A 72,089-nucleotide genomic window follows, 5' to 3' on the forward strand; every position below is an offset into this window, starting at 1 on the left:
TTTCTTCTCTACTTATTCTATTAAACCAATGCCTCTATGAATAGTTGAATGCTGCTATTCTAATGTGGAAGAAGACTCTTTTTCAATAGGGAAATCGGCAAGGGAATGAACAAGAAAAAGGGAAAAAAACAAAAGAGAAAAAGTGAGTAAAAGAGAGAAAGATGTGTAGGAATGAATGGTTTGTTAAATGAGGAAGGGAAGAGGGGTATTTATAGGTGGGAATGGTTGCTAAAAATAGCAAATAAATAACATCCACTCCTCTTACCTTGGCTGGCCACATAAGGTGCAAGTTTGAATGGCTTAAACTTGCTATTTTAAGCTAAGGGCAAAAGTTTGAAGGCACGGAAAGTGGAGGGGTTTGAATAGGATTTTAAGAAAAATTCAAGGGTTGGTTTGAAAGTGTGGAAATCAGCTAAAATTAGCTGATTGGGTAAGATCTATGGACGGTTTGAGCTGCCCCATTTGCTAACTGGATCAGTCTTCTTTACTTAGCACAATTGGGCCTTTTTTCATCTTCACGCTTATAATTAATTTTTAACCCAATTAATTTTGGATCAAAGTTAATTATAAAATATTTTTAATACATATTTTGGACCATCCATGGTTGGATAATATTATTAGCCTTGCTCTTGATCACTTGATGCACAACATTGTCCCAACAATTCAAGCATTTCAAAGTGTCTGTCAAGCCAATTTTCACCCTTTGTGTAAAACTGTCGAAAATAAAATGAATTTGTATAAATTTATTATAAAAATAATTAAAATTCAATATGTCAATAATTTAAGTGAAAATTAATTATTTTATAATTAAATTATGAATTTCAACAAAAATTACTATGAAATTGCACAAATTAGGGCTCAAAAGGTGCTGAAAAAGTCTATATATTTTTGTGTTTCCACAATTCGAGTAGTTTCAGGAAACGGGTAGCTGGAGTGCATGAAATGGACCCATTGACATCACTTTTTGCTCAGGTATTTTCTATTTCCTCAATTTTAAAATAGTATACCACTAATGGTTTGAATAATTTTGCAGCTCAATCACTAAGTCAGTATGATGCTGTTTCCTATGTGTGTTGTGGGGATGATCATGCATCTGAGAATTGCCCTTCAAACCCAAATCTATGTATTATGTAAGGAACCAGTGTTAAAATAGAGAAGTGTACAAGGACCACAGTCCAACTTTTACAATCCTTTATGGTGGAATCATTCCAAGTTTTCCTAGAGTAACCAAGGAAATGAACCAAACAACAATCAGATGCAACATAGACTCAACCAAACCCAAGGGTTTAACCAACAAGCCTGAAAACCACATTAATTTAAGTCACCAAACAGTTTGGAAGACTTGTTGAAAGCATACATGGTGAAAAATGACGCCTTGATCCAAAGTCAATCAACAACTATCCAAAGTCAAGCAGCAATGCTGAAAAATTTTGAGAACCAGATGGGTCAATTAGCTACTTAGCTTCCTAGTAGACCACAAGGAGCCTTGCCGAGCAATACAAAAAATTTGAAGAATGCTGGTAAGGAATATTGTAAAGTGGTAGAGTGACGAAGTGGTAAGATTGTGGAACCTAAGAAGGTTGTGGTTAAAAATGAGCCTACTGAAAAGGAAAGAAGTCAGCTAACAATTGATGTCCCCACAATAGAAAAATCAGATGCTGAAAAATATGATAAGGTAAACACTAAACTAGTGAATTCTGAAAAGCTAACACCTACTTTTGTAGATTTATTTCCTTAGAAAATTTGTCCATATCAACCTAGAGTTCCATATCCTCAAAGACTTCAACAAATAAGCATAAACAAGAAGTACAATTCAAGAAGTTCTTGGATGTTCTAAAGCAGTTGCATATCAACATCCCGTTGGTAGTGGCCTTAGAACAAATGCCCAATTACGTGAAGTTTACGAAGGATATTCTGTCTAAGAAGAAATTACTCAGTGAGTATGAGACTGTTGCTTTGACCAAAGAGTGTAGTGCATTCTTAGAGAACAAACTACCTCTAAAACTTAAAGACCCTAGAAGCTGTACGATACCTTCTAAAATCAGTGAATCATATTACGGTAAAGCATTTTGGGACTTAAGAACAAGCATCAACTTGATGCCCAAATCTAATTTCAAGTTGTTTGGAATAGGTGAAGATTTAGTATTGTAACACTCCAACTAGCGAATTGATCGTTAGCATATCCCGAAGAAAATATCGAGGATGTTTTGGTAAGAGTTGATAAATTTATTTTTCCTGGTGACTTTCTTATGTTGGACTTTGAAGTATGTAAAGAAGTTCTGATCATCCTGGGGAGACCTTTCCTAGCCATGGAAAGAATGTTGACAGATGTGTAAAAAGTCAAACTCACCATGCGAGTTCAAGACAACAAGGTAACATTTAATGTTCTGAAGGCGATGAAATTTCCAGATCCGATAGAAAAGTGTTCAATAATGGAAGAATTAGAAACCTTAGTTTCTATGGAACACAATTTTGAAGAACACTTATTGGAGAACACTTTAGGGTCTAAACCATTCGAAGATGAAAAATGTAATGAAGGTTTGGCTTCGATAGAAGCCAATTCGAGGAGTTATGTTCAACCACTGTGGTTCGAACAGCTAGAATTGAAAGTTCAGGAATTTACACAACCCAAGTTGTTATTGAGGAATCGCCTAAACTCAAACTGATAGAGGGTTGAACGCGGACCAAGATCGAGTTGTCAAGTCACGAGGAAAAATCCTATGACGCTCTAAACGATCAGACCTGAAAAACAAGGCAGAGAATTAGAATTATAGTCGAATTAGATCTGAATTTAAATCCACAAATCAATCAAGAATCAGCAAGACTCAAAGCTCTCTTAGAGATGACAATTCTCGGAAGTCAAGAACCCGAATTTGAGTTTTAGAGAGAAAACCCAATAGCCGAATATTTCAAATACCAAAACAGATTAAAAAAATCAAATCACAAAGAATAATCAGATTCAAAAGAATTCTAGGGTTTGGGGCGGCAAAAAGAAAGGTAAGATTGAAAGAAAATCGAACACAATTCTTGAGATCCAAGAAGAGTGCGATTCTGCCCAAAAACGAACAGCAATTCAATTTCCCCAAATTCCAGCAAACTGACTTAGACTAAAATAACAAGGAAGAATCGGCAAGAATGATGAAAAAAAGGGTTTGATAATCGATCTTTGCAGCCAAGAAGAATGCCAAACAGATCCTTGAAGGTTTTGATGGCTGGAACGCAACAAAGAAATAAAAGATTAGTCAAGGAATTCAACGCAAACAACAAAGAAAATTAAAAGAACGAACAACAATAAAAATAAAGATAAGTCCTAAGAAGCCTTGAAATCCCGAAAGATTTCACAACTCCCTTCAAACGGCTCTAATCTCCCCTCCAATGAAAATCAATGGCAAGAAGAAGGTTGAATATGGCTCCCACAATCAAAAATATTGTTAAAACTACTTCTAAAGAAAACTCAAAAGAGAATTCTTGGAGGAAACTCAAGGAGAATTCTGCACTCAAACAAATCTGAAATTTTCAATATAATTGAGAAGTATCTAACAAGGTGGCCGGCCAAGCCTTTATATAGGCCTTTCAAATGTTTTCCTAATCTGATTAGAAAACTAAAACTAAAAAAACTCCTAATTATTTTAATTTTAAATGGAAATTCGGCCAAGGCCTCTTAATTGGGCCTCTTGGACTGAATATTTACATAAAAAATTTAAACTAAGTATTTTAAAAAATAAAACTTTACAAATTGGGCCACTTTGACAATTTGACCTGATTTTCAAGTAAGTATGGTTTGTCTTCTTGGTTGGGCTTGGAATCATCTTATTGGGCCTTGCCTTCAAGAACTTGGGCTTGTATTCCATCTCCTACCGAAATTGGTTCGTTGATGCTCGTTATGGAGATCCAATGCGCTTTGGCTGTAAGATTTGGTTTCTTAGACCAAGATTTCCAAGATTTGAAATCTTGATTTTCTTGATTCTTGAAATCGCTCCAAACAGCAAGATTGGGCCAAGATTCGGTTTCCTGATTTTCTTGAAAACAAGAAAGTGAATCTTGATTTTCTATTTCTTTCATGTACGCATCTAAGGCCTTGCTAACAAACTCCTGAATGGTCTCATTTAGTTTGGAACGCATTTGTCGAGCTTTTGATCTCGTTATTAGGCCTTGTGGTAATTTGAGCCCATCACGTTCTTGGGCTTGGGTTGGGCCTTTGTGACTCGTATCATTGCCCCCTTCCTCAAAAAGATTCCTCCTCGAATATGAAAAATCAAATGGGGACAAGTCAGCCACATTAAAAGTAGAACTTACATTGTACTCACCAGGTAGATCAATTTTATAGGCATTGTCGTTGATCCGCTTGAGTACTTGGAAAGGCCCATCGCCCCTTGGGTCCAACTTGGTCTTTCTTTTTGTAGGAAGTCATTCTTTCCTCAAATGGACCCAAACCCAATCTTTGGGTTCTAAGATAACCCGTTTGCGCCCCTTGTTTGCTTTGTTGGTGTTGGCATCATTTGTTTTGGCTATTTGTTGCCTAGCCTTCTCATGTAAAGATTTCACCAACTCAGCTTTCTGTTCGCCATCGAAATTAACAATGTGTTCAAGTGGTAATGGCGCAAGATCAAGTACTATTAGTGGATTAAAGCCATAAACAAGTTCAAATGGAGAATAACCAGTTGTAGAATGAATAGATCTATTATATGCAAATTCAACAAATGGTAGGCATTCTTCCCAATTTCTAATGTTCTTTCCCACAACAGATCGTAATAATGTCCCTAAGATCCGATTAACTACTTCAGTTTGGCCATCAGTTTGGGGGTGACGTGTAGTGAAATAAAGTAATTTAGTACCAAGCTTACCCCACAAGACCTTCCAAAAGTGGCTAAGGAATTTGACATCTCTGTCAGAAACAATTGTTTTAGGGATGCCATGAAGTCTTACCACCTCTTTAAAGAATAAGTCTGGCACATGTGTAGCATCATCTGTTTTGTGACAAGGAATAAAATGTGCCATCTTTGAAAACCTGTCAACAACAACAAATATACTATCTCTTCCTTTCTTAGTTCGAGGCAAACCTAGAATAAAATCCATGGATAAATCTACCCAAGGTGAAGTAGGAATCAGTAAAGGAGTGTAAAGGCCATGAGGCATTACCTTAGATTTTGCTTGTTTACATGTAATGCACTTGGAACATACCTTTTCGACATCCTTCTTCATATGTGGCCAATGGAAGAGTTCTTGCAAAATGTCTAGTGTTTTGGCCACTCCAAAATGTCCCATTAAACCCCCACTATGGGCCTCATGAATCAATAAGTCTCTCATGGAACACTTTGGTATGCACAACCTGTTTATACTAAAAAGAAAGCCATCTACAAGATAAAACTTTGCAAAAGTAGTATGTCCACAATTCTTATAGATATGGCCGAAATCAGCATCATCATTATATAACTCCTTGATGTGTTCAAACCCTAAGACTTTAGCATTCAATGTAGTTATTAAAGCATATCGTCTGGACAAAGCATCTGCAACTACATTATCTTTACCTGTTTTATATTTTATCACATAAGAGAATGTTTCAATGAATTCTACCCATCGGGCATGCCGTTTACTCAACTTACCTTGTCCTTTTAACCATTTAAGGGATTCATGATCTGTATGTAAGACAAATTCATTAGGCAACAAGTAATGTTGCCATACTTGAAGTGCACGAACCAATGCCAATAGCTATTTGTCCTAAGTCGAGTAGTTTAATTGTGCACCATTCAATGTCTCACTAAAATAAGCAATAGGTTGCTTATCTTGCATTAAAACGGCGCCGATTCCAATTCCTGAAGCATCACACTCAAGTTCAAAAGTATTAGAAAAATTAGGTAATTTAAGAATAGGAGTAGAACATAACTTAGCTTTTAGGGTCTGAAAAGCCTTTTCTTGGGTTTCATCCCGTTTGAAACCCACTGATTTCTTTATGACCTCTGTTAATGGGGTAGCAATAGTAGAGAAATCTTTCACAAATCGTCTATAAAATCTTTCACAAATCGTCTATAAAAGCTAGCTAAACCTCAGTTACCGATTTAGGAGTCGGCACTCCCTGATTGCCTTGACTTTGTCCTCATCGACATGAATACCTTGTGCACTAACTATGAAACCTAAGAATATTAGTTTATCACAATAGAATGTGCATTTATCAAGGTTGGCAAATAATTTTTCAGCTCACAGAATATCCAAAACGGTTCTAACATGGAAAACATGATCATCTAATGTCTTGGAGTAAATTAAAATATCATCAAAGTAAACTACTATGGATTTACCCAAGTGAAGCCTTAAAACATGATTCATTAATCTCATAAATGTACTAGGTGCATTAGTAAGGCCGAAAGGCATAACTAACCAGTCATACAATCCAAATTTTGTTTTAAAGGCTGTTTTCCATTCATCCCCTTCCCTCATTCGAATTTGATGATAACCGCTTTTCAAATCAATTTTAATAAATATGACTGAACCATGTAATTCATCAAGCATATCATCAAGTCTAGGAATTGGGTGTCGATACTTTACCATTATTTTGTTGATTGGATGACAATCAACACACATTCGATACGTACCATCTTTCTTTGGTACCAATAAGATAGGAACGACACAAGGACTTAGGCTCTCACGAATGTGCCCTTTGTCTAGTAATTCCCCAACTTGCCTTTGCAATTCCTTTGTCTCCTCGAGATTGCATCTATAGGCTGGTCAATTTGGTATTGAAGCTCCAGGTACTAAGTCAATTTGATGCTCTATCCCTCGTAAAGGTGGTAAACCTTTAGGGGCCTCACTAAAAACATCCTCATAATCCTGCAAAAGAGACTGAAACACACTAAGAAAATTTTCATTAATGTTAGATAAAGATAAATAATTTTGCCTAAACCTCACAAGGATACATGGCTGTTTATTGAGTAGGGCTCTCCTCACATCTTTTTTTGTTGCCAAAAAATTTTTTCCACTCATTTTACCACTTGTGGATTCACTCACCATTGGGCTTTTTAAATTTTGACTTTTTTCACTACTAGCCTCTTTTCTCTCTGTCTTTTGTACTTGTCCTTTCTCCCTTACCCCTCACAAAATTTCATCATCTTCAATTGATCTTTATATACATCAGTTGGATTTAAAGGAGAAAAAGTGAATTTTCTACCTTTAAACACAAGGGAGTGTCGATTAAGCTTACCTTGGTGTGTAACATCGCGATCAAATTGCCAAGGCCGTCCAAGGAGCAAGTGTGCCGCATGCATTGGGACCACATCACACCATACTTCATCCTCATAATACCCGAGCTTAAAAGTGACCAAGGACTGTTTCGTAACTTTAACTTCGGAACATTCGTTAAGCCACTGAAGGTGATATGGCTTAGGGCGTTTGGTACAAGGAAACTTTAAAGAATCCACCAAATAGCTACTCACTACATTCAAGCAACTCCCACTATCAATAATGAGTGAACATAAGTTACCTTTAATAAAACACCGAGAATGAAAAATATTGGTCCTTTGGTTGTCATCATCTTTCATCTGGATGTTTAGAGTTCGGCGAACTACAAGGCATTGAAAATCAGCAAAGTCCCCTTCTTTTGGTGGTTCGACCAACTCTTCGCCATTATCACTGTCATCCACAAGTTCTGGCATATCTGGATCTGTTTTATCAGAGTCGGAAGTGTACTCACCATTATCTTTCAGAAGAAGCAATCTCGTGTTAGGGCATTCCCTACTATAATGACCACGCCCTTTGCACTTAAAACATTCAATCTCACGAGTCCTCTTCATATTTGAATCACCTAAATTGGGCTGCTTAAAAGGTGTTTACGCTTTAACAGGAGCCCTTTTTTCCAATCTGATTGCTTACTTCCATTACTCAAAAAAGACTTATTACTAACAAAAGGGGATTTTGAACTTTTAAAATCAGAATTGGAATTGTTACCTTGGTAATATTGTGAAGTAGAGAAGGAACCAAACCTTTGATCCTTTAATTATTGCTCGATCTCAATGGCTTTGTGAACTGCTTCTTCCAAATCAATGTAAGTTTGTAGCCTCAATGTATTAGCTATCGGCCTGTTCAAACCATCAATAAATCGAACCATAGTTGTTTCCTCATCCTCCTCCACATTAACTCTCTCAACGAGTATTTCCATCTCCTTAAAATATTCATCTACCATCCTACTACCTTGAACAAGTCTTCTAAGCTTTGTTTTAATCTCTCTATAGTAGTGAGGTGGAATAAATCTTTTACGCATAATCTATTTCAACTCATCCCATGTCGAAATCTCACCTTCATAATTCCGATGACGATTTACCCCAAGTTGAGTCCACCAACTTAATGCATAATCTGAAAATTCTAGCGTTGCTAACGCTACCTTTTCATCATCCGGATATTTATAATATCGAAACATAAGTTCAATATTAGATTCTCATTCACAATAAGCTTCTGGATCATTCTTACCACGAAATTGGGGAATTGCGAACTTCGATTTTGCCAAAGAGGGCTACCCACGATCATGAAAATCAGAGTCAATTCTAGGGACACATCGAGGACCGCGCCGATGAGCAGGAGGCTGATTATCCATATCTTCTTTAATTGGATCTCGATATTGAGGCTCTTGATTCAATCGTACCTCATTTAAAGTAGCACTCAAAGTTCTGAGTAAGGCAGCCTGTTCGTCTAATTATTGTTGGAATTTTGTAAATGTGTCGTAGACATCATTATGATCATTATCACCTTGACCAACCTTAGACATTTTCAAGAACCTGCAAAATAAACTCTCAACACTCAAAAAGAAATGTTAGCAAACCTCACCGTTAGTCACTCAAAAAGAAAAATAAAATTCTCAATGAGGTAGAATTTAGTCTTGTGAGTTCTTTCGTAGAGTCTATATCAACAAATTAGAAAGTGTATGAACCGAAACTACCAAAGAGAACTAATTTGCACTAAGATGCCAAAAACAGACGACACACCGATTAATTTGTGTTGCACCTAGGAAGAATTGTGCACACCTTAAAATCATACTAACACAAGAAACAAGAAGGTCTTAGATAGTGTAAAGGAAGAATAAAGGCAAACAAATGAAAACCTACAGCTAAGAATCAATAAAAATTGTTGAAATTGAAAAACACGAAAAACTGCGGAGTAACTTGACAACTTCGTTCGAGGTGTTCCCGATCTCCAAAAACCACAAAATTAAATTTGGAATGTCCTTAAATATTTAATTTTTGATCTGGAAAGTTTGGGCACCAAACTCAACCCGCTGAATCTTTTTTTAAATTTTTATTGGATTTCGTATTTTTCAATTTTTTTGTCTTTTTAGACTGACTTTTTGCGGGAAATATTTTTTCTATATTCAATCACAGTGCCAAAAATATGTATTTAAAATTTCAGATCAATCGGACAATGTTTACCCACTCAAATGAATTTTTTTCGAAAAAATTTTCTGGGTAAACTGCTGTTTGTAGTTTAAAAAATAGAAATTAGTGTAGAAATCAAATGATAGAGGGTTGCGCGCGACCAAGATCGAGTTGTCAAGTTATGAGGAAAACTCCTATGACGCTCTAAATGATCAGATCTGAAAAACAAGGCAGAGAATTAGAATTCGAATCGAATTAGATCTGAATTTAAATCCCAAATCAATCAAGAATCAGCAAGACTCAAAGCTCTCTTAGAGATGACAATTCTCGGAAGTCAAGAACCTGAATTTGAGTTTTAGAGAGAAAACCCAATAGCTGAATCTATCGAATACCAAAACAGATTAAAAAATCAGATCACAAAGAATAATCAGATTCAAAAGAATTCTATGGTTTCGGGCGACAAAAAGAAAGGTAAGATTGAAAGAAAATCGAACACAATTCTTGAGATCCAAGACGAGTGCAATTCTGTCCAAAAACGAATAGCAAGTCAATTTCCCCAAAACAGCGACTCAAACTTCCAATTCCAGCAAACTGACTTAGACTAAAATAACAAGGAAGAATCGGCAAGAATGATGAAAAAAAAGGGTTTGATAATCGATTTTTGCAGCCAAGAAGAACGCCGAACAGATCCTTGAAGGTTTTGATGGCTGGAACGCAACAAAGAAATTAAAAGATTAGTCAAGGAATTCAATGCAAACAGTAAAGAAAATTAAAAGAACGAACATCAATAAAAATAAAGATAAGTTCTAAGAAGCCTTGAAATCCCGAAAGATTTCACAACTCCCTTCAAACGGCTCTAATCTCCCCTCCAATGAAAATCAATGGTAAGAAGAAGGCTGAATATGACTCCCACAATCAAAAAGATTGTTAAAACTACTTCTAAAGAAAACTCAAAAGAGAATTCTTGGAAGAAACTCAAGGAGAATTCTGCACTCAAACAAATCTGAAATTTTCATATAATTGAGAAGTATCTAACAAGGTGGCCAGCCAAGCCTTTATATAGGCCTTTCAAATGTTTTCCTAAACTGATTAGAAAACTAAAACTAAAAAAAACTCCTAATTTTTTTAATTTTAAATGGAAATTCGGCCAAGGCCTTTTAATTGGGCCTCTTGGACAGAATATTTACATAAAAAATTTAAACTAAGTATTTTAAAAAATAAAACTTTACAAATTGGGCCACTTTGACAATTTGACCTGATTTTCAAGTAAGTATGGTTTGTCTTCTTGGTTGGGCTTGGAATCATCTTATTGGGCCTTGCCTTCAAGAACTTGGGCTTGTATTCCATCTCCTACCGAAATTTGTTCGTTGATGCTCGTAACGGAGATCCAATGCGCTTTGGCTGCAAGATTTGATTTCTTGGACCAAGATTTCCAAGATTTGAAATCTTGATTTTCTTGATTCTTGAAATTGCTCCAAACAGCAAGATTGGGCCAAGATTCGGTTTCTTGATTTTCTTGAAAACAAGAAAGTGAATCTTGATTTTCTCTTTGTTTCATGTACGCATCTAAGGCCTTGCTAAAAAACTCCTGAATGGTCTCGTTTAGTTTGGAACGCATTTGTCGGGCCTTTGATCTCGTTATTGGGCCTTGTGGTAATTTGAGCCTATCACGTTCTTGGGCTTGGGTTGGGCCTTTGTGACTCGTATCACAAACTAATGAGACTTTCATCCCATTTAAAATACGTTTATCTTGGCAATAGTTCTACTTTGCTTGTGATTATTTCAGCGGACTTAACAAAACATCAAGAGGAGCAATTTATTGCTATTTTAATGAAATTTAAAAAGGCAATTATTTTAGAGGAGGGTGTAAACGTTAAAATTGATGGAAAAATGAGACTTAACCATATCATGAAAGAGGTAGTATAGAAGGAGGTAATCGAAAGGTTAGATGTGGGAATCATCTACCTCATCTCAGATAGTTCTTGGGTAAGCCTGTTATAATGTGTACCAAAGAAAGGTGGGATCACAATTGTTGAGAATGAACAAAATGAGTTAATCCCAACAAGAAATATCACCGATTGGAGAATCTTTATTGACTATAGAAAGTTGAACAAAGCCACTCGTAAGGATCATTTTCCATTGCCTTTTATGGATCAAATGTTAGATCAATTGGTAAGTAAAAAATTTTATTACTTTTTAGATGGATATTCGGGATACAACCAAATAGTTGTTGCCTCAGAAGACCAACATAAAACTACTTTTACCTACCCATACGGTACATTTTCTTTTAGGTGAATGCCTTTCAACTTATGTAATGCACCTGCCACATTTCAGCGATGTATGATGGCAATTTTCAATAATATGGTTGAAAATTTTGTTGAGGTTTTCATGGATAATTTTTCTAGTTTTGGTAACACTTATGATGTTTGTTTGAGTAATTTGGAAAAGGTACTAAAAAGATGTGAGGAGACGAATCTTGTCCTTAACTGGGAGAAATGTCACTTTATGGTTAAGGAGGGAATTGTCTTAGGACATAAAATTTCCAAAAACGAGAATTGTCGTAGATTTATTAAGGATTTTTTAAAAATTTGTAAACCTTTATGTATTCTTTTAGAAAAAGATATTGTTTTTTAGCCCCAATAATTAAAAAATTGATTAATTTCAGCCCCAATTATTATTACACCTTGATTAATTAGAAAATAACACTCACTAGGCTTTGAAGCAATTGAATTTGGATCTTAAGAAAGCCTGTAAGAGAAGGATGTTACAACTTGATGAGTTGGAAGAATTGAGGTTATTTTCATACGAGAATGCTAAGATGTATAAAGAAAAATCTAAGAGATAGCATGATAGTCGTATACAACCTCGTGGATTCAAAGAAGGTCAGAAAGTGTTGTTGTTTAATTTGAGGCTAAGGTTTCCTGGAAAACTCAAGTCTTGATGGAAAGGACCTTATATAATCCAAAAATTTTATCCATATGGAGTTGTGGAATTATACGACAACCATAGAGGTACGTTTAAAGTTAATGGTCAACATCTCAAGCACTATTGGGATGGTGAAGCTGAGCAAATTAAAACCTAATTCAAATTATTAGACCCTTATTTTTAAAAAAAGTTAGAAATTATTTTCTTAAATTAGTACATTTAATTAATTCTGTCTAAGGAGATTGGAATTGAAGCGGAACCGTTGTGACCCTTCTAACCTCTCCTAGGAATTAATTTAATGTAATTTTTTAGAAGAAAATTTTTAATTAATTTTAAAAAATTTATTGTTAGTTTAATTTTTTTTCATTTTTATATTTGTCTTTAATTTTAATTTAAGTTTAATTTTTATTTTTATTTTATTTGTTTATGTTTAATAAAGGTGGTCAAATTGGCCTAAGTACTAATTAGTTTATTTATTTTTAAGCAGTCTAGTTTGTAAATATAGTTCGGGCTTAAGGATTGAATAGCAAAGAGGAGAAATTTACCCATTGTTGTTGTCCATAAGGATTTTCCAAAACCCTAAAATTGCCGCCATTTTTTTCCCTCCATCTTTACTTGCCACCAAAGTCACCTTAAGTAGTTAAACTTTCGCTACAAGTTTTCCCTGATTCACCACTTTATAAACCTCTCTCTACCAACATAATTTTCACAAACCTTCAAGCAATTAGCTTAAACCTTAATCACTCATTCTTTTTCCTCTTAGCCATCTACCTAAATCCTGAAATTTCTCCCCAGAAACCTTTCCTTGATGCAAAACCCTAGTCTTGCCGCTGCAAGCTTTTTGCCTGAGCAACCTTATCATTGCTGCACTCCTATCACTGCAGCATCCTATCGTCATTGCAAGCTTCGTGCCACCACAAGCCCGTTGCTGCTGCAGGTCTATCACCACCGCAAATCCCTTGCTTCATCCATTGTCGACTTTTCTTCCCTTCTTATTGTTAAAATTTTGCCTATTTTTCAAGAGAAATCACCATGTCTCACAAAATAACTAGATCTTCCAAGACCTCTGCCAAAAATCCCATTGTGATTTAAAATGAGGAGGTGAAAGAAAGGTGTGATTTGATTTTTAAGAATCAACCTATGATGCCGGAAAAACGTTTTCACTTGAAAAGCAATGATAAGATGGATGTGCCCTTACCGATTCAAAAGACAATTGATGCCCTTAATTGGAATTATTTTTGTGATGCACGATCATTACCTAAACAGGAGATAGTTCGAGAGTTATATGCCAATTTGACTAAGTCAGATGCTATTAAAGTTCTTGTTCACAAGAAAAAGGCACCCCTAACTTCTAAACCCATTAATGATTTGTTTCACCTACCTGATGTTGAATAAGACGAGTACTTTTCCATTATGACAAATATAAGTTGGGATTTTCTTCAAGAAGTGTTTAATATTGTGACAAATTTGGGGTCCCAATGGATTATAAGAAAGTATTATAGTCATTCTTGTCGAAGGGGATATCTAAAGTCGTTGGCTAATGTATAATTTTACTTTGTTCGATATAGTTTCATGCCTATCTCACACAATTCGACCATCTCGATGGAGCGAATACTTTTTTTGTATACAATTATGATAGAAAGGTCTATCAATGTTGGGAAGATTATTCTTAAGGAGATCCATGATTGTGCTAGAAAGAAGATTGGAAGTGCTTACTTCCCACCATTGATCACTTCACTTTGCTTAAGGGCTAAAGTTAAAACAAAAGCAAACCTGAAGAGCCCGTATGTTCAAGGTTGCATCACAGCCCATAATCTTGAAACGTTAGTGGAGAATGTCTATGAGTTAAAACCAATTGAACTGAGTGAACAAACAGAACCAGAAACTGATGAGTCATCAAACAAATCCTAAACGGAAGCTAACTTAGTTACTGAGACAGAAAAAGTAGAATTTGAGGAAGAACTAAACGATCTTGAACCAATAAAGAATAAAAAGTCTCTAAAACAAGAGAGGAGCCGAATACTGATGAGCTAGTTGAACCAAGTGTTGATCCTGATTTGACTGTTCCAATGCCCACTTCTTCAAGTACTGTAAAGAAATCAGAATTATCAATTATGATGGATATGATGAAATTTATGCATAACCAACAACAAGCTTACTGGAAATATGCAAAAGTTAAAGATCATTTTGTAAGAATACTTTTAAAAATATCTCTAACAGTTTTGGTCCTGACTTCCTAGATTATATCTTTGAGTCATGGAAGGAAGATGATAATGAAAGCAATGATGAAACATCAAAGGAGTAAGACGAGGAGGATAAGTCAAATAAATAAAAGGGGGAATTTCTTATCTTTAGCTTTTATTTCTTTTTAGGTCTTTATTTTTTATTTATTTCTTAGTTAGAATTTTGCTTTTGCATAATAAAATAGCAAGCATGAATAATATAAGCTCAATGCCTCTTCAGTAGAAAAAATAAATTGAAGTGTTAATGGGAGCGAACATGTTTAGGATTGGATTGTGGAGAAAGACTTGGTACTTAAGAAGTCTTTATGACTCACCTATCTTTTCATGCAACCCTACCTAGTGTTAAGTTTTCATTCATTACTTTGTTTTCGCAACGAGGACATTGTTTCTTTTTAAAGGGGGTAAGGCATTTCAAATGAATTTTTAAAATATGTTTCACTCTTTTTACTTAAGTATGTTGAAATAAATGAATGTTCAGAAAAACATTTGTTCATATGTATGTTCAAATGCAAGCATGGTTTTTGGTTTTATCTAAGTTATTCGTATGTTATCTTGAGTGATGGAATGTTTGTAAGATCTTTAGTCTTATGTAGTATTTTCCATGAAAAGTTGATTTCTTTAGAAATAGACATGTATGAAGGTTTAAGTCTTTAAAATTGACTTAGAAACTTTCTTGAGGCAAAATCCTAGGAGATATAAGAGTCTAATATGATATAAGCACACTTTCTTTGGATCGTTTGAGCCTTTCAAGCTGACCTTATTAATTTAACCCTAGAAACATAATTTTTGAGCTTAATGGTCTATTTATTGCAAATTACCTACATCATAAGTCGTATTATCATCTTTTTGATTTTATCCTATTCTTTTGCACCTATCTTAACTTATTTTTTCTTGGTGATCAAAGTTTGAGGAAAAATACAAAAGATGTACATGCTCTTTACATGTTTTAAAAAAACAAAGGTAAGTTTGTCAAGAGAATAAGAAGCAAAGAAAAGTTTGCTCAAAGTTTAAAAAGTAAAGGTTGAGCATGAGCCTGAAAAAATTTTGGGGCTATTCCAAAGACCCAATTTTATGAAGGTTGTAACATAGAAAGATCCAAGACAAGTTAGGGTTAAGATGATTGAACCTAAAAATTCACTTCTCTTTATCCCTTCCTTTAGCCTAGACCCATTACAACCTAATAAAAGACGTATTGATTTGATGATTATACCGACTACATTAGTGGAGAGGAATTGCTAAGTTCAACATATAAAGACCACTAATTAAACCTTGTGATTGCTATGTTTAGTTGATCAGGAAAGCACATTGGTTGGTGAATGTTATGTGTGAATTTGAAAATGCATGCAAACTATGATTCATGTTGATATTATGATGTGCTTAGTATAAAATTTGTAAATAATATTTGCATTTGAGCTACTTTTCAATAAAAAAAAGTATTTTTGAGCATGATTTCGTTGATGCATGATTATGTGTGAAGATTGATGTTGCATAATAATTTATTTTAAAAATGGCCTTAGCAAAAGTTATGTTGTGCATGAACATTACTCAGGATGAGCAATGGTTTAAGTTTGGGGGTGTGTAAACTCGAAATTATATAGGGTTTTTGTAACAACCCATTTTTAGTAAAATTAGAATAGTGGTTTCAGGACCACAAATCTAACATCAAAATATTTATTTTATTAGTATCTTATTGTCCATATCATGATAGTAGCACTATATAAAAAATTCGTTAAGAAATTTTACCGTTTACATGCTTAATTTGATAAAAAGGACTAAATAGCGTAAAGTGCAAGAGTTGTGTTCTAGTAACTAAAGGTATTTAATAGCTATAGAACCTTAAAGTATGACTCCTTACATGGTAATTAGACCACAAATGTTCTTAGTGGATGTACATGGCTTGGTATAAGTTCAATTTTTAATGTTTTTAAAGGGTATATTAGTAAATAGGTAAATAAAGGTTAAAAATTGAAGAAAACAAATTTTTCTTCCTGCATTCATCTTCTCCACCGATTTTATAAGGCAAGAAAACCATTTTTTTGAACTTTGGCATTCGGCTATTCAATTGCTTGCATTGTAAGTGATTTTTTCCCGTTTTTAATGATTTCTATGTTTTTGGGATCTTTGTTGCTTAGTCTAGCTAGCCCGGGGACTAATTTGGGAAACTGTTAAACTATTAGGGTTTTTCCATTAATGTATGTGTATGAGTTTTGATGATTTTAGTGATTTTTGATGAAATTTTCAAATAATGATTAAATTGAAAAATAGAAAAATATACATGGTTAAATTGTTAAATAAATTAAATATAAGGCTTGCTATGAACCTGTTTGATATTTGGCTATGATGGGTTGAGGATGAATTGCATGAATTTTCCATTTTTATGAGCTAGGAACTAAATTGAAAAGAAATCAAAAGTATAGGGGAAATTGTAATTTTGCTAAAATGTAAATTTGGGTTAAATTGAATAAAATACATATTGAATTGAGTTAAATTTATTCATTTAGATCAAGAAAAACCTCGTACTGCTTTAGATCGGGGCAAAGATAAAGTTTCGGATTAGTCACCTTCGTATCTATGTTTACTCATCGAGGTAAGTTCGTGTAATTATATTATTTTTATATGTTTTCAATTGAATTATACATGTGTTGCTAAATGCCATATATATATCGATCGTATATCCAACGACGTATGAAAATTACCGAGCCCTATTTGAACCTTAGGAATTCGTAGGATACAAATGACATGTCATTATGGTTTACATGATTCGGGTACTGGTCTTGAACATCCTACCGATGGCTGAGTTTTGGCATGTGTTGTGGATACTCCACTGCTTGTGTGAGCAGCATCGTGTAGCTACTTTTCGACCCACAACTCGTGTAAGCATTGTGATTCACAACTCGTGTGAGCATACATGTACAAGAATTGACGTATTATAGTTATATGATTTAGCACACTACGTGTGAGCTATCCCGGGTATCCAATGGTATCCTAAATTGTTCAATGGGCATTATTCTGAAAGGAAATGGTAAGAGTCCGATATGAACTAAGACTTGGACACATGTGAATTTCATTGAAATGGTGGTATATAGTATATCAAAAGTTGAAATGGATGATATATGCATATGGTACACGAGTAAATGTTGTGCTCATCCATGATTATATTGCCTATGTTATATGGTTAAATGGCTAAATGTTTGGAGTACATGCTTAGGCTTTGGTCAAGTTGTGGTTGGATTATACCATGTTTACCTTACTTATTATGTGTTCAAATGGTAAGTTGTGTTGTACATTATACGAACTTACTAAGCATTTCTGCTTACTCTATGTTATTTTCCATGTTTTATAGTGAATCAGAAACTCGTTCAGGTTGGAAGCTTGTCAAATTTATATCACACTATCCATCGGCTATATCGGTACATTTGGTGTTTTAAGTTTTGCTTATAATGGCATGTATAGGTATTTTGGTTGTTGAAGTAGCAATTTCGTTTCACTTGTGTTTATGGTATTTTGGGAAATGACATGAATTGAAATGTTTATAATTGTTGTTCATTTTGAAATGAAAACTCTAGTAATGCTCCATAACCTTATTCGGGCGACTGATACGACTTAGGGGTGTTATATTTATTGGTATTAGAGCTACGGTTTAGTTGATTCTCAGACTGAATGTAGCGTATATGAGTCTAGCTATACATGCCATTATATAACCTGTGATAGTGTGATATCTCCTGACCATTTTAAAATATGTTTTCTTATAGCAATTACATCTAACCAAGCTGACTCCGATGAACTTGAGAGTAATGCTCAAGCCTTCGTTCACGAAGTAGCGTCAAGTAGTACAAGGCCCGTATCTGAGGGCCGGAGAGGAGACGCTAAAGAAGCCTTCTTCAAGATGATGAGTGAATGGTTTACCGAGTTCGTATAGACGAACCCTGCCGCTCAACAACCTCCACCCCTCCTATTATTCCTGAAGGTTTGGAACCTATACGAGTTAATAAGCCTTTTGTTGATAAGATTCGTAAGTACAGAGTTGAAGAATTTAGAGCTACTGCTGAAGATGATTCGGAGAGATCATAATTCTTGTTAGAGAATACAATTAGGGTTTTTGACGAACAATATTGTTCACCGGTTGAATGTGCTAAGGTGCACTATCTTTGTTGAAAGACTTAGCTTACCAGTGGTGGGAAACATTGATTTCGGTAGTTTCGAGAGAATGGATAACTTGGGAATTCTTCCAAACAGAGTTCCGGAAGAAATACATTAGTCAGAGATTTCTGGATTAGAAACGTAAAGAATTTCTTGAGCTAAAAAAGGGCTATATGTTTGTGTCAAACTATTAATGAGAGTTTTTCAGATTGAGTAAATATGCCCTGGAATGCATTCCAACCGAAACTGCCATGTGTAAAAGTTTCAAGGAAGGATCAAATGAAGATATATAGCATCTAGTCAGAATTCTAGAGCTGAAAGAATTTGTTGTCTTGGGTGACTGAGCACATAAAGTCGAGGAGCTTAGTAAAGAGAAAAAAATATGCTGATATTGAAGCTAGAGACTCGAGAAAGAGATCGACTGGGAAATCATATCAGTCATCATCAAAGAAACCAACAAAATATCACAACCATTTTTCAGCTTCAGTGGGGTATTCCAATAGTGACAGAGGTAACCGGCATTTGAGTCTAAAACCTCAGGCTACATTTGTAACGAGTGTGGGTAGTGTCAGAGATATCAGACCCGAGTGCAAGCACTGTAAAAGACCACATTACGATGAATGTAGATTGAAGAACAGAGCATGTTTTAGGTGTGGTTCCTTCGAACACTATCTTAGAGATTGCTTAAAGAAGTTTGAGAAAGAATAATTTTAGACTATGAAACCGAGCAACACTGCTGTGAGAGGTAGACCACCTCATAATCCCAGAAATGTGAGTGGTAGTCATGGTGTAACAAAAGACTCTATAGCAAGATCTAAGGCATGAGCACCAGCTAGGGCTTACGCTATTCGTGCACGAGAGGAAGCTTCTGCACCAGATGTTGTTATTGGTACTAGAAACACGAACTTACCTCAACATGTAAACGTAGATATGGAGGCGACTAATCTGAAACTTTATCTTTGTCCCGATCTAAAGTCGTACGAGGTTTGTCTTGATCTAAATGGATAAATTTAGCTCAATTTAATATGTATTTTATTCAATTTAACCCAAATTTACATTTTAGCAAATTTACAATTTTAACCCTATACTTTTGATTTCTTTTCAATTTAGTCCCTAGCTCATAAAATGGAAATTCATGCAAGTCATCCTCAACCCACCATAGCTAAATATCAAATAGGTCCCTAGCAAGCCCTATGTTTCATTTATTTCACAATTTCACCATGTATATTTTTCTACTTTCAATTTAATCAGTATTTGACAATTTTATCAAAAATCACTTAAGAAAAGTTATTTATCTAACAACAGCTAATCATTTTCTTCCAAAAATCATCAAAACTCATACACATTCATTAATGGAAAAACCCTAATAGTTTAATAGTTTCACAAATTAGTCCCAGGCTAGCTAGACTAAGCAGCAACGATCCCAAAAACATATAAATCATTAAAAACAGGAGAAAAATAACTTACAAGCCAAATGCCAAAGCTCAAAAAAATGGTGTTCTCACCTTATAAAATTAGTGGAGAAGATGAATGCATGAAGAAAAATTTGTTCTGTTTAATTTTTAACCTTTATTTACCTATTTACTAATATAGCCTTTAAAAACATTAAAAAATTCACTTATACCATGCCATGTACATTCAAAACACGATTTATGGTCTAATTACCATGTAAGGACTCATAATTTAAGGTTTTGTAGTTATTAAATACGTTTAGCTACTAGAACACAACTTTTGCACTTTACGCGATTTATTCTTTTTTATCAAATTAAGAATGTAAACGGTAAAATTTCTTAACAAAATTTTTATATAGAACTACTATCATGCTGTGGACAATAAAATAATAATAAAATAAATATTTTGATGTCACATTTGTGGTCCCAAAACCATTGTTCCGATTTCACTAAAAAAGGGTTGTTACAACTCTCCTCCCTAAAGGAATTTTCATCCACGAAAATCTTACCAGAAAAGAGGTTTGGATATTGTTTCTTCATAGTTTCTTTAGGTTCCCATGTGGCTTCCTCTATCCTGAGTCATTGCCAAAGAAACTTTACTAAAGCTATGCTCTTATTTGTCAATTCTTTAACCACTCGAGCCAGAATTCTGATTGGTTCCTCACTGTATGACATATCAGATTGAATCTCGACATCCGACAGAGAGATAAGATGTGAAAGGTCAGATCTATATTATCAAAACATAGATATGTGAAAGTCATTATGGATCTTTTTTAATTCTAATAGCGAAGCTAATTGATACGCTACAAGTCTGATTCTTTCAATAATTTCATATGGCCTGATAAATCGCGGACTTAACTTTCCTTTACGACCGAACTGAAGAACTTTCTTCCAGGGCAATACTTTCAGAAACACTTTATCGTCGACTTGAAATTCAATGTCATTACTTTTAAGATCTGCATATGATTTCTGTCGATCCGAAGCTACTTTCAAACTATCTCGAATCACTTTTATTTTTTCTTCAGTCTCACGAATTAAATCGACCTCGTGAATCTTTTTCCAACTGAGTTCAATCCAATATAACGAAGTTCAACATTTACGACCATACAAAGCTTCATACGGTGCCATCTTTATGCTCAGCTGAAAATTGTTATTATATGCGAATTCAACAAATGGTAAATATTTCTTCCAATTGCCTTCGAACTCTAATACACAACAATGAAGCATATCCTCGAGTATCTAAATTACTCGCTCGAGTTGACCATCGGTCTAAGGATGAAATGCAACCGCGTACCTAGAGCTTCCTGTAGCTTTTTCCAGAATCATGATATAAACCGCAGATCTCTTTACGAAATGATGGAAACTTGCACCCCCTGCAATCTAACAATCTAAGAAATGTATAATAACTCTGCTAATCTCTCAAGAGAGTAATCTGTACGTACTAGAATAAAATGTGTCGACTTCGCCAGACGTTCAACAACAACCCAAATTGCATCTTTCTTTTTCGAACATAGGGGTAAACCTGATAGGAAGTCCATATTAACTCGATCCCATTTCCACTCCAGTATCATCATTGGCTGCAATAATCCAGAAGGTACCAGATGCTCAGCTTTAACTTGCTGACATTCTAAATATCTCGATACAAAGTCAAGAATCTTGTGTTTCATTCCCGGCCACCAGTACATCTGTTTCAAATCACCATACATCTTAGTACTTCTCGGATGAATAGACAAGCTACCAATATGAGCTTCGTGCAAGATTCCTCAAATGAGCTCTGGATTCTTCGGTACAAAAATTCTACCTCTGAATAATAAGAAATCATTGGGTCCTATCTGAAATTATGAATCAGAAGTCAACTCACTCTGTGTCTGTTTAGCTAGCAACTCATCATCACACTTCTGAGCTTCGCAGATCTACTGTAAAAACTTTCTACTCAAAGCATCAACAACTACATCCGCTTTACCCGGATGATAATCAATGATCAAATCATAATCTTTCAATAGTTCGAGCCATCTGCGCTATCTCAGATTCAAATCTTTCTATGTCATTAAATACTTCAAACTCTTATGATTAGTAAAGATATGACATTTTTCATTGTACAAATGATGCCGTCAAATTTTCAACGCAAACACAATAGTTGTCAACTCTAAATCATGTGTCAGATAATTCTTTTTGTGCGACTTTAACTATCTGGAAGGATAAGCTATTACTTTACCTTCCTACATCAAAACATAGCCTAAACCATTCAAAGATGCATTGCTAAAAATCACAATTCCTTTACACAGTTTAGGTTGTACTAATATTAATGCCTCAGTTAACAGAACTTTCAATTGACTAAAAATTTTCTTACACTTTTTGGACCATTCAAATTTCACATTTTTCAGTAATAGTCACGTCATCGGTGTAGCTATCATCGAGAATCCTTTGACGAATCTTCTGTAATAACCAGCTAATACTAGAAAACAGCTAACTACGGATACGTTTCTTGATGGTTTCCAGCCAACAACTGTTAAAATTTTACTCAGATAAACTCTGATGCCTTCGGCTTATACAATATGTCCCAAAAAAACCTACTTCTAGGAGCCAAAACTCACATTTGCCAAATTTGGCAAATAGTTGTTTATCACGCAGGGTTTGTAACACAATTCTCAAATGCTTGGCATGCTCCGTCTCGTCTCATTAATAAATCAGAATATCATCAATAGAAACTACCACAAACCTGTCTAAATATGGTCTAAAGATTTTGTTCATCAAATCCATAAATATTGTAGGTGCATTAGTTAAACCAAACGACATCACAAGAAAGTCATAATGTCTGAACCTGGTTTTGAACGCAGTTTTAGACACATCCAAATCTTTAACTCGTAGCTGATAGTAGCTAGAACGAAGAGCAATTTTCGAGAATATTGTTGCACTTTTCAACTGATCAAATAGATCATCAATTTGTGGCAGTGGATACCTATTCTTGATTGTAACCTTGTTGAGCTGACGATTGTCAATACAAAATCTCATTGATCCGTCCTTTTTCTTAACGAACAAAACAAGTGCACCCTAAGGTGAGAAACTGGGTCGAGCAAAACCCCTATCTGTCAAGTCTTACAACTATGCTTTCAACTCTTTCAACTCAGTAGGAGCCATTTTGTATGGTGCTATTGATATCGGTGATGTCCCCGGTACTAATTCAATAGCAAACTCAACCTCTCTAGTCAGCGGTAATTCGGTAACTCCTCTGGAAATACATTAGAATATTCACAAACCATTGGCACTAATTCAAGCTTCGACTCAGATACTTTAGAATCCAATACATATGCAAGGTAAGCATCGCAACCTTATCTCACATATTTCTATGCTGACATAGCTGAAATAACAATAGGCAACCCACTCAAACTATCTATTTTAATTCAGAGTGTCTCACCGTTACAATAATTTTTCGTCTACTATTCACCGTTCTGATACAATAAGTGTCTCACCCAAAATCACATCAAACTCATCAAATGACAATAGAATCAAATTAGCCGAAAAATTGTGACCCCGAGTCATTAAAGGACAGTTCTTGCAAACTTTATCAACTAAAACATACCAACCTAGAGGGTTCGACACTTTAACCTTGAATTCAGTTGAACCAATAGGTAATTTCTTACTAGATACTAAATTTGTGCATACATACGAATGGGTTGATCCCGTATCAATCAAAGTAGTAACATCAATCAATTGAATTATACATTTGTTTTGAAATGCCATATATATATATTGATCACATATCCAACAACGTACAATGATTAGCGAGCCTTGTTTGAACCTTAGGAATTCGTAGGATAAAAATGACATGTCATTAGGATTTACATGATTCGGGTGCTAGTCTTGAACGTCCTACCGATGGCTGAGGTCTGGCATGTGTTGAAGAAACTCCACAGCTCGTGTGAGCAACATGTCTAGCTACGTTCTAACCATAGCTCATGTGAGTATTCTGATTCACAGCTCGTGTGAGCATACATGTACAAGAATTGACATATTATAGTTATATGATTTAGCACACTATGTGTGAGCTATCCCGAGTATCTAACGATATTCTAAATGGCTCAACGGGCATTGTTTGGAAAGGAAATGGTAAGAGTTCAATACGAACTAAGACTTGGACACATGTGAATTTCATTGAAATGGTGGTACATGGTATATCGAAAGTTGAAATGGATGATATATACATGTGATAAATGATTAAATGTTGTGCTCATCCATGATTATATTGCCTATGTTATATGATTAAATGGCTAACATGTTTGGTGTACATGTGTAGGCTTCGACCAAGTTGTGGTTGGATTATGCCATGTTTAACTTGCTTATTATGTGTTGAAATGGTAGGTTGTGTTGTACATTATACAAACTTACTAATCATTTCTGCTTACTTTATGTTATTTTTTGTGTTTTATAGTGAATCAGAAGCTCGTTTGGGTTGGAAGCTTGTCAGAGTTATACCATTCTATCCATCAACTATATCGGTACTTTTTTTGTTTTATGTTTTGGTTATAATGGCATGTATAGGTATTTTGGTTGTTGAAGTAGCCATTTGGTTTGGCTTGTTTTTATGGTATTTTGGGGAATGATATTAATTGAAATGTTTATAAATGTTGTTCGTTGTGAAATGAAAACTCCGGTAATGTTTCATAACCCTATTCTAGTGATGGATACGGGTTAGGGGTGTTACAGTTTTTCTACATATTTTTACCACCTTTTTGCTTAATAAATATGTTTATCTTGAGTAATTGTTATAAAAATAAGTGAATTTTACTTAATTAGTAATATTGGGCATGAATTAATAAAGTATGTGAAATTGTGCTTAATTACATGATTTTTGTACATATTTTATATTATTTCATGTTAATTTATTAATATGTGATTTTTCACTATGTAGGAGGACCATTTAAAATGTGATTACTGTGAATGAAACATGGAAATGCATAAATCAATTCATGTGGATGGCAAGACCATGGAAACTGGGTTCTGAGGTTGATAATTTGACCCAGTAAAAGATGTGCTAAAAGATAGACATGTCTGCCAAATTATTGGACTGAGAAACTAAACAATAGGGGAATCAAAGCCTAGTTTTGACAAAAGTAGATGGCTGCCCAAAAGAAAGCTTTGGGTATTTAATTGAAGGTCCTTACAGTCAAAAAATAATCAAAAATCAACCCAAAAACTTTACTGTTGAAACTGTCCACCCTATGGCTATTAATAGCCTTGGTTTGAATTCAAAATGAGCAGACTAAGTCATCCCTTTTTCCATGAATTGTGGCCAGCAATATGTGAGAGGAAAGGAAGGAATTTAAATTCTATTTTTAGCAAACTCTACCCCTAACCTTCACCTATAAATAGCATGCATCAATCCCTTAGACCTCATTCATCATCCCTCACATCTCATTTCTCTTCTCTCATTAGCATTTTCTCTACATTCTATTTCCCTTTTCCTTCCCCTTGCATAGCCGCCCATTTCCCTTCTCATCCTTTAGCCAACATAAGCTTTGTGAAAAGCATTCTTTGGCCGGCCACCTTAGGAACTCCTTAGCAAAAGAAACATCGAGCAGAATGGAGGAGCGCATTATTCAGAATAGATCCGAAAGGCTGCTGAACTGAAAAGAGTTTACTTTTTCCTCTTGTTATTTATTTTAATTATGTTTGCTTTGAGTTTGTTGTTTTTGACATCAACGATGATATTTTAAATCCTATTTGCTAGGATGATTATGTTAATTCAATGAGATTTATTTATTTAATGTTTAATATGTTTGGGCCTCAGTCGATCATGTTTTCAATTAAATCATGATACATTTCATTCATACGTGATTGGGTGCACCCGGATTAGCTGATCGATTCTAACCAGACGATGGCTAATGGACACATAATTGAAATGTGAAATGCTCAATTTAGATCCTTAAACCCGACTAAGTTGAGGTTCATAATATCTTTAGTTAGCTCTATTATCTTGCATGGTTTTTAGGTTTATGTAATTAAACTATTTCAAACATAAATGTCCCTGTGACCTTACATAAATGCTAAGTATCCCTTAGTCTAATATGATCAGTAAAATGCATATTTCACTAAGTAAAATATTAGAGTGGACTTAATTTGGTTTCCAAAATCATGAAAGATCGAGTCACCATGGAAGTATTTTCGAACATCATTAAGCATGATGAAGTAAAATGAATTGATTAATATAATTATCCTAGCCCATTTAATGTTGATTGTTTTTGTTACTAAAGTCATTCATTCATACATTTAGGTAAATTGTATCTAGATTAAAATTGCATTAGGGATCACTCTTTGCATCTAGTTAATCATCACTATCCAAAATTATTGAGTTTTTACATCAAATTGTTATTTATAATTTTACAATTTATCGGTTAAGCTTATACAGTCCCTGTGGAGACGATAACTCATTTTACTTATTACTTGAACGATTGTGTACATTTGCGCATATTCCTCGGAACGATTGTGTACATTTGCGCATATTCCTCGTTACACTTACACCAACTTTCTTATGAATGAGAGGCATACCAAGATACATTTTAGTATCCTCAACCCTGACAAACCCCATCTTCCTACATATAATCGTAGCTAAATCATCCGATACATTAGATGAGAAGAAAACCTGGGACTTATTCCTATTCACCTTATGTCTCAAAAAATAACAAAAAGTATTCAAAATATCGTTAAAAATTTTTGCTTGCCCTGGATTAGCCTCACAAAAGAGAATTAAATCATCTGCAAAAAACAAAATGCAACAATGTCAGGCCCCTCAAAGATAATAACAAAGGTTTCCACCTCTCCTGGAAGACAGCTTCCTCATTTAAGTTTCCTAGTATCTCTATACCAAGCACAAATAGATATGGAGAAAGAGAATCTCCTTGTCGGATATGCTATGATGGTTTAAACTCATCTGTAATCGTACCATTCCAGAGCACCTAAAGTGAGGATGATGAAGGACAATTTCATATAACAATGTTTAACATAGTTGTAAACCTATTTCAAAAACTGTATCCTCTAAGAAATCCCATTGAACTCGACCATAAGTCTTTTCAAGATCAATTTTTAACACCATCCCACATTTTCTGCATTTGAAATTTCACATAGGATGTACTGCCTCCTAAGCAATAACAATGTTGTCTGAGATGTTTCTACCCATCACAAAACTAACCTGGTTCTGTTTAGTAAGGTTAACCATCAATGGATGTAGTATATTAACAATTGTCGTTGTGACAATCTTATATAGAATCGTACATGGACTGATTGGCCTAAATTGTGTAACCCTCTCTAGACTCTGAATCTTAGGAAGAAAAACAAGTAAGGTTCTATTATTCCTAGATCCAAAGGACACCCCTCCAACACATATCGAACCAGCACACATATAGATGGCCCAACAACATTCCACTGTGCTTCATGAAAATTTGCATGAAACCTGTCGACCCCCAGAGCTTTAATCAAGGCCATTCCAAAAACTACACACTGAACCTCCTCATCCGATACTGTCAGCTTAAGATAATCCTTTTTAAGCCATAGGAAACCAGGAAATTTGGCTCGACATGGAAGGGCTCCATTGACTGAGTAATCCATGGAATATAGATTCTTGAAAAGCCCCACAACATGTTGTTCTAATAATTAAGACTTAAAACACCCTCTACTTTAAGGCCCTTGATTTTGGTTTTTCCACGTCTAGCAAGCATACGACTATGAAAATACTTCATATTTCTATCTGATTGGGATTTTTTATTGGGATTTTTGAAACCATTAAACTTCTTAATTCATTAGTACCTCCTCAACTTCATGTCACAACTCCAACGTACGATTACAAAGTCTAGAAGATACCCTCACCTCTAAAATCCTCTACACTCTTTTAAGTTCAGCAATCAAACTTCATTTACGGGTAAATATATTTCCATACAAATGTTTATTCAACTGTTGGACTTTTAACTAGAAATGCTCCAAATTACCTGCTACTTAATCATCAAAATTCCAGTTACTATTTACCAGAGCATTAAACTCGCCATGGAGCATCCAACTATCAAGGCAATGAAAAGGCCTGCACCTTCTTATTTGTACTGGCTTTAAGGATAGTAAGATTGGTTGTTGATCATATTTCAAATGGTGAAGATTGCGAACCAAACATCCCGGCACAAACAAATCCCAAGATGAATTACTAACTACTAGATCCAACCTATGTGATAATCCCCCTCCACTCCATGTGAAATGAGACCCACTACAACCTAAGCCTCCAAGACCATTATTAAACAAAAAGTCTTGAAAATACACACATTTGTTTCGCTTTATAATCACACCACCTGTTCATTCTAAAATCTCTATAATCGGATTGAAATCGCCTGAAATAATCCAAGGGTCATCAATCAAACCTGCCAAAGACCCTAAGTAATCCTAAAGAGAAAGTCTCGTAGCCACTTTAGGACTAGCATAAACTATCAAACAAAGAAAATTAATTGAGTTATGATCACTATGAATCCCCATGTGAATAACTTGAGGATACAAGCCCAAAATATCAACAGTGACCGTAACATTCCAAAGGACCCAAATACCCCCTGCAAAGCCACTTGCTTCAATTCTACAAGAATTCAGAAATCCAATTCCATCAGCACGAGAACCATTAATCCGAGTTTCAAACAAACACAAAAAATCCAAACTAAACTTATTCCTATATTCGACAATAATTTTGTGGAAGCGAGGGTGTCCTATTCCCTGACAATTCCAAAACATAAGCTCCGAATCCTTATACAATTGGATAAAAAAGATAGCAAAATAGTACACAGCTGCAAAATTATCCACAACATCATCAGCAACTTACCCCCACATATTGGTTGCAATCTGCATCCATAACCTCCACCACCGACAATGACGAAACCCCCAAAAAGATTTGGTTCTGGGACTGTTCAATTTCCTTGACAATCCCCTCCATGGCCAATGTTAAACCCACTATTGCTTGGCCGAATTTCTCCAACCCATTGTCAGGTGGTTTCTTCCCTTGAAACTCCCCTTCCAATGCGACACACTCTCCCTGTTCAAATCTCTCTTTCTCGGTATCACCAAATAAGAACACATTAATTTCTTTTCCCAACCCTGTCCGCTGGAATCATGCTCCATTATCTAAAACGCCCTATATATTTTTTATCTAGCAACCTGAAATTGTAAATGATTCATTTTACTATCATTACCCAACCGATCCATATTAGAACCATCATCAAACCCACCAGCATCCCAATTAAAATTTTGTCCAACACCACCATTAGTAGGCCATAGTATTTGCAGGCTCGATTTAGGCCCATTCCCTACAAAAACATTTTTCCCTTTAACCCTAGCAGCTATTTTCTTACTGCTAGCAAACTCTTCAACCACATTTAGTCTTTTTTCCACACAAATTTCCCCAAAATCTCCTCCAATCTACGATTTCCTTCTATTTTCCCATCATTTCCAACATGACTCACAGATCCTGTCTTAGTCCCTTCCATCTCTAGAACAGAAAATCAAAAACCACCAGCACAATTGTCACCTACACTAGTCTTTACTTCTGACGAACCTCTCCATTTTCCCTATTTCTGTTTTTCCACTATCATCCATAGGACAAACGGATCCTCTTCAACTCGGGCTTGCAAATCAGACTTCTCCATCTCTGGCTCGTTATGCCCTACACTATCCTTCATCTCAATTGTTTTACTGTAACACCTCTAACTAGTATCTGCCATCGAAATAGGGTTACAAAGCACTATCGTAAAAACATAACTTAAAACATTCATTTCCAAACATTGGATAAATTTTAGGATAATTCATTCAAACACATGCATATTTTCCCTTATTCGAGCCCTCAAGGCCTTAGAAACACTTTAAAAACAATTCAAGACTAAATCCGGAACATATGAAACCTTAAGGAAGAAGTTGGAAAAATCCACACTATAAGGGTCACATGGCTGAGACACACGCCTGTGTCTCAGGCTGTGTAACATTCAAAATAGGGATACAAAGCCGTATCCCAGCCCGTGTCTGTAGTTGTGTAATCTCTGACTTGGGTCACATGGCCAAGCCAGATGCCCATGTGCTAGGCAATGTAACTCTCAAAATGGCGTCACACACCCATGTGCCAGGCCGTGTGCTAGGCTATGTAACTTTCGAAAACAACCATTAAAACCTATAGGGGACACACGCCTATGTCGCATGACCGTGTGTCACACATGGCTGAGACACATGCCTGTGCCTCAGGCCGTGTGGACAAGAAAATCGCCAAAATCAAGCCATTTCTTTCACCCAATTCAAGTTTGGACCTACAACACATTTGCCTATATAACCAAGGCCCTAAATCATGTCCAAAGTATGCATAAAATAACCAAATCTCTATACCAAATATCCATACAACCAATATGCCAAAGGGCACCTCAATCACAACCACTGAACATATCTTAGCATAAGCATATTTATCCATAATTCAAACATATACAACTACTTATTTCCATACCAAAACAAACTCAACTAAAATCCATATAAGAAATAACCTAATTAACCACATTTCAAACATGCCAACACTTACCACTTTGGTCATAAAACCATACATCAAATTGACCATATAAACATCAACAATTATAGCATTAAAGTACCAAAAGCACACCAACCAAATTACCATATTTACAAGTTGAACATAACATCTAGTTCATCAAACATAATTCACATATACATGTCATTATATCTATGACCAAAACATCAAAATCTACTGATATAATCTATGGATAGTATGACAGGTCTCTGACGAGCTTCCAAACTGATCGAGCTTTCGATAATCTATAAAACATAGAAAAGAACAACATCGTAAGCATATAATGCTTAATAAGTTCATAAATCATGAACATAGCTTACCATTAGCTTACCATTTCAAAGCATAATCTTAAAAATAGACATGACTCAATCCAACATAGCTTGGCACAAGCCTAAGCATCATCAACAACACAAGCTAGTGATTAAACACATAACTTAGCAAAATCATCTCATGGTACGATAAATTTCATGAACATATCATACTTGAATTCATACTTTTCATAAACATGATTATACATACTTTGATCATCAATAATTCATACATTTCCATAAGTTCTTAACTTAGCTATTGGAACACTTATCGTTCCTTCCCTTTTCATGCCCGTTAAATAACTTAGAATAATATCGGATACACAGGAAGCTCACATAAAGTGTGCTAAACACATGGTCGAAACCATTCCTTTTCATTTTCCTTTACATAGATGCTCACGTTCAAATGGGGCTTGATAGTCATCGTAACGTCGTTGGATTTCCGTCATAATATCGTTGGATTTTCATCGTAACATGATATGATGAATAGCATAATAACATTTAAATCAAATAACATACGAACTTACTTCGATTTCAAAGACAACGAAATAGAACCAACTAGTCTGAGACTTTATCTTTCCCTCGATCTAAACCCGTATGAGGTTTAATTTGATATAAATAAGCAAATTTAATTCATTTAATATTCATTCTATTTAATTCAGTCCAAAATTCATACTTTTGCAAAATTACACTTTTGCCCCTCTTATTTTAATTCTGAAGCTCGTAAATTAACATTTATGCAATTTCATCCCTATATCATGCTTCTCGATTTACCTAGAGACTCATATCAACCCACACAAACCATTAATTCACAATTTCATCATGATATTTTACTACTTTCACACATAAGTCCTTAAATAATAACAACAAGGACTCATAATATTTCAGAAAATTTCAAGAATCAGACAAACACATTCATGGACAAACCCTAATCCTTTAATAGTTTTGCAAATTAGTCTCTGGACTAGCTATATTAGGCTACAATGACTTCAGAAACATAGAAATCATTAAAAACAGGATAAAAACTACTTACATGCAAGCAATGAGATGTAACCGAATGTTTAAAGCTCAAAAATGGTGTTTTTTTCTTGTATTTTCGGTGGTGTTTCACAACAAAGAAGATGATATCTTCTTTTACATTCTTTTTACTTCATTTATTTATTAATTTACAAAATTAACCTTAGTAATTAATGTTTAAAATACTTAATACGATGCTCATATTTGTCCACTCATAAGAATAATAGTCTAGTTACCACATAAATCCCTTAGCAATTTAATTTCATAGCTGATAGATACCTTTAATTAATAGAACTCTACTTTTGCACCTTTTACGATTTAGTCCTTTTCACTATATTAAGCATGCAAACGATAAAATTTCCTAACGAAATTTTTATACGACCCTACTAACATACTGTAGACCTTAAAATATTAATAAAATAAATATTTCCACATCAGATTTGTGGTCCCAAAACCACTATTTCGATTTCACTAAAAATGGGCTATTACATTTACTCCCAGAGCATAAGGTCGAATTGTGCCCATACAACCCACATGTAAAAAAATCATTTGGTAAAGATTCATATTCAACTTTTTGCAATCTACCATTGATCCTAACTTTGGAAACCAATGGCTTCTTCAGATCCACATACACCGCAAACCGAGCAAATTGTCCTCTTGCTGTTGCATTAATGTTTACAATAATTTTAACCACGGGACCAATAACTTGGCCAATAGCTCATAGAAAATTCTGAATAATAACCTTCTAACAACCCAAGTAACCTTATACATACTACTTGTTTATCCAATCCATCGTTGGATGTTGAAAAATTCAACGACCAAGGTCTCACTGTTAGATAGTGCCAAAATATCATCCACGGGCCACCTATCACCACCTTATCAAAATCATCCTTGTCATGAAATCAGACAAGATAAAATTCATTTTTCAAGTCCATTATTTGAAATCTATTCCCAAGGTTCCACAAAGTCGACACCCTGTTGAGAAGTGCATTAAGACCTACTTTCTTCCCTAGTAATTTGACAATAACTGTTAGAGCCATCTTCTGCTCAATAAATTGATGCACAAGATCAGAAAATGTGATCGATGGGACTCCATCAACCACCTCCATAGCCACATTTCCATCCTGTAACTCAAAATCCTCCTCTGCATTAGTAGACAAATTTTGTACAAATGAGGCACCCAATAACTTTGCCTTGTATGAGGCTTGTGGCAAATACGCATCCAGCACTGCCTGCCCATTCTCATCCACAGTCGAGTCATTCAAATCTGGAGGTACACCTGTGTGACGTCTTACCTTCTTCATTGCCCTGCCAACACCGTTATTCGACCACTTACAATTCTTCCCCACTGCAAATTCAACCAAAGTCAGAGTCTTAGCCATTACTCGAAATCTACTTGTAGTTGGTATTTAAGTTTGAATTCAATTAAAATTTAAAATTTTACCTTGTTTGTTAAGTTAGTATTTTTATATTGATATTTAATAGAATGTTAAAATATATTCTAAAAATGATAAAATAATTTCTAAAATTAAAAAAATAATTTTAGGGAATTTATTTTATTTTAATTTAATTTATCGCATAATGAAATTGGACAACCATCGATTCATTTGCATCTAGACATCAATTTGTCCGGATCCATTTTGAATGTGTATTTCTAGTAATTTCATTTTTTTATAATTTCATAAGATAATAATATATATCTTGAAAATAAAATTAAACTAATTTTTATAAATACTACTAAATTAAAAGCTTCCATTGCTAGAAAATAGCATAGGTGACAATAGTGACTGACCATTTCTCATGCATGTAATTGACATATTCTAAGTGAATTTAAAAGCACAACTTTCTCACATAATCAAAATTACCTCTCAGTCTCAATTAACTAATTGAAGCACTAAAACAAATTCTCTTCTTGGTCTCATTCGATTAAGCCAAACTAAATCCAACTTACACAATAAAACATCCTCTAAACCTATCCTATCTCAATATTCACTCGAAGTTGTCAATTTCATGTTCTGAATTTATTCAGTTTGGTTCAAATCAAACAATTGAATTATCAATAATTATATAGTCACATCACATACAATTGAAACAATAAATATCCCAAGAATTTTGGTTCATTTCCATCGAATAATCACCATCAACCAAAATTTCATTGAATTTATTATAAACCAATTAAATGACAATAAAGAGAGTTGAAAAATGCTCATAAAAATAGAGGAATCCTTTAGCTTCAAGAATTAGGAACAATCAAACCACAAGAATTTTTGCAATACTCAATAGAAAAATATCCACTAATTAAAATTAGAAAATGATGAATTTATAAAACTAAATAGAAATTATTCTAACTTAAAAATGACAAGAACAAAATTGTATAAAACTAATCTAATTTGTTGCATAATGTTCAATTGTTGTTTTAAGTTGAGTATAAATTAGTATTTATACTTTAAACATAATAGCTAACCCATTTACAATCATATCCATATAAAAATTAACAGCAAAAAGTTTGTAAAAGTCAAACTTTCATCAATTGACCTTCATAAATTATGTAGATTTTGCAGTTATGAATGCCCCAATCACGACACACCAAGCCCAAGGCCTTGGTCTCATAACATGGTCTTCTAGAGGGCTCGGCATTAGACTTGATCGGAGCAAATCCTTGGCAACTTGAAGAAGTGTGAGTAGCAAGAATGGCTTGATTAAAGTTGCGACATGGCAAGTCAGAGAAATGTAGGTTGCGACACCGATTCAAGTAAAGTCACTACATGGTTAGTCAGAGGGGTTCAGGTCGCAACATTAAGCTCTATGCCTTGCTTCCTCCCCTTTGCCTCTCCCATTGAGCCCTACAAAGACCTTTAACGCATAACTAAGCTTAAAAGGTAAATGATAAACTTATTCAAAAATAAGGAAAACATACTAGAAAACACACTTAAAGTAAGTCCTAACACGAATGCAGAAAACTAACCAAAATTACTTTAAAAGGTGCTTGAAAACAAGCTCCTTAGGGTTGAAAAGAGCTTAATTTGTCATATCAAACTACAACATGTAAAACACCCTTACACTTAAGTCTTTTCTTGTCCTCAAGCAAACAACATGAAACTCGCAACAAAGATGACCCTTGATTTACCTTGAACAAGAGAATAAATGGTAATTAGCTATTGAACATGCATAAGTCACATTTCACATCCAAATTAAGATTGATTCCTAGCTAATTTAAGCACCGTTGAGCAAATAAAACTTAGTTCACTAAGTTAAAGAGTTAAGAAACATAAAGGCATTTCAAGTGAATGTGTACTCAATTGTGTTCATCTATAAAAAAATAACCAAATAGGTGCAATATAAATATATTAGTTTCAACCATAAGCATTAATTAATCCAAGCATGAGCATTTCAAGAAATTGAGACAAAGGAAATGACTAGGTTGTTGGTGTTGGAAAATATGAACATCACATATATAATCGTGGTAATTACATGTTATTATTTACTATGATAATAGGTTAGCCCAAATTAAAAGTGATCTAATTTGGTTAAAGTTTATTGGGATTTAATTATTAAATAAAGTATGGGTCAAATATGTGTAGATACTCGTAACTAATTTCTAATTGATGATGGGATTATTAGAAATTAGGGATAATGTGCCAAAGTTATATATTAGGGTTATGGTCCCCAAATTACACATAAGATAACTTTTCTAATATCTCATTTTTAGAAAAGAGAGAGCCACCTTCGCTAGATTACTTATGTGCTAATTTAGAATATTAAAACCCAAGATCCGTAGATTTCAATAAATCGATGAATTCAGGTATGCTTCCGCATCTAGTTTTGTTCTTAATTTTATTCTTGATGATTTGACATGAAAGGTCCTGATTTATGGTTTGTTTTAAGTTTTATATTAGATTTTGTTTTACGGTTCTAACAAATATTATCCGAGCCTTGTCATTTCTAATAATTGAGAATGAATTTTATTATTTATAGAATAATTCGTTCTTAAAATTTTATAAATTTAACATGTGGGTTTTGTGTTGTTAATCACATCCATGTTAAATCTTTTGGATTTATGTTTAAATTTAGGGTTTTGTTTTTAATTTTTAATTTGGGTGATTTGTGAATATACGTGCTTCAGTTTTCATTGGACATTCAGATAAGAAAATGGGGATTGAATTTTGTTTCTCCATCTGCAATCAAGAATTTATGTTATTGCCAGTTTTACAGCATAAAGTTATAAATGGATGTTGCGTATATGTATATATATAACCATATATGTAAAACTTTATTTCTTTTTTTTTGTTTGTTTCTGAACCATTTTTACTTTGGATTGAGATTCATCAGAATTGCTTTGTGCAATTTATGTTTAATCGAGTTTTAGGTAAGGCAGTAATATTTGAATTTTGTTTCTCCTTTTATATATGGTTGAACAAATTTAATGTATAATTTACATGATGGTATATGGTTGATAAAGGAAATTGCTTTAGGTAAAGTGTCTTTTATATATCGATTACTTATCAATGAGTTTATTATATATATTGAATCGTTAAGGTTGATGATAATATTTGTTAGTTTTAATTTTTTATTAATTCAAATTTGAGGTTTCATTATAATTATTTTTAATTCGAACCCAGTTCAACAACTGTGTAATTGAATTCAATTTTATAATCATTAATTCTTGAATTCAATATATAGTTGATAGAATATATTAATATGTGCGTTTTTTTCCTTTCCGCATAATTACCTTGCAATTAATTTGAAGTAGAATTGCACATCAATAAGAGTTGCTGGGTGCTTTGGTGTCTCTTTGAGAAAACGTCTATTTATCCTTAAGGATAAAATTCTATTAAAAAATAAGTTTTAATAGTTGAGTAAGTTATCGGTTGGGTTTCATTTGTGAAATCGCATATATATTATTTATTTACTTATTTACTTTTGAGTTATATAATTTTATTATAATGGTATGATTTATTGTATGAATTGTGGGATATATCAACTATTATGATTTTGTTTTTGAGATTTATTAGGTTGAAAATATTTTTCAAGTATTCATGCAAATATCTATTTAATCATAAATACAATTTTAGATTTACATGGTATATGGAGGGCAAGTTTTTCTACTTTATATTTAATACACGTATATCGTGAATTGCTTTATTGTTTTGTCAATGCCAAAATTATGAATACATGTGCTTGTTAATTATTTGACTTTAAATCATTATATTCTTTTGTTTGGTTTTGACATATATTGTTTTGGAAAAAGAAAAGGCAAAGGTTAAAGATTAAGGATTTTAGTTTTTTATTGCACTATTTAGTCAACCTTATTTTAGGTTATTTGAAACTATAAAACAATAAAAGTTGACCTTTAACTATTATGTAAATTTTAGATTTTAATATTGGTATATTTATACATAATTTAAAATAACTTAATTGAAATAATAAGTTGCCAAAATGACCTCGATATTGAAATTATTTTGTTTTAAAAATATAAAAGGAAGGTTAATAATATTAAATATGCAATTGTGGTAATAAACATGTGACAATTATTCGATTTTACATGTGAGTAATAAATCACCCTACGGAAGATTTATTTTTCGACATGTTCTTATTGTCAATGATTACTACACCAAGATATCACTTACAAGTTAATATTTTGTCCAAAAATGAAATATTAATGGAGTGTCCGATATCTTAAGATGGGGTTTACCTTTATTCAAAAAAATATTTTGGTTTAAATTTGAAGCCTTGTGTGAGGTTGTTTTATTTATTTATTTATTTATTCGGTTATTATTATATTTGCCAACATTGTATGTTATTTTGGGATAAATATATATGCATATATATAATATTATCTTTTAATCTGATTGCAAGATGAAATTAAGAGAATATTTTGAAACAAATAAATTTAGATTTTGGCTTTGGGATTTAATTAAGAATGTCTAATATTTTAAATAGATCAGTTGAAACAAAATGCCGCTAAAGTGACCTCTTTTCATAGATTAGTTTTTTAAAATATCAAGATGATTATATGCTTTTGTGATTCGACATTTATTAATTGACCGAAAGGTAAGTTAATATTTGGCAAAATTTCAATGATATCTGTGGTGATAAATGTGTGACAATTATAAGGTACTTTATGTGAGCAATATGTTAGTCCAAAGATTAATTCATTGTTTGACATAAGTTATTGTCAATGTTTGATTGCTACAACAAGAGTACCTCTTACTATTAATATTACTGTTCAAAGATTTGATATTAATGTTGTGTTTGGTATCATGACATGGGATTACCTATTATCCTGAATTTATTGTTTACTTATGAATATTCATGTGAGCTTATTTTTATTTATTTTTGTTCTATATTCAGCTAATTCATCTTCTATTGCCACAATATCTACTAATATAAATTATATTGTTAAAGTATGCCCAAAGATCAATCATGAGATGATTATAATAACATACTTATTTTACCTTGTTTATTAATATAAGACATTGTCATTATTATTTCAGTTTATTTACCGTGTATAGAAATAAATTATTTTATAATAATGTCTTGAGAATAATATAATTATTCTTCAAAGGTCCTTAATCTAGTATTATTGTAGACTTGGACAACAATAATGCATTAAGACTAATGTGTAGTTTATTGATGACAAAGTGTTGTCATTGACATGGGTGTCAAAATCAATACATGAGTATGTATGTTAGAGAAAAACATATTGGACTGACCCACTATAAGTATGTTTCTTGAATTATTATGTAATAGTCACAACATTACTCATAGTGATTACTATGTATACGATCCATAAACTTGAGATCATCATTATCCAAACATCGTGAGTCGTATATTTTGATACAGTTAAATGTCCATCGTAACCGGTTGTTCTATAAAGGCTGATATTGGATATACCACAATCTATGTAGTGGGGTATGGTTGATCAATATAGGATTGAGTGAGACTAGAAATGCATGGCCATGCTTGAATAAGTTGATATGAGATATCATATTTATTTGTTTATCATAGTCTACTCAAGATATCAAGAACCATTAGATGGACTATACAAGTGTGACTATTCCATGACTTGTGTCCATTCTAGATATAAAGGACAAAAAGATTTAATACATGAAGGGTTAATCACAGAGAGGTTATGTCTAATCATGACTTCTTGTAACTTAGGTAGCAATGATGCATTGCTAGATGCCACTCATTGTTTGCAATATTAGAATCATTTAGTATTGCTGCTAACGTTACAAGAACCTATAGGATCACACTTTATGGTTGAAACAAATAGAATCCAAACATAATTGGTTTTGTTTTTAGCTATCACATGAATTAAATTGATTATAGAATTAATTTAGTTAAGTAGTTAAATATCAAACAAATTATATTTACAAATATGTTGTACACATAATGAGAACATGGTTAAATTAATATATATGAATTTGATTTGTATAAAATTTAACTAAACATAATTTACCAAAATCCTTGCTATAATTATTGTAATTATAACTTACAATTGAATATTATTATAATTATTGTAATTGTAATTATTCGGTCAAACATTTTATAATTATGGTAATTATAATTATTATATTCATTGATTATTATAATGATTTTTTATTCATTTTAAAATACCAACTATTCCCGAATTAGGATATATAGGGTTTTTAAGAAAAACCTAATATACTTAAAGTATATAGAGTGAGGTCTAGTAGTCATTATATAGTTAATTCTCTCTGAAAAGTTTAAGAGAGATCTTGCTGTTTGTTATCATACCGGGTGGATTACATAGAGGCCGAAACTTCTCGTAGTAGCTTGGAATCGACATACAATTGTATAATTAGTTTCACAACAGTTATCTTTGGGTTTTTAGATGATTAAAGGTAATCATTCATACCCTTCTCACCCCAATTCGTTCCTCGCACATGGATCCCTAGATGTGATCGCCAAATTTAGTTTTTTTACTACGCCATGGGGTGTATCGGTGTTCTTAAATATATACCCATGCTTAATGGGACTAATTTCAATGAATGGAAAAGGCACTTACTTATACTGCTTGGTTGTATGAACATAGACCTTGCACTAAGGGAAGAACAACCCGCACCTCTCACTGCGGAAAGCACCCCTTGTGTTAGAAGGGATTTTGAGAGATAGGATCATTCAAATTGCATGAGTCTAATGATCATGAAGCACAGCATTCCAGAAGCCTTTAGGGGCATAGAATCTGAAAAGATTACTTAGGCAAAGTGTTTCCTTGACGAAATTGAGAAATGTTTTGATAAAATGATAAGGTTGGTGTTACATCACTTCTGACTTCTTTGATGTCTAGGAAGTATAAGGGTCAAGGAAACATGAGGGAGCACATTATGGAAATGTTTCATGTTGCCTCAAGACTTAAGATAGAGTTTTATGAGGAATTGTTTATTCTTATGGTTTTGTTATCGTTTCCTGCACAGTTTAACCAATTTAAAATTAGTTACATCTATCAATAGGAGAAATAGACTATAATAGAGCTCATTTCTTATTGTGTGTAAAAGAACGAAAGGTTGAAACATGATAAGTCTGAAAGTGCTCATTTGGGCAATGCCTCTAAAGACAACAACTTACATTTTGAATAGAATACCCACTAAAGCAGTTGCAAAAACAACTTATGAGCTTTGGACAGGTCAAAAGCCTAGTCTAAAATACTTTCACATTTGAGGATGTCCATCTGAAGCAAGGCTCTATAGGCTTCATGAAAAGAAATTGCACTCCAAAATAGTAAGCAACTACTTTATTGGTTACTTTGAGTGATCTAGGGGCTATGAGCTTTATGATCCCACAATTAGGAATATTTTTGTTTTTGAGATGATAACTGCAACTAGGATGTTGAGTTTGAAGGAGAAATAAGGTTAGAGACATTGCTTTTGAGGAGGAATTGGATACTAACTCAATTCTTGCTATCACTTTTGACGATGTTCAGGTTCGCATACCTATCATTGATCAAGAACTGAATCTAGAACCTTAATAAGACAATGTTGAACAACAAACTCAATAACCTCAAGAACAAATGTCATTAAAAAGGTCCACTAGAAAAAGGGTTATAATGGCCTTAGTGGAATATTTTGACCTTAAACTGCATTAGGTGAATGTTAAGTTAACGGTTTCTTAATGGTAACATTGATCATACATTTATATGGTGCAACTAGAAAACTTTGTGTCTGATGATGCAAAGTTAATGATTTACAAATTAAAGAACTTCATCTATAGGCTTAAGCAAACTTCTTATCAATAGTATTACAAATTTTACCGAATGATTATCTCATTCGGTTTTGAGATAAATTTGGTAGATAATTGTATACACCAAAAGTTTAGTGGGAGTAAGGTTCTATAATTGGTTTTATATGTTAATGACATACTTTTATAATTGGTTTTATATGTTAATGACATATTACTTGTCAATAATAAGTTAAGTCTCGACTAATACCCCAAGAATGATTTTGAGTTTAAGGAAATGCATAAGATTTTTTTAGATTTTAGCAATGGAAAGTCTAATGTATGTTCAGGTTTGTATACATTGGAATATTGTGTACATTGTTGGAATGTTAGGCAAATATTTAAGCAACCCTGGTTTGGACCATTGGATAACATCCAATAGGGTTATAAGGTATTTTCAGAGAACAAAAGATTACATGATTGCATATCGGAGGTATGATAAGTTAAAGATCATTAGGTATACAGACTACAATTTTGATGGAATATTGATACAAAATTTGGTCACTAGGGTGCAAATTGTAACAATAATTGTTAGTCTTTTATTTTGATAACAATAGAAGCACATCAAAGTCAAAGCACATAGAATTTAAGTTCTTGGTTGTTAAAGTAAAAGTTCTGAGTGGTTAGGTGTCTATAAAGCATATTGGGACAAACTCTATGATTGCGGACCCGCTTACTAAAGGACTACACCTAAGGTTTTTCATGAGAACACTGCCCATATGGGTGTAATGTCTTTTGAGGATATTTGGTTTTAGTGGGAGTTTGTACTTTTAAATGCTGGTATATTATAGACACATCTTCAATTTTATGGATATTAAGTTTATTTGGTTTATTCAGGCTATGATTTTGGTAAGGTTTGATCTTACTAAGGTTTAAAGAGGACTAGTTGGAAATAGACATGTTTAGATCATATTGTATGTAATTTCCATGCTACACATCCATACTTGATCTCTTTCATTTGGTTGTATTAATATACATGATCAAGGACGGATTTAGTTACGATATATGCAACGAAAGTCGCCTTGGTTCTATGTTAACATAATTAATGGACAAGATTGTTTGAAATACCTTTTTGGATATTATAGTAAAGTTTTGAGCTCATAAGGTTATATAATGACATGTGATTATAGAGTAATTAATATAAGTTGTCCAAGTGGAAGATTGTGGGAAAATATGGACATCACATATATAATCGTGGTAATTACATGTTATTATTTACTATCATAATAGGTTAGCCCAAATTAAAAGTGATATAATTTGGTTAAGGTTTATTGGGCTTTAATTTTTAAATAAAGTATGAGTCAAATATGTGTAGATACTGTAGTAACTAATTTCTACTTGATGATAGCTTGATTAGAAATTAGGGCTAATGTGCCAAAGTTATATATTAGGGTTATGCTCCCCAAATTACATATAAGATAACTTTTCTAATATCCCATCTTTAGAAAAGAGAGAGCCACCTTCTTTAGATTACTTATGTGCTAATTTGGAATATCAAAACCTCAAGATCCATGGATTTTAAGAAATCAATGAATTCAGGTACGCTTCTGCATCTAGTTTTGTTCTTGATTTTATTCTTGATGATTTAAAATGAAAGATCTTAGTTTATGGTTTGTTTTATATCAAATTTTATTTTACGGTTCTAACAGTTGGATCTGGTTCCCTAAGTGTAATATATTCATTTTGTATACCTGTATTTTTTGAACAAATTGCTTTAGTAAAATATTTGTAACATCCCTAACCCAGCCTAGACGTTACATTCGAATTTTGGAGGTCACATGGACCATCTTAGTGACTGTAACACCCCAAAAATATAAGTCTTTAATTTTTGCATGATTTGATATAAATTGCTTGTTTGCTTTATTAACTAAGTGATTTGGGTGTGTATGGGAGTGTTTGAAAAGCCTAGGTTCAAGTCTTGGCTTTTGCAGAATTTTTAGTTTTTCCCTTAAATGAATCTGGACACTGGTAAATAGGCTTTATAAATATTAGTGTTTGCTTTATGACACAAAAAGAGCTTGTGGTCTGGTGGCAAGGTGGCGTGTTGTGTGATTGTCAGGTCTGAGGTTCAAGTCCTAGGTTGTGCAAGGGAGTTATTATTTTGCTGCTTGAGTTGTGTAGGTAGTGGTGTTGGACTGAAACACAGTTGCGGGGAGTTTGAATGGATTTTGAATGGAGTTGTTGGGGAGTTGAGGAGTTATGGGTGGAGAGATTTAAGGAGGGATAAGTGATTTTAGGAGAAAATCAATGGAGGTGAGGGGAGAGGAGAGGTGTGCTGAATGGGGACTTTGGTACTCAGGGAATTCGGCTAGTGGGGTTATGGCTCATTTTGGGTGTTTTTCGTATTTCATTTTTGGGTAATGTTTCCCTCGTTCTGCTTTGTGGTGCCGAATTTTGCTAAATTCTCGAGTATCTCCTTTTGATTACTTTTCTGCCTTCCTTTTTTACCTTCTTGGTTTCAACCGAACAATATTGTGGTTCTCTCTTTTGCCGAACTTCGTCTTTCTTTCTTTCATTTTTATCAGCTTTGATTCTCTATTCCTTTTTCTTTCTTCTTCTCTTCTCTCTCAATCTGTGCCTCTTAGCCGTATAACCTATTTGTTTTCATCGGTTTATTTCTGTCAGGCTTTTCTTCTTTTTACTTCCTAGCCGAATATCACCCATTCGTCGTATCGTTCTCTACGTTGATCTTCCTCTACTGCTTCTTGCCGCTCCTGTGCTGCAGGTTCCTGACTATCGGTAAATGGTTATACTCCTCACTTGAGTAAATCTATTCTCTTGTTTACATTTTCTCAAAACCAGATATTCTTCTTCTTTATTCTTTTGATTGCCCATGGTTGATTTCTTTCTCACATGGTGTTACTTGTTGCGGTCTTAGGGTTTCCTTCGAGGTGTTGTGGTTTCTAAGTGATTTGGAAAAGGTCGCAACCTTTGTGCTCATCGTTCAATTATGGAAGGCGTATGTGGAGATTTGCGCTTTTCTTATAAGCAGGTGTGTAACCTTCCCACTGCAACCGTACTTCAACGAAAAGCCGAAAAACCATGAACACATCGATTGAGACCATACGGGCGTGCGAACGCTCGAGTGGTAAGCCCAACTTTCGATTCGTAGGCAAATGACCGAAATAGCCTCGAAGGGTAAAATGACTGAAATACCCTCGAAAGGTAAAATGACCGAAATATCCTAGAAGGGAAAATGACCGAAATACCCCCGAAGGATAAAATGGCCGAAATACCCATGAAGGGTAAAATAACCGAAATACCTCCAAAGGGTAAAATAACCGAAATACCCTCGAAGGGTAAAATGATTGAAATACCCTCGAAGGGTAAAATGATCGAAATACCCTCGAAGGGTAAAATGACCGAAATACCCTCGAAGGGTAAAATGATTGAAATACCCTCGAAAGGTAAAATGATTGAAATACCCCCGTAGGGTAAAATGACCGAAATATCGTCAAAGGGTAAAATGACCAAAATACCCTCGAAGGGTAAAATGATAGAAATACCCCCGAAGGGTAAAATGACTGAAATACCCTTGAAGGATAAAATGACTGAAATACCCTTGAAAAGTAAAATGACCAAAATACCCTCAAAGGGTAAAATGACCAAAATACCCTCGAAGGGTAGAATGACCGAAATACCCCCGAAGGGTAAAATGATCAAAATACCCCCAAAGGGTAAAATGATTGAAATACCTCTGAAGGGTAAAATGACTTAAATACCCTCGAAGGGTAAAATGACCGAAATACCCCCACAGGGTAAAATGATCGAAGTACCCTCATATGGTAAAATGACCATTATACCCCTAAGAGATTAAATGACTGTTATGACCTTATGTATGTAGGACTGATTTGCTCTATTTTATGCATGACATTCTGCATACACGTATCATTTATGACATGGCATAGTGCATAGGGTTGGGATATTAATATAGGGGAAGCATACTGTACTGGTGGCTTCGTCGCATATACTGTTACTAGCAGCTTCACTGCGATACTATTACTGGTAGCTCTGCTATGATATTCGTGTGTTGGCTGGATGGGTCGATTTTATCCCCACATGGTGTGTTGGTGGTACGGAGTGGTGTGTTGGCTGGATTGCGATCGGTTTCATTATCACACTATTTCTGTTTTGGGTTAAGGCCCACACTGTTACTGTAATGGGCTAAGGCCCACACTGTTTCTATATTGGGCTAATGCCCACATTGTTACTGTATCAGGCTAAGGCCCACACTGTACTATTACTGTGTTGGGCTCAGGCCTAGGCTGTTATTGCATGTTGTATGCTAATTGTTTGGTACGGGATTGCACACTAAGTTTTGTAAACTCACCCTCTCCTTTTAACTGTGTAGGTAATCTGATAGGAGGTTACGCGCGAACCAAGATCGAGTTGTCAAGTCACGGGAAAAGTCCTATGAAAACTATAGACACTTGGATCTGATACGGAAATAGAAAATTAACATTAGCAGCAAAAGATCTATAAAGAAACACCCCAAAATAAGAAAGAATCAGCCAAGAGTCAAAACACTTATTAAAAGGGTTTCTTGGAAGCAAAGAAACCAAAATTCAACTCAGAAAGTCTCCCAAAAACTGAATGTTTATTGACACCAAAGAATGTTACCAAAATAGATTCTTGAAGCTTGGAATGGCTTAAAACGCAATAAGAACAATCACGCCAAGTTAATCAACAATTCAGCACAAATAAAAATAATTAAAGAAGAACAAACAGCAAGAAAGATAATTAAGTCCTAAGAAGCCTTGAAATCAAGAAAGATTTCACAACTCCCTTCAAACGGCTCGAATCTACCCTCCAATGTAAAAACACGGCAAGAAGAAGGCTAAAGATGGTTCCCACAATTAGAAAGATTGTTAAAACTATTTCTAAAGAAAACTCAAGAGAGAATTCTTGGAGAAACTCAAAGAGAATTTTCACTCAAAAAAATCTGACTTCAATGTAATGTTCTTAAGGGTGGCCGGCCAAGCCATATATATAGGCTTCTAACTACTGTCCTAGCCCTACTAGGAAAACTAAAAAAAACAATCCCTAATTGTTGACTTTCAAGGGGAATTTCGTTCAAGGCCTTTAAATGGGCTTATTGGACTGGATTCTTACATAGAAATTTATTCATAAAGTCTAAAAATTAAAACTAAGTATTTAAAGAATTAAAATTTTACAAATTGGGCCACTTTGACAATTTGGCCTGATTTTCAACTAAGTCTAATGTAAACTTCTTGGTTGGGCTTGGAACATCTTATTGGGTCGTATCTTCAAGAACTTGAGTTTGTAATCCATTCTCTTCCGAAATTAGTTCGTTGATACTCGTAATTGAGATCCAATACGCCTTAGCTACAAGGTTCGGTTTCTTGGACCAGGATTTCCAAGATTTGAAATATTGATTTTCTTGATTCTTGAAATCGCTCAAAACAGCAAGATTGGACCAAGATTTGGTTTCTTGATTTTCTTGAAAACAAGAAAGTGAATCTTGATTTTCTTTTTCCTTTGTATACGCATCTAAGGCCTTGCTAATGAAGTCTTGAACGGTTCCATTTAGTTTCATACGCATTTGCTTGGCCTTTGACCTCGTTATTGGGCCTTGTGGTAATTTGAGCCCATCATGTTCTTGAGCTTGAGTTGGGCCTTTGTGACTCGTATCATTCCCCCTTCCTCAAAAATATTCGTCCTCGAATCTGAAAAATCAAATGGAGATAAGTCAACCACATTGAAAGTAGAACTTACATTGTATTCACCAGGTAGATCAATTTTGTATGCATTATCATTGATCCGCTCGAGTACTAGGAAAGGCCCATCGCCTCTTGGGTCCAACTTGGTCTTTCTTTTTGTAGGAAATCGTTCTTTCCTCATATGGACCCAAACCCAATCTCCGGGTTCAAGGACAACCCGTTTGCGCCCTTTATTTGCTTTGTTGGTGTTGATGCCATTTGTTTTGGCTATTTGTTGCCTGGCCTTCTCGTGTAAGGATTTCATCAGCTCAACTTTCTGTTCGCTATCTAAATTAACAATATGTTCTAGTGGTAATGGCGCAAGGTCAAGTACTGTTAGTGGGTTAAAACCATAAACAAGTTCAAATGGTGAATAGCCAGTTGTAGAATGAATAGATCTATTATATGCAAATGCAACAAATGGCAAACATTCTTCCCAATTTTTAATGTTCTTTCCTATAACAGATCGTAATAAGGCTCCTAAAATTCGATTGACTACCTCAATTTGGCCATCAGTTTAGGGGTGACAAGTAGTTGAATACAGTAATTTCGTACCAAGCTTACCCCACAATACCTTCCAAAAGTTGCTAAGGAATCTGACATCTCTGTCGGAAACAATTTTTTTAGGGATGCCATGAAGTCTTACCACATCTTTAGAAAATAAGTCTGTCACATGTGTAGCATCATCTGTTTTGTGACAATGAATAAAATATGTCATCTTGGAGAACCTGTTAACAACAACAAATATACTATCTCTTCCTTTCCTAGTTCATGGCAAACCTAGAATAAAATCCGTGGATAAGTCTACCCATGGTGAAGTAGGAATCGGTAAAGGAGTCTAATGGCCGTGAGGCATTACCTTAGATTTTTCTTGTTTACATGTGATGCACTTAGAACATACCTTTTCAACATCCTTCTTCATATGTGGCCAATGGAAGTGTTCTTGCAAGATGTCTAGTGTTTTGGTCACTCCAAAATGTCCCATTAAACCCCCACTATGGGCCTCATGAATCAATAAGTCCCGTATGGAACAATTTGGTATGCACAACCTATTTACACGAAAAAGAAATCCATCTACAAGGTAAAACTTCTTAAAATTAGTATTTCCACAATTACTATAAATATGGCTGAAATCAGCATCATCATTATATAACTCTTTAATATGTTCAAACCCTAATACTTTAGCATTTAATGTAGTTATTAAAGCATATCGTCTAGACAAAGCATCCGCAACTACATTATCTTTTCCTGCTTTATATTTTATCACATAAGGGAATGTTTCAATGAATTCTACCTATCGGGCATGCCGTTTACTTTACTTACCTTGTCCCTTTAACCATTGAAGGGATTCATGGTCTGTATGTATTACAAACTCATTAGGCAGCAAGTAATGTTGCCATACTTGAAGTGCATGAACCAATGCCAAAAGTTCTTTATCATAAGTTGAGTAATTTAATTGTGCACCATTCAAATTTTCACTAAAATAAGCAATTGGTTGCTTATCTTGCATTAAAATGGCGCCAATGCCAATTCCTGAAGCATCACACTCAAGTTCAAATGTGTTAGTAAAATCACGTAATCTAAGAAGAGGAGCAAAACATAACTTAGCTTTTAGGGTTTGAAAAGCCTTTTCTTGAGTTTCACCCCATTTGAAACCCACCAATTTTTTAATAACTTCTGTTAATGGGGCAGCAATAGTGGAGAAATCTTTCACAAATCGTCTATAAAAACTAGCTAAACCATGGAAGGATCTCACCTCAGTTTTCGATTTAGGAGTTGGCCACTCCTTGATTGCCTTAACTTTGTCCTCATCGACATGAATACCTTGAGCACTAACTATGAAACCTAAAAATATTAGCTTATCATAACAAAATGTGCATTTATCAAGGTTGGCAAACAATTTTTTAGCTCTTAGAATGTCTAAAACCATTCTAACATGGAAAACATGATCATTTAATGTTGTTGAGTAAATTAAAATGTCATTAAAGTAAACTACTACAAATTTACCCAAGTGAGGCCTTAAAACGTGATTCATTAATCTCATAAATGTACTCGGTGCATTAGTAAGGCCAAAAGGCATAACTAACCATTCATATAATCCAAATTTTGTTTTAAAGGTTGTTTTCCATTCATCCCTTTCCCTCATTCGAATTTGATGATAAACGCTTTTTAAATCAATTTTAGTAAATATAGTTGAACCATGTAATTCATCAAGCATGTCATCAAGACGAGGGATTGGATGTCTATACTTTACCGTTATTTTGTTTATTGGACGACAATCAACACACATTCTAAACGTACCATCTTTCTTAGATACCAAAAAGACAGGAACGGCACAAGGGCTTAAGCTTTCACGAATGTACCCTTTGTCTAATAAATCCTCAACTTGCCTTTGCAATTCCTTTGTCTCCTCGGGATTGCTTCTATAGGCTGGTCAATTTGGTATTGAAGCTCCGGGTACTAAGTCAATCTGGTGTTCTATCCCACATAAAGGTGGTAAACCTTTAGGGGCCTCACTAAAAACATCCTCATAATCCTGCAAAAGACATTGAAACACACTAGGCAAATTTTCATTAATGTTAGATAGAGATAAATAGTTTTGCCTAAACCTCACAAGGATACAAGGCTGTTTATTGAGTAGGGCTCTCCGCACATCTTTTTTTGTTGCAATTAAAATTTTCACTCTAGTTTTACCACTTGCGGATTCACTCACCTTTGGGCCATTTAAATTTTGACTTTTTTCACTGCTAGCCTCTTTTCTCTCTGTCTTTTTTATTTGTCCTTTCTCCCTCACCCCCTCACAAAACTTCATCATTTTTAATTGATCTTCATATACATCATTGGGATTTAAAGGAGCAAAAGTGAATTTTCAGCCTTTAAACACAAGAGAGTACCTATTGAGCTTGCCTTGGTGTGTAACATCACGATCAAATTGCCAAGGCCGTCCAAGGAGCAAGTGTGCCACATGCATTGGGACCACATCACACCATACCTCATCCTCGTAATTCTCGAGCTTAAAACTGATCAACGACTGTTTTGTAACTTTAACTTCCGAGCATTCATTAAGCCACTGAAGGTGATACGGCTTAGGGTGCTTGGTACAAGGTAACTTTAAGGAATCCACCAAATAACTGTTAACTACATTCAAACAACTCCCACTATCAATAATAAGTAAACATAAGTTACCTTTTATAAAACACCTAGAATGGAAAATATTGGTCCTTTGGTTCTCAAAATCATCTCTCATTTGGATGTTAAGGGTGCGGCGGACTACAAGGCATTGAAAGTCGGCAAAGTCCCCTTCTTTTGGTGGTTCAACCAACTCTTCTTTATTCTCACTATCATTCACAAGTTCGCGCATTTTTGGATCTGTTTTATCGGAGTCAGAAGTGTACTTACCATTATCTTTCATAAGAAGAAATCTCGTGTTAGGGAATTCTCTACTATAATGACCATGCCCTTTGCACTTAAAACATTCAATCTCACGAGTCCAATTTACATTCAAATCACTTAAATTAGGCTACTTAGAAGGTGTTTGCGTTTTAATAGGAGCCCCTTTCTTCCAGTCTGATTGCTTACTACCACTACTCAAAGAAGACTTATTAGTAAAAAAAGGTGGTTTCAAACTTTTAAAATCAGAATTGGAAGTGTTACATCTATAATATTGTGAAGTAGAGAAGGAACTAGACCTTTGTTCCTTTAATTGTTGCTCGATCTCAATGGCTTTATGAACTGCTTCTTCTAAATCAATGTATGCTTGTAGCCTTAATGTATTAGCTATTGGCCTATTTAAACCATCAATAAATCGAACCATAGTTGTGCCATCATCCTCCTCTATATTAGCTCTCTGAATGAGCATTTCCATCTCCTTAAAGTATTCATCTACCGTCCTACTACCTTGAACAAGTCGTCAAAGTTTTGTTTTAACCTCTTTATAGTAATGAGGCGGAATAAATCTTTTACGCATGACTTGTTTCAACTCATCCCATGTCATAATCTCACTTTCATAATTCCTATGACGATTTACCCCAAGTTGAGTCCACCAACTTAATGCATAATCTAAAAATTCCAGTGTTGCTAACGATACTTTTTCATCATCCGGGCATTTATAATAGCGAAACATAAGTTCAATTTTAGATTCTTATTCAGAATAAGCTTCTGGATCATTCTTACCACGGAATTGAGGAATTGTGAATTTTGGTTTTGCCAAAGGGGGTTGTCCGCGATCATGAACGTCATAGTCAGTTCTAGGGACACGTCTAAGAGCGTGCCTATGAGCACGAGGCTGGTTATCCACATCATCTTTAATTGGACCCCGATACTGAGGCTCTTGATCCAGTCGCATCTCATTGATAGTAGCACTCAATGTTCGAAGTATGGCATTTGTTTGTTTGAGTGTAGTAGCCTGTTCGTCTAACTGTTGTTGGAACTCTGTAAATTTATCATGGACATCATTGTGGTCAGTATTCTCATCATCGACTTGACCAATTCTATGCATCTTTTTTTTTCGTTTGGAATACCTGCAAAACAAACACTCAACACTCGAAAAAAAAATTAACCAACCTCACCGTTAATCACTCAAAAAGGAAAATCAAATTCTCAAAGAGGTAGAATTCAGTCTTGTGAGTTCTTTAGTAGAGTCTATATCAATCAATTAGAAAGTGTATGAACCGTAACTACCAAATAATCCTAATTGCACTAAGAGTCCAAAAAGTGACGAGACTCCAATTGATTTGTGTCGCACCGAGGAAGAATTGTGCACACTTTTAAATCCTACTAACACAAGAAACGAGAAGGTGTAAGATAGTGTAAAGGAAGAATAAAATAAAAACAAATGAAAACCTACAGCTAAGAATCAATAAAAATTGCTGACACCCAAAAACCCGAAAAAACTGCGGAGTAACTTGACAACTTCATTCGAGGTGTTCCCGATCTCCAAAAATCACGAAATTTAATTTTTATATTTTATCTGGAAAGTTTCGGCACTAAACTCAACCCGCTGAATATTTTTTTAATTTTTATTTGATTTCGTCTTTTTCTATTTTTTTGACTTTTTCTACTGATTTTTTTGTGGGAAATATTTTTTAATATTCTATCACAGTGCCATAAATATGCATATAAAATTTCAGACCAATCGGACAATGTTTACCCACTCAAATGATTTTTTTTCAAAAATTTTTCTGCGTCAAAACTACTATATGTTGTTTTTTAAAGGAAATCAGTTTAGAAATCAACCAAGAACACCCAAAATGCCCAAAATCTTATACCAAGTGATAGGAGGTTGCATGCGGACCAAGATCGAGTTGTTAAGTCACGGGAAAAGTCCTACGAAAACTATAGACACTTGGATCTGAAACGGAAACAAAAAATTAACATTAACAGTAAAAGATCTATAAAGAAACACCCCAAAGCAAGAAAGAATCAGCCAAGAGTCAAAACACTTATTAATAGGGTTTCTTGGAAGCAAAGAAACCGAAATTCAACTCAGAAAGACTCCCAAAAACTGAATGTTTGTTGACGTCAAAGAATGTTACCAAAATAGATTCTTGAAGCTTGGAATGGCTGAAGACGCAACAAGAACAACCACACCAAGTTAATCAACAATTTAGCACAAATAAAAATAATTAAAGAAGAACAAACAACAAGAAAGATAATTAAGTCCTAAGAAGCCTTGAAATCAAGAAATATTTCACAACTCCCTTCAAACGGCTCGAATCTACCCTCCAATGTAAAAACACGGCAAGAAGAAGGCTGGAGATGTTTCCCCCAATCAGAAAGATTGTTAAAGCAACTTCTAAAGAAAACTCAAGAGAGAATTCTTGGAGAAACTCAAAGAGAATTTTCACTCAAAAAAATCTGACTTCAATGTAATGTTCTTAAGGGTGGCCGGCCAAGCCATATATATAGGCCTTCTAACTACTTTCCTAGCCCTACTAGGAAAACTAAAAAAAAAATCCTTAATTATTGACTTTCAAGGGGAATTTCGTCCAAGGCCTTTAAATGGGCTTATTGGACTGAATTCTTACATAGAAATTTATTCATAAAGTCTAAAAATTAAAACTAAGTATTTAAAGAATTAAAATTTTACAAATTGGGCCACTTTGATAATTTGGCCTGATTTTCAACTAAGTCTAATTTAAACTTCTTGGTTTGGCTTGGAACATCTTATTGGGTCGTATCTTCAAGAACTTGAGTTTGTAATCTGTTCTCTCCCGAAATTGGTTCGTTGATGCTCGTAACTGAGATCTAATGCGCCTTAGCTGCAAGGTTCGGTTTCTTGGACCAAGATTTCCAAGATTTGAAATATTGATTTTCTTGATTCTTGAAATCACTTAAAATAGAAAGATTGGACCAAGATTTGGTTTCTTGATTTTCTTGAAACCAAGAAAGTGAATCTTGATTTTCTTTTTCCTTTGTATACGCATCTAAGGCCTTGCTAATGAAGTCTTGAATGGTTTCATTTAGTTTTTATACACATTTGCTTGGTCTTCGACCTCGTTATTGGGCCTTGTGGTAATTTGAGCCCATCATGTTCTTGAGCTTGAGTTGGGCCTTTGTGACTCGTATCATAATCCTCAGCCTTAGGAGATTCGGTGCTGCGAGGGATTTGGAGGTGGCCACACGTCTGCTGCAGTTTACTCTTGCTTTTCTATTAATTTAATTTATATGTTGGGTTTTGTTTTTGTAATAAGGCCTTTAAGTTGGTTTAAATTTTTAATTGGGCTTTTGCTTACCTATTTTAAAACTGCTAGTTGGGAGTAGACGCATTTTAAAATAATTACTATTTTCAAAGACAGGTTTTTTTTGTTAAACAATAGAATTTAAAAAGCTTCCGCGATTTAGAACTAACTTATTAAAACGAAATCTGATAACAAGACAAACGTTTTTCTTTAATAATAAAGGAGTTAATTTTAAACTTGGAAACAAAATTTTTACCAACGAGTCCAATCTTTCGATAGACACTTCAATGTGACACATCAGATCCGACCGTAACGTCTAGGCCGGGTTTGGGGTGTTACAGTGACCTTGTAAAACAATCGGATTCAAAAGTTTAATTTTGAAATCATTTGCTTATTCGACGGAGGGTACGTTTGAGTAATTTTCTTAGTTTAATAAAAAATTTTGACCTTTAAGTCAAATTTGATTAGGGGTTATCTTTTAAAAACTCTCATGTCACTTGGAAAACTTAGTTGATCCAAAATATTACAAAAAAAACAAAATATAAATGTTTGCTAATAAACCAATTTAAAATCTAGAGACTAATTTGTAAAGGTTTTATATTTTTGAAAACTTCATAAACATTCTCGTTTAAAATATCTTCCGTAAATCAAGTTCCAATTACACAGCGAGAAAAGTACTTTTAACGAATTATATATTTTAGGACAAGTTTCATGCATATATTTCAACATAATCATAAGTTTGTTCAATTTTCAAACATTTTAGCATTTTATGTGAAATAAAACCAATGAAAAATAACCCATGCCACCATCCAAAAAAATTATTACAGTCCCTAAATAAAAAGTTTACAAATTAAAGTAAAAATACTTGTTAAGTAAAAAGTCTGAGATGACCCTCTGTATGTTGAGTCCAAATCATAACCTCGTAGGTCATCTGCAAAGACAATAAAAAAAAGAGTGAGCTATAGACTCGATGTGAGTCTTAACACAAAAGTTTTTTAGTTGTAGTAGGATAAAATAGCAATTAATCAAACAGTAACATAGTATAACAGATAACATAAATTATATCATGTATGCACATGCTCAAGTTTAACACTGGAATTTTATTTTTAATTTTAGAGAAAAATCCTACCCATCATCCGCTACACGACACAGTAAGAGTTCCCTAGAACTCATCCATCCCTACACACTGCGTTGTGGACAAACCACCAGTATTTTGATGCGGCCGTGGCTCGTAGTGTACCAAATACAAGTAAAGATCCACAGATACTTCCGCAAGGCACGATCACTCGAGCTCAGGCAAAACAATTTAAGGAAGCCATTTCGGCTTTAGTGGAGCAAGTTTGGAACGACATTTTAGCTGAGCATTTTAAGGATGATTCGAACAGCTCCATAAGTTTCCCTTGCACCCTTTTACTAGCTGAATTAAGCTCAGATTCAGCTCTATGAACTCATTCCAGCTCATTTGAGCTCAATTGCAAAATTTGTGATTATGCGTTTTAGCTGCTGGAATTAATTTAATTTTTCTTTAAAATAAATTAGTTTAGTTAGTTACACATGCATATGAATTAAATTAGGTGGATAATTCTACATTAAATATGTTTTATGATATTACATGGTTTTAATGTGTTTTGTCCATAATTAATTCGTCCTAAGTTCAGACATCAATTTAATTTGTTCAGCTGAATTTAATACTTAGCTAATTAATTTGTCTAGTTTACATCTTTGAAATGTGTCAAGGTGTAGCCGAATTTATGATGATTAATTTGTTGCTGCTTGATTTTAATGTGTTCTCATCTAATTAATTAGCTGCATGTATTTAATTTCAGGTACATGCAATGGATGGTACATGCATGATTGGCGAATTAAATTGGCTACTGTTTGAAGCTTTCTAGGTGTCCATTCGGCCGAAGAAGCTATTGTTTCCTACTCCTAAGCTGACCATTCAGCCGATTTTATTTCCTTTCAGATTGCTGGGCATATGTTCACACATGTTGGCTATTCGGTTCAAAGTTTTGACACCTTAAAAGGCTGATCAGTAACTCCTTAATTGCTGGTCACTTTCCAGCAATAGTTGCCATTTAAATGAGCTTAATAAAGTCTATTAACCGAACCTAGCTGCTACCATACACTTTTCCAAGCTTCCAAGTCCAATGTTCATTCTAGAAGCTGACCAATGGAGCTCACATTCAGCTGAATTTAGCTAGCCTAATTAAATGGATTCATTAGCTTAATTCTTAAGGATGTATGTGACTATTCGGCTAGCTTAGGTGTTGCTTATAAATAGTTGAAATTTTCATTTTGTAAAGAACTTTTGGACATATTGTTAATGAATTGCTGTCGAATTTGTGAAGCATTTTCTCTCAAATTTCGTTCAAGACCTGTAAGAATTATCTAGCTTCTAGTGGCGTCTTTCCGAGTCTTTTCCAAACTTATCACTCCTTAAACCCGAGTGTGGCGTTCACCTTTAATACCCCTGGTTCTTACTTTCCTATGTATCGGGTCAAGGTTCCCAAATTGCCAATTCTGACTCTTTTAGGTCATATAAGTTTCGGGTCAACACTCTTCTTTAGTGTTGGTTCATCCTTGACCTTTTGAGCCAATTTGGTCTATTTCGTTTTAAACCTTACCAATTCGTACACATATCAAAAACCATCCCATTTTAATACCTAAACCGTAAACGACCAAATTCTAACCACATCCTTTCTATCCTAACATTATACATTATCCTTTTCTTTATACGAATGATCTTTCTTTCTGTAAGCTCAACTTAGTCTATTTTCTTTAAACTTCTAAAACAAAGCATACTTCTTCATTTATCAATCGGGCAACTAAACGACTCGGATTCATCACTAAACCGAGGTCGTATCATTTGGTATCAGAGCTTGTCAAAATGAGAAGTATGAGCACTCGAAGTCATTTCGAAATAGGTACGTAAAAAAAGTTTGAAAAAAAGAGTTTGAAAAAAAAATTCTGAAATTAAAATATATATATACATACGAAATTTTAAAAAAAAAGTGAATTGAAAAAAAATCGTGAATTAATAAAAAAGGTGTTGTGATTCAAGTGCTGGAAATTGAGAAAGTTGTTTCGATTTTGTAAGTCTGGTATTCTTTTCTACTCATCTCCTATTCCTTCTACGTCACACTTAGTTTAAGCCTTCATTGTTTCTTTAGCCTACCCATAACCTAACATTGATCCTTTGTAAAACCTTTTGACGCCGACCCACTGGACTAAGATAACGTCACAATGAGTCGTTTACGAAATCACGAGAGGAAATTGAATGGAAAAAGGCACGAGTGTGTGAGCGCATTAGAGTGGAGGTAAAAGCCGAAAACGAGCGCAAACACAAGTGTGAATGACACCAACTTTTCTGTTCGAGATATTTGTGAGGTTTTTGTTGTGAGGTCTTTGTTTTCATGTCTCAAAATCCTGAACAAAACATGGCAGAAGGAGGTGGAAGACAACCAATCCGAAATGTCGTGCCTGGAAGAGGTGGAGTGCCAGATTTCGCTCAACAAGCTATGTTGCGAGAATTGCAACGCATGCTCTGGAATGAGATGGAATCCTTCAGTGAGCGTTTGGAACGAGTTGAGGAGAGGACTCAACGAGAACGAACTCCCCAAGGACCACAAAGAGAACGAGACCAAGTAGAAATTAATCAAGAAGACCTCTATGATCCAAGTGATGCCGAAAGTGATCAAGGATCAAATCGAAGTGAAAGGCGAAGAGGTCAAAGAAATCGAAATAATCGGGATCGAGGACGAGTGGATGACGATTTGAAGAACATTAAACTTTCCATTCCATCTTTTCAAGGAAAATCTGATCCGGAAGCCTACTTAGAATAGGTTAAAGAAGATTGAATTGGTTTTCGATTGTCATAATTATTCCAAGATCAAGAAGGTTAAGTTGGCTGCCATTGAGTTCTCCGATTATGCCATGATTTGGTGGGACCAACTCACCATGAGCCGGAGAAGGAATAGGGAACGACCAATATCCACTTGGGCCGAAATGAAGGCTGTGATGCGATGACGTTTCATTCCATCTTACTATCACCGGGAACTCTATCAAAAACTTCAAAATCTCACTCAAGGTTCAAGAAGTGTTGAAGATTACTATAAAGAGATGGAGATTGCAATGATTCGTACCGACGTCCAAGAAGATCGTGAAGCAACGATGGCGCGTTTCCTTGCTGGTCTCAACCGAGAAATCGCCAATGTTGTGGAACTACAACATTATATCGAGATCGTGGACATGGTGCATATGGCCATTAAGGTGGAGAAGCAACTCAAGCGAAAGGGCACCATTCGAAGTTACCCCACCACAAGCACAATGAAATGGGGGCAAAGCACGAGTAAAAATAATCCACCAAGTCGTGCCAAAGAGCCAATGGTGCCTGCCAAAACAAATACACCTATGGGCGACACGAGCAAAGGCAAGGAACCGATTCATTTGCCAATCAAACAAGGGATATTAAGTGCTTTAAGTGCCTCAGAAGGGGGCATATTGCCAGCCAATGTCCCCCTGAAGGAGAACTTCTTGTTGTCAAAAGGAGCCTTAGCATCCAAGGTGTGGAAGACGATCAACAACGAGAAAACATTTTCCACACACGATGCCAAGTTCAAGGGAAAATATGTAGCGTCATCATTGATGGTGGTAGCTGCACGAATGTGGCGAGCACTTTTATGGTTGAGAAGTTAGGCTTGCCAACCACCAAGCACCCGAGCCCTTACAAACTTCAATGGCTCAATAATGGCGGTGAACTCAAGGTCACCAAGCAAGTTCTAGTTTCATTCTCAATTGGAAAATATTGCGACGAGGTACTATGCGATGTTGTTCCAATGCATGCGGGTCACTTGCTACTTGGCCCTCCGTGGCAATTTGATCGTCGAGTCATGCACGATGGATACTCAAACCGCTATTCTTTCAAGCATATGCGAAGAAATGTAACCTTAGCCCCGTTGATGCCAAAGCAAGTCTATGAGGACCAAGTTAAATTAAAACAATTGATAGAAAAAATGAGAGAAAAAGAAAAGAGTGACAATGCAAAAGAAAAGAAAAATGAGAAAAAAAGAGGAAAAACTATACAAGAAAATGAAAAGAAATTGAGAAAAGAAAAAGACGAAAAGGAAAAGGAAAGTGAAAAATTGAGTGTTTTTGCAAGGGTTAGTGATGTTCGAAAAGCATTTTTTATGAGGCAACCGATCCTTGTGCTCATGTACAAGGAAAATTTTCTTAACAGTAATGAACTTTTCGAGAACATTCTATCTTCTGTTGTCTCTCTTTTGCAGGATTTCAAAGATGTATTTCCGGATGATGTGCCAAGTGGTTTGCCACCCCTTTGTGGGATTGAGCACCAAATCAACTTCATGCCTGGAGCCTTTATTCTGAATCGACTAGCATACCTAACCAATCCAGAAGAAACCAAAGAGCTGCAAAGACAAATCAATGAACTCATGGAAAAGGGCTACATTCGAGAGAGCCTTAGTCCTTGCATTGTGCCAGTATTGTTGGTACCCAAGAAGGATGGAACTTGGTGTATGTGTGTTGACTGTCGCACCGTAAATAAAATAACCATTAAATATTGTCATCCGATACCGCGTCTCGACGACATGCTTGATGAATTGAGCGGTGCCAAATTATTTTCAAAAATCGATCTCAAGAACGGGTACCACCAGATTCGTATGCGAGAGGGTGATGAATGGAAGACCGCTTTTAAAATGAAACACAGTTTGTATGAATGGTTAGTTATGCCGTTTGGTATAACCAACGCCCCTAGCACATTCATGAGACTTATGAACCATGTGTTGAGATCTTTTATTGGTAATTTTTGTGTTATGTATTTTGACGATATATTAATTTATAGCAAGTCCTTAGAAGAGCATGTAACGCATCTCAAGTCTGTTTTGGATGTTCTTCGTAAAGAAACTTTATATGCTAATCTTAAAAAATGAACGTTCTGTTCTAATAAAATGGTTTTTCTTGGTTTTGTAGTTAGCTCGGATGGACTCGAGGTGGACCAAGAAAAGATTAAGGCAATCCAAGAGTGGCCGAGACCAACGAGTATCAAGCAAGTGAGAAGCTTCCATGGCTTGGCAAGCTTCTATCGACACTTTGTGCCTAATTTTAGCACTCTGGCCGCACCATTGACGAGCATAATCAAGAAAAATTCCACCTTCCATTGGGATGATGAGCAAGAGAAAGCTTTCACTATTATTAAGGATTGTCTTACTAAAGCCCCGTTATTAACTCTACCTAATTTTTCTAAGACATTTGAAATTGAGTGTGATGCATCAGGTGTAGGAATAGGTGCCGTGTTGACTCAAGATAGGAGGCCGATCGCTTATTTTAGCGAAAAATTGAATTGAGCCATGCTGAACTATCCCGTTTATGACAAGGAGATGTACGTCCTCATTCGAGCCCTTGAGACGTGGCAGCACTACCTGTGGCCAAAAGAATTCGTGATTCATTCTGATCACGAGGCGCTTAAACACATTAAAAGCCAACACAAATTGAACAAAAGGCATGCTAAATGGGTCGAATACCTAGAGTCATTTCCCTATGTCATTAAGCATAAAAAAGGTAAAGAAAACATAGTGGCCGACGAATTATCAAGGAGGTATACGCTTCTGTCACATTTAGATTCCAAATTACTTGGTTTTGTGTTTCTGAAAGATTTGTATGCCACTGATAATGATTTTGGTGAAATTTATGTTGCTTGTGAGAATGTGGCTGTTAACAGGTTTTATAGGCAAGATGGCTTCCTTTCCAAGAAAGGAAAATTGTGTATCCCGCAAAGTTCCACTAGGGATCTATTAGTAAACGAGGCACATAGTAGGGGCCTCATGGTTCATTTTGGCGTGGGAAAAATGTTGGCTACCCTCCAAGAACATTTTTACTGGCCGAAAATGAAGCGAGATGTTGAACGAGTTTGTGGACGTTGTCTGACGTGCAAGAAAGCGAAATCCACAATCAAACCGCTTGGACTATATACACCGCTTCCAATTCCTGAAGGTCCTTGGATGGATATATCCATGGATTTCGTCCTTGGATTACCTAGGACTAAGACGGGGAAGGATTCAATATTTGTCGTCGTCGATCGTTTTTCTAAAATGTCACATTTTATAGCTTGCACAAAAACTGATGACACTGTTCATGTTTCTAATCTATTTTTTAGGGAAATCGTTCGTCTACATGGTATTCCTAGAACGATAGTTTCTGATCACGATGCAAAGTTCTTGAGTCATTCCTGGCGATCATTGTGGGAAAGGCTAGGAACTAAGCTCTTATTTTCGACTACTTGTCATCCTCAAACCGATGGCCAAATCGAGGTGGTCAACCGCATTTTATCAATGTTGCTTAGGGCTATCATTCGAAAGAATTTAAAATCTTGGGAGGATTGCTTACCACATGTCGAATTTTCCTACAATCGTTCCATGCATTCGGCGACTAAATATTCCCTTTTCGAAATCGTTTATGGCTTCAATCCTCTAACGCCATTAGATTTAGTTCCTCTTCCTAACGAACAATTTGTTCATGCAGATGCTAAAAAGAAAGTTGAATTTGTGATGAATTTACATGAGAAGGTGAGGTCCAACATCGAAGCAAGAACCAAGATCTATGCCCAGAAAGCAAACAAGGGCCGGAGACGAGTTGTTTTTGAACCCAGAGACTGGGTTTGGGTACACATGCGAAAGGAAAGATTTCCAGCTCATAGGAGATCCAAATTACTTCCTCGGGGGAATGGACCTTTTCAAGTCTTGGAACGCATAAACGATAACTCATACAAACTTGATCTGCCTGGTGAATATAATATTAGTGTTAGTTTCAATGTTGCTGATCTAACCCCTTTTGAAGTAGATTCTGACTTGAGGACAACTCATTTCGAGGAGGGAGGAATGATGTGGCTGTGGCTCGGAGTGTACCAAATACAAGCAAAGATCTACAGATACTTCCGCAAGGCCCGATCACTCGAGCTCAGGCAAAACAATTTAAGGAAGCCATTTCGGCTTTAGTGGAGCAAGTTTGGAATGACATTTTAGCTGAGCATTTTAAGGATGATTCGAACAGCTCCATAAGTTTCCCTTTCACCCTTTTACTAGCTGAATTAGGCTCGGATTCAGCTCTATGGACTCATTCCAGCTCATTTGATTTCAATTGCAAAATTTGTGATTATGCGTTTTAGGTGCTGGAATTAATTTAATTTGTCTTTAAAATAAATTAGTTTAGTTAGTTACAGCATGCATATGAATTGAATTAGGTGGATAATTCTACATTAAATATGTTTTATGATATTACATGGTTTTAATGTGTTTTGTCCATAATTAATTCGTCCTAAGTTCAGACATCAATTTAATTTGTTCAGCTGAATTTAATACTTAGCTAATTAATTTGTCTAGTTACATTACATCTTTTAAATGTGTCAAGGTGCAGCAGAATTTATGATGATTAATTTGTTGCTTCTTGATTTTAATGTGTTCTCATCTCATTAATTAGCTGCATGTATTTAATTTCAGGTACATGCAATGGACGGTACATGCATGATTGGCAAATTAAATTGGCTGCTGTTTGAAGATTTCTAGGTGTCTATTCGGCCAAAGAAGCTATTGTTTCCTACTCCCGAGCTAACCATTCAGCCGATTTTAATTCCTTTCACATTGCTGGGCATATGTTCACACATGTTGGCTGTTTGGTTCAAAGTTTTCACACCTTAAAAGGCTGATCAGTAACTCCTTAATTGCTGGTCACTTTCCAGCAATAGTTGCCATTTAAATGAGCTTAATAAAGTCTATTAATCGAACCTAGTTGTTGCCATGCACTTTTCCAAGCTTCCAAGTCCAATGTTCATTCTAGAAGCTGACCAATGGAGCTCACATTCAGCAAAATTTAGCTAGCCTAATTAAATGGATTCATTTGCTTAATTCTTAAGGATGTATGTGACTATTCGGCTAGCTTAGGTGTTGCTTATAAATAGTTGAAATTTTCATTTTGTAAAGAACTTTTGGAAATTTTGTTAATGAATTGCTGCCGAATTTGTGAGGCATTTTCTCAAAAATTTCGTTCGAGACTCGTAAGACTTATCTAGCTTCTAGTGGCGCCTTTCTGAGTCTTTTCCGAACTTATCACTCCCTAAACCAGAGCGTAGCATTCACCTTTAATACCCTTGGTTCTTACTTTCCTAAGTATCGGGTCAAGGTTCCCAAATTTCCAATTCTGACTCTCTTAGGTCCTATAAGTTTCGGGTCAACACTCTTCTTTAGTGTTGGTTCATCCTTGACCTTTTGAGCCAATTTGGTCTATTTCGTTTTAAACCATACCAATTCGTACACATACCAAAAACCATTCCTTTTTAATACCTAAACCGTAAACGATCAAATTCCAACCACATCCTTTCTATCCTAACATTATACATTATCTTTTTCTTTATACGAATGATCTTTCTTTCCGTAAGCTCATTTTAGTCTATTTTCTTTTAAATTCTAAAACAAAGCATACTTTTTTGTTTAGCAATCGGGCAACTAAATGACTCAGATTCATCACTAAACAGAGTTCGTATCATATTTTTAGATAAACTACCGGATATATGTGGTTAAACCACTAGAATAGCAAATAAACTGCCATAAGTATGTGGATAAATCACTAAAATTGCATATAAATTGCTAGAATCTTCCTCCTTACATATCATCTCATTCCCCATGCAATGCATTATGACCTAATAGAATCAGAATTAATATAGTAGGCATGTTTCAACATGCAATCAGTTTTAGCAGAGACAGTGGGCATGCTTTTCATCATGCGTTCAATAAAATGGTAACAGTAAACATGTCTTAACATGTGTTTAGAATATCTGTAACAATATTATGCCATAATATCACAAAATATATGAATATGAACAAAACATACAACAATAATATACACAATTTCAGTCAAAACAGAAGCCATACTTAAAGACACTTACATTCGGCTAACCATAGCGAAGGGCTCAAATCTCATTCGACTAACACCTAAAGCACTCATTCATTCAGTTAGTCGCAATTAAGGCATAGATTCATACAGATACTACGAAACACACACATATAATACTTATGTACAAGACATATGCACATTACATTTGGTTAGAACCCACATTGTACATCCTAAATAATAGTAGATCTAATTCGCAACACTTCTTCACTACAGATTTAGCTAAATCTCCTCCTGATCTAAACTTTGAATGAACCAAACACACAAAACACACCAAATTAGATTTAGTTATACTAGATCCATGATAGGATCTATAGATCCAATTACAAAATAGAAGAACACTTGCCTCTTTTTTTTGATTTACAAATTTGAAACAAAAACACTCCTATGGATCAGATCTGGTCTAACATGTCCAAAATTGTACCTCAAATAAAGAATCATACACATAATAGGATTGGTATTGTTAGATCTAGGAAGGAAAAGTGATATCTAAACAAAATAAAGCACTTACTCCACTCCAAAAATTAGATCGAAAATGAACAATTAATGGAGATCTAGGCGGTCAGAGAAGATTCACCTATAGGGGAATAAAAATGGAGAAAATAAGCAAATATTTGACTATAATGAAAGAAGTGAAGACGAAATGGGAGGAGGAGAAAAATGGTGGTGACGTGGGGGCACAAAGTGGTTCAGTGGTGGTGAAAAAAGGAGGAAAATGTGAATAAAAATAATGAAAGATGAAGAAGAATGGGGAGAAGAGAAGCGACAAGAAGTAAAAGAAATAGGTTTGGTGACGACGATGTAAGGTGGTGTAGGTGGTGGTGCAAGGTGGTGTGGGTAGTGACAATAGAGGAGGATCGGTGGCACAACAAAAAGGAAGTAGGAAAAAGATGAGGGGAGGCAATGTGAGGGGCGACACAAAGGAGGAGAGAAAAGGAAAATGGAGTGAATAATTACAAGAGAGAATAATATGAAAGGAGGCAATGTGAACACTAAAATGAGAAAAAGACGTTTAAACACTAGGGGTTTTAAACCTAGTAGCGACAATGGGGTTAAAGGCAAGGGGACATGCCAAATTTAAAAAATTGCAAGAGAGGGGATTCAAACTTAGGTTTCAAGGAAAATTTAAAAAAAAAAGTCTAAATGCACACTACATACAAATATAAATCGGGGCACGACAACTCTCCCCTCCTTAAAAGAAATTTCGTCCTCAAAATTTACTTGATCCGAATAGATGAGGATATTGTTGACGAATCGAGTCTCCGACTCTGACATGGCTTCTTTAGTGTCATGGTTCTGCCACAAAACCTTAGCCTAGGGAATCCATTTATTTCTCAAAATTTTTACCTCACGATCCAAAATCTGAACAAGTTCCTCCTCAAAAGAAAATTTTGGTCTTACCTCTATCTCCTCAATCAGAACAATTTATGAAGGGTTAGATCGGTACTATCTTAACATAGAGACATGTAACAAATCATGAATACGGTCCAATTCAGAAGGTAACTCTATCTGATAAGTCATTGACCCAACTCTTATAGGAATTTTGTAAGGCCCAACAAACCTAGGGCTCCACTTACCTTTCCGTTCGAACCCCAGTACCATGGAGACACTTTTCAAAAAAACCTACTCTTCGACACTGTACCCAATGTCCTTTATCTTCAGATTTGCATACAAAATTTGCCTATCTAAAGCTGATTTCAGTCGGTCTTGAATCAATCTAACCTTACCCTCTTTCTTTTGAACCAATTTTGAACCCAAAATCTTCCTTTCGCCCAACTTAGTCTAATACAAAGGTGTCCGACACTTACAACCATACAAAGCCTTGTAAGGTGCAATATGAATGCTCAACTAAAAACTATTACGGTACGCGAACTCAGCCAATTGAAAGCGCTCCTCATAGCTACCTCGAAAGTCAATCACACAACTCCTCAACATATCATTAATGACCTAAATAAGTCGCTCAGACTATCTATCTGTCTATGAATGGAAAGTCGTGCTAAAATCTAGTTGAGTACCAAGTGCCTCATGCAAATTCTACCAAAATTGAGACCTAAAATGAGGATCACGATCCAAAATAATCCATACAAACTGATAAGAAGTGAGCCAACTTAGTCAACCTATCCACTATCACCCAAATAGAATCTTTCTTAGTAGGTGTTAAGGGCAACCTACTAACAAAGCCCATAGTCACTTGCTCCCATTTCAACTCTGGAATCTTGATAGGCTATAATAGACAAGAAGGAAAATGGTGCTAAGCTTTTACTTGCTGGCATGTCAAACACCTAGCTACAAAATTCGTTACCTCTCGCTTCAGACTAGGCCACTAATACAATTCTCTTTGGTCTTGCTACATCTTAATTTCACTAGGATACATAACATAAGGGCTATTATGTGCCTCTTGAAGAATAGACTGTTTCTGTTCCATATCATTCAATGCACATATCTCCCTCAAGAAACATAAAATACCATCAGAATTTAACCCAAAGTCCACTGTCTTACCCTCATCAACTGGGTTAACTTGAGATAACAGAGTCACATCCAAAGGTTGTTTCACATTAATCTCACTAACTAAAGTGGGCTTTACTTGCAGCACAACTAGTAAGCCACAATCCTCAAACAAACTTAGTATAGCAAACATGGCCCACAAATCTGCCATTGACCCTCTACTTAGAGCATCTGTCACACCATTGGCCCTTTTGGGCTGAGACTCAGTAACACAGTCATTGTCCTTAAGCAACTCAATCCATCTTCGCTATCTTAAGTTCAACTCTTTTTAGGAGAGAAGATACTTTAGAGACTTGTGATTCATGTAAATAATACACCTCATTGTATCATCTTTCTTATTAAAAAACAAAACTGAAGCTCCCTAAGGTGAAACACTAGGTCTTATAAACCCTAGGTCCAAAAGCTCCTGAAGTTGAACCTTAAGTTCCTTAGGTGTCATGCAGTAGGGAGCGATGGACATCAGAGTAGTTCTAGGTAACAATTCAATTCCAAAATCAACCTCATGATCAAAGAGGTAACCTAGGTGGTTCTTCGTGAAAAACATATGAAAACTCCCTTACAGTATGGATACTATCCACAAATGAACTACTTGCACTTGCATCTCGAACATAGGCTACATAAGCCTCACACCTTTCTGAACCAGTTTCTCTGCTACCATAGCAGAGATTACAATGGACAGATAATCTCTACGCTCACCGACTATCACAATCTCTTTACAATCAGTTGTCTTCAAAGAGACTCTCATAGCAGCACAATCCAGTTGACCGCTGCCGGATGTACTAACATCTACAGTGCGAATCCTACAATAAAATATATATCATTGAGGCAGTTCCGTAAGTATACGGTTCCAGTTTTAATATAGCTACGATGGAGTGGGTGAGTACTCCGAGAATCATACCCAAGGAAGGCTAGTACTAGGTCAGTTTTAACCTAAACACTGATAGATCTATTTAGTACTTTGGTTTATTTATAGTACGATAGTAAAATAAAAGGGAATTTTTAAGATTTTTATGATAAAATAAAATAACATAACGAAATAAAAATTCAAGAGATCAAAATATAGAATAAATCAAATCTAATTATGAGTGATTAGCTCGCTTTGATAATATTTATTAACTGTCACTTCGGGTTCCTCGTCAATCAGCTAGTCGTTATCCCGACAGGATCTTCCGATCTCCCACTCAAATAATGAGTTTCCAAGGACTACTTATCTTCTAACTTGGGGTGAAGGTGATCACAAATAGGCCATACCAATTTTGGGTTAATTCCCACCTTGATTACTTCCTAGGGTTTTAAGGCCTATGGTTTAAGTTCTTCATTTGCCAAACAATCGATCCATTGAGTAACCCTACTAAATAGTTAATAGATCATACCTCCACTAGCTAATCCCCCATAGAAGGATTAGTTCCTCATGGCTTTCATAAACAATATGGAATTGATGTAAAGAGAAAACATGATAAATGAATTGAAGTGTAGAGTTTAAGAAACACCTAATTTGTATTAAAGATGAAAACGAATCCATAAAGTTTGATTATCTCCACAAATCAGATCTATCGAGATAAAACAAGAACAAGAACCCATAAAGCGAAAGCAATCCATCCTATCAATGGAGACCACCAAATCAATATGATGATTAGAGAAATTTTGAGTGGTGATTTTAGCCTCATTTTTCCATAACAGAGCTAGCCCCCCTGATGTCCTTCAGCCTCAACCACAAAACAACCATCCATATTTTACTTAATTCTAACACGCTCCATTTTCTTAGACCTAACCTTAGTCTCGCTAAAAAAAATAGAATTTTTAACAACTAGGAGTTTATGATTGAGAACTGTCGCAGGGTTCCCAATCCCATGGAGTTCCAACATAAGATTTCCATGGCTCTGGGTTTGGCTGATCACTAGCCACCGCCTTGAATGGTGAAGCACCATCCACAAGTTTCCTCCTAACTGATTGAACCGAAACCTCATTATCTCCCTCACCACTATACCCTTTGATTTTTTTATGCTTGCTCCTCGCCCTAATCCCACCTTCTTTTGGAGCCCTTTTCGTCCTTTTATCAGTTAATGAGCTAGAATCTGATGCCCCTTCGTCCATCTTACCCTTTCCTTTCACAATTTCTAACGATAAGTCTAATTCCCCATCTCACCCCTCCATCGCATCATCCATACTTTTCGTGCCATCATTCTCTGTTAAAATTTCCACTTTGTCTCTCCAATTTCCACCATAGCCATTCAGTTATCCTAATTTTACCCACAACCAATTCCCAAATTGATGGTTCGATTCATTTACCTCTTGATGAGCCACCTGAGCCAGGAATTTTTTAGTATTGTGTCCAATGCAACCGCAATTATAACAAAATAGAGGGAGCCTTTCATACTTGACCACACATAACAAAATAGAGGCTTTTGGATATTGATCTTTACCCAAATCTGTATGTACTGAATCCAATAGCCATCCTTGTCCCTCCAATCAATGGCCAAAATTCACCTAGGACGCTCCCAATGTCGACTACAACTTGTCGATCCATTTGTTCAAAGGGTATATCATATATTTGAATCCAGAAGGGAAGCAAATGGAAATTGTAGTCTGACATTGCTTGGCCCTTCAGGAACGACAACATAGAAAAATTCTAGTTCTATCCTCTAGGCTGCCCAACTTAACCAGGTAGTAACCTTCAGACATCGAGACGAAGCTTACTGGGTTTTTAGTAAACCATATTGACTTTACTTTAACACCCTGTACATAGCTTCCCTATTAACCTTCTCCGTCGCCATCCCCTTTCCAACTGCCCAGGCTTCATGTCCTTGAAAATTCAAAGAGGTTTTATGTTTCCCAACCACCTGATTTGTCTTGTCCTCAGTGAATGTCATTCGAGCGAAAAGATTATTAATATCTTCCTCTATCGCAAAATACTGTTGCCAAACCTAACCGACCACTGTTAAAATCACCCAGTAGAAGCACCCAGATACAGGCCACCACAACCCAGAAAGAAACAACCACCCAAGCAGGCAAACTTAACCCCAACAACCCACACTGTCATAGGTAAGGTACCACCCCAGCACCAGGAACGAAATGGACAAAAAGAAAAAGAAACAACATAGGATCTTTTCGCAATAATACAAAGGTGAAATAGAAGAAGTAAAATAATTAAACAGACGAAACAGAACAATTAAACAAGATGAAATAGAAAAGACAAGAACCGTTTAAGCAAAACAAGCAAGCAAGTAATCAAGAAGACAATGTTCCAGTTAAACAGTCCTTTTACAACCCATGGAAACTAGAAAAGAAACAAATGACAAAGATAACAAGATAAAAAATCAAATCGAAAAAACCTCTAATGGATCTTCGAAGCCAGAATCCGTTGAAATCAGAAGCAACAGCCCAAGTCACGAACAATCAACAAACACCACCACTTTTATGGAAAAACTTTGATTGAGCCAACAAACACTCTTCGACACGAACAGAGCACCACCCCAACGCTAGGACCTGAGGCCACCCAAAAAAGGCAAGAAACCATAGTAGAACTTTTCGTAAATCACACAAAAGTTAGAACAACACTAAACAATGAAAAAAAATAGAATAATCAAGAAAAAGTTCAACAAAAAGGAATCAAAATAAGAAGTTCAATAGCAGCTAAGACTAGAATAACCACGACAAAACTAGGAAAGAAAAAATAAAATCCCAATTAAACAATCCTTTTACAATCTAGGGAAACAAAACTAAAAGTACAAGGAATAAAGAAAACATAAAAAAGAAACAAATGAAAACCTCCAGTACAGCTTTGGAGGGAGAGTCCGTCAAATACGAAAGCAACAACCTAGATCACGAACAAGCAGCAACATTGTCATCCCTAGGACTTTACAGGATCAGATATCCTCGACAGATAGATCAGAGTCCACACACTCCATGCCCACACTCGTGGCATCCTTTAGCCAGAAAATAGCACTTCTCGACATGGAGTAGACAATCCAAAGAAACCAAGAAAATGTCAAAGGTGAGTCAAGAGATATCAACTTCCTGATCTTTGACGCAAAATATACTTCCTGGAAGCAAAAATAACAAACACTTCGGAGTAGACTCCAAACCCACGAAAATGAACAAAAGATGAACACTTGCAAAAAAAAACCTTAAAATGTAAATAAAGTAGAAAAACAAGAAAAAGACCGAATTAAAACAGCTAGGAATGTTTAAAGAAAACAATAAAAAAGCAAAAATAATTGAATGAAATAGTCTCCGAAAGCTGCAACAAAAAAGTACTAACTACCTACCTACTTAAGGTGCGTGACTAGTAATAATAATGGAAAGAAAGCTTAAAAACATGCAAAATGTTATACATAAAATCATGTGAAAACTAAAAGAAAAAACAAGAAACACCACTCGTAATCGTCACCGCCTGGAGACAAGTGTCGAGACTAGACGAGACCCAACAACCTTTCACATATGACAACAAGAATAATCGAGTTAAGAGAAACACCTACACTTCCATCGTCGCACGTACAAAAAAACTAACAAACCCGAGAGTAATCCACACACTCAAAGACCACTACCCCACCGTCCAATTGTTCATAAATCGAACAAAGGTGGACCAAGAGAAATAAAACAACCAAGAAAAAAATTGCCAAAATCTTTGAGAAAACGCTACTGCTACTCTGCCACCAGTCTGAAGGTCGATGTTTTAAATGTGGTTCAAAGGAACATTTTTTTGGAGATTTCCCAAAAAGAGTTAAGGTTTCTCAGATTCAGAGTTCGGCACATGCTTTTGCGCTTACTAGAAGTCGCGGTTGCAATAGAGGTAATGGGAGATCAGTTGAGAAGCGGATTGTTGCTCATGCAGTAGCTTCACAAGTCGAATCTAGAGGTCCAACTTGGGTTTATGTTGTTAGGGAGCCGGAGGATCAAGATTTGACTAATGTTATTGTAGGTACTTTTACTTTACAATCTACTCTATTATTTTTCTTAGTTGATTCTAGTACGACGCATTCATATATTCTGTGTGAATTGGCTTGTGAGTTATAGATTCCTTTTGAGACTATTAGTTTGATATGACAGTTATTAGTTCTTTCGATGATAGTGTGGTAGTGAACAAAGTTTACTGTAGATGCCCCTAATGATTCATGGACATGTTTTCTCTATTAATCTTATGGAATTACCGTTTTATGGTTTTGATGTTATTCTTGGTATGGATTCGTTAACTGAGCATAAGGCTAAGGTAGATTTTGAGACTAAGCAAATTACTTAAAGGAATTGTGATGGGTTCAAAATTATTGTTGTGGGTGAAAGACCAGGTTTTCTATCTAATGTTGTTTTGGCTTTGAATGTTGAAAAGATGATGGGAAAAGGTTGTGAAACTTATTCAGCTTATGTGATGAATTTGAATAGTAAGGAGTTGAGAGTTCAAGAGATTCGCACTGTTAAAGATTTTTTTGACTTGTTTCTTGAAGAGTTGTTGGGTTTGCCACCGGATCGTGAAGTTGAGTTTGGTATTAAGTTCTATCCTGGTACTGCACCGATGTCCATTACGCCCTATCGCATGGCACTAAAAGAGCTCAAAGAGTTGAAGATTCAGTTGTAAAAGTTACTTGATAAAGGGTTTATTAGACCAAGTATATCTCTGTGGGGTGCACCAATTTTTTTTTGTGAAGAAGAAGATGGTACGATGAGGATGTGTATTGATTATACGCAATTGAACAAGTTGACTATTAAGAATAAGTATCCTTTTCCTCGAATAAAGGACTTGTTTGATCTATTTCGAGGAGTAACAATATTTTCAAAGATTGATCTTAGATCTAGGTATTATCAATTGAAGGTGAAGGAGTTTGATGTGTTGAAAATTTCTTTAAGACTTGGTATGGGCATTATGAGTTTTTGGTGATGTCGTTTGTTTTACCTAATGCCCCTATTACGTTCATGGATTTGATGAACCAAGTATTCCATTCGTACTTGGATCAATCTATGGTTGTCTTTATGGATG

This window comes from Gossypium raimondii, chromosome 10 (genome assembly GCF_025698545.1).
Source record: "Gossypium raimondii isolate GPD5lz chromosome 10, ASM2569854v1, whole genome shotgun sequence".
Lineage (NCBI taxonomy): Eukaryota > Viridiplantae > Streptophyta > Magnoliopsida > Malvales > Malvaceae > Gossypium > Gossypium raimondii.